The 72,089-nt window shown below is 43.8% G+C and overlaps 1 protein-coding gene, 3 long non-coding RNA genes and 2 pseudogenes across 4 annotated transcripts; 2 read left to right on the plus strand and 4 right to left on the minus strand.

The window, feature by feature from the left end:
* Positions 1-6,655: 6,655 nt before the first annotated feature.
* Positions 6,656-7,029, minus strand: LOC123059563 (uncharacterized). Its single transcript, XR_006427475.1, has 3 exons — positions 6,966-7,029; positions 6,785-6,837; positions 6,656-6,700 (listed from the first exon to the last, which is right to left on the minus strand). It is a non-coding gene; the product is annotated as an uncharacterized lncRNA (long non-coding RNA).
* A 154-nt stretch (positions 7,030-7,183) lies between these two features.
* LOC123059565 (uncharacterized) lies at positions 7,184-8,702 on the minus strand. The gene is made up of 3 exons (XR_006427476.1): positions 8,631-8,702; positions 7,950-8,028; positions 7,184-7,374 (listed from the first exon to the last, which is right to left on the minus strand). It is a non-coding gene; the product is annotated as an uncharacterized lncRNA (long non-coding RNA).
* Positions 8,703-18,070: 9,368 nt separating this feature from the next.
* Positions 18,071-21,298, plus strand: LOC123057326 (increased DNA methylation 1-like). The gene is made up of 7 exons (XM_044480364.1): positions 18,071-18,548; positions 18,638-18,711; positions 18,824-19,050; positions 19,234-19,320; positions 20,636-20,735; positions 20,819-20,989; positions 21,029-21,298. The coding sequence occupies exons 1-7, from the start codon at positions 18,071-18,073 to the stop codon at positions 21,296-21,298; spliced, it is 1,407 nt and encodes a 468-aa protein (XP_044336299.1).
* A 6,709-nt stretch (positions 21,299-28,007) lies between these two features.
* On the minus strand, positions 28,008-31,800 carry LOC123057327 (protein FAR1-RELATED SEQUENCE 5-like; annotated as a pseudogene).
* A 1,324-nt stretch (positions 31,801-33,124) lies between these two features.
* On the plus strand, positions 33,125-33,948 carry LOC123059566 (uncharacterized). Its single transcript, XR_006427477.1, has 4 exons — positions 33,125-33,319; positions 33,400-33,512; positions 33,583-33,707; positions 33,786-33,948. It is a non-coding gene; the product is annotated as an uncharacterized lncRNA (long non-coding RNA).
* A 17,758-nt stretch (positions 33,949-51,706) lies between these two features.
* LOC123057328 (uncharacterized) lies at positions 51,707-53,719 on the minus strand (annotated as a pseudogene).
* Between the last annotated feature and the right edge of the window lie 18,370 nt (positions 53,720-72,089).

Here is a 72,089-nt window from a genome sequence, read left to right on the forward strand (position 1 = left end):
TTTTCACATAAACTTAAAAAAAATGGAAGTTTACTAACCCTTCCTTGCCGTGTTGTTGCTGATGTTGATACCTGTCGTTTTTGGCCGCCTGTTGTGATTCCTAGCATAGGGGTCGCCTACAGGAGCCATTATATGGCCGGCCTAATAACCATGTGGCCACGTCATACTGATGTCACTCATGTTTTTTTCCTCCTTCCGTGTTTCTTCATATTTGTTTTACTATTTATTATATTTAGAAATAACACTTTACAAGAAATTTTAAAAAATGTTAATCATGCATTTAAAAATGTTAAATGTGTATAGAAAATTATTTCTTATGTTTATAAAAATGTACAACGTGAAGAAAAAAGTAGTAATGTTAATCATGCATACCCAAAATGTAGTCATGTATACGAAAAATATTAGTCATGTGTACGAAAATTTCTTGTGACATTTTTTGAATTCATGATTTTTTAAATGTGATTTTTTTTCTGAATTTGTCATAGTTTTTATATTGACAATTTTCATTATTCATGAACAGTTTTTGGAATTTGAGAGTAATTTTTGAAAATCGTGAATAAGTTTTGTTACTCGTGAACAAGTGTTTAATTAATTTTTAAAAAACAAATCTGTGAACATTTTTTGTATTCATGAACAATTCTTGAATTCACAAGCATTTATTTGAAATCACAAACATTTTTCGAATTCGTGAGAATTTTATAAATCATATTTTTTTTCTTTCCAAAAAAATAATGTATTCATGAATTTTTTGAATCCATGATTTTTTTAATTTAGAAATAAGTTTTAATAAAAAACCGAAATTAAAGAACCTGCGGAGAAAACTGACATGCAAAGGCCTCACCAACTTTTTGGCATGCTGTGTTGGCAGGGCAAGCTCTGGCGAGAACCAAACAGGCCCTATGTTGGTCGTCGAATAGGGTGGAATCCTATTTAGGCTTAACGTGCCAGTTTCTTGGTTGGGTGTATACCTTGTTGGGCCGGACTATATCCCCTCTGATAGTTCTGGTTTTACGAATCCAGTAGAAGCTTCCGGTTCATGCTATTGGTACAATTTTCTCCTGGAATTTTTCTACCTGTTTCCGTGTGATTTCCCCCTTTTTATTTTTATTTTTCTTTCTCCTTTTATTTTTAAAAACAATATTTCCAAATTTGTGAATATTTCAAAATTCTTGACATATGTTTCAAATTCGCAAACATTTTAGAATCCGTGAACATTTTCTTCAGAATTCATGAACTTTTTTCAAACAACCTCAAAATGAGTGTTGTTTGAATTTATCAATCCTTTGTGTTCCCACCCATATCAGAAGAAAACTTTTCCATGGAGTCATGATCACTTTCTCTATTCATGTGTAATAGTTCCAATAGAACTACTTCCACATGCTCAGGATGTCAGGTTTCAATTTTCATTGAAGTACTAGATGATTCGCTTTTACTTGCTAAAAACATCTCCATCCTAGCATTTTCGCGAGAGAACAAGATTCAGATTATAATCCACCATATCAAGAGAAACTTCTAAACCCACCCCTATTAAACTTGCCATATCTAACAACTTAACATTGTCAGGATGTAAATCAAAAACCTCTGAAAACATACCTTTTGAGCATCCCAAGTTTTTTGGCTCTAACCATAGACATGGCCCTGTCCAACATAGGTATGGCATCCATATTCTTGGACGCAATCCTTCCGCTATATCGTTGGCCGCCCAAATCTCTCCTTTACTGTTATCTGCTTGAATACTAGTCATGTCATTCTGATCATCATAGGTTAGCCCCCAAACTAAGAGTCTGAGATCCTTCTCCTTCATCCTCTGGATCAACTACAGAAATATATACTCCTTCATTGTTAATATTCCCAGAAGCCCCCCCCCCCTCCATTAACAGAAAAAGAGTCAGATACATCATCCTTTACACTTTTTTGAGCTGCCAAGTTCTTTGATTTATACAAAAGCTGATATGCCTCATCTTGTTCTTTCAGGCATCAACTGTTTGCCCAAAGCCAACTTATTACTTGTACTAGCACAAATGTGGCTAGCTACCACCTTATCACAATTGGTTTTAGGTCTTTTTGGATCTCTGTCAGCCTCTTCCTCATGCTGAAAATCCATACAATCTTCATAACCTTGAGATAATTAATCCTCACTCTTAAAACATCCCTCATCAGCAACCATTTCAAGTTCAAAGAAAATTATAAACCAGAAGATTTAGAGTAGTAAGCTTAGTCCATCTTGGTATTTTCTGATGATCCACCACAGCCACCTTTAACCTGACCAAGCCAGATTCCTACATAGTCACCACATCCACTTCCTGTGTGTAACCAATCATAGAACAAATATCATTAAGTCCATGAATTGTTTTCATTGTCTTGTGCACTCCTTTAGCTTTTACCTATACCACAACTAGCTTCCCCATAGCCAATGAATCATGATTTCGCAACTTAACATTCACCATGACATTCCCCCTTTCAAAGGAACCCAATCATACACAACATTCTCACTAAGCCTAGTAGCCGATGGAAAGTTGACCAAAAGGGTAACATCTAAGAGCTCCTTGGCCTTCCAATTCCATCTCTAGGGCTAGGCTTCTAACAAGCATGTCAGGATCACACTCCTCTGTCAGCCAGAGTATCTTCCTGACTCTTCATTGAAGGACTCAAGTCTATTGCATGTTATGCAACAAAACAACCCAAGACCTTCCCCTCCAAAACTAACTAGCGTGGCCACACTTTTTTGTGTGTAGTCAGGCACAGAAATCATAAATATGTGTCTCTTTTATGTCACTCACACACTTCACTTTCACATCACAACCTTTTGGTCCATGGTCCTTAACCCCATTTATATGGAAGATAATTTTACCACTCACAGGTACCTTTCCTATAGACACCTAAGGAACCGCAGGACCTCCTACCGAGGTTGCGCCAACAGAATTTTCCTTTGAATATTGAGCATCCACATCACTAGTGCCTCCCCTTCCCTGTGTGTTGCTCCACTAGCCGTAGATAGCACTGAATTCACCACCCGTGTCTTCCGTTGATATGCTACAACTAAGGGAGGGAAATAATTGCTCTGCATAGGGGGTATGTGCAGGTATTGGATCACCCCTGATTCCCACCATCAAAACTCCATTCACCGATATTAGCATCCCTGTGCGGGTACTAGTTAATCTGGTAGTTATTCCCTTGATAATTCCTGTGCGGATGCCTGAAAGAAAATTGATGATTCTGATCGAACTACCCTTGCTGGAAAATGCAATCAAAATTCAAATTCCCTTTCCCTTCACTCCCCCAATCACCTCAACCTCCACCCCAAGCCCAGAACCGAAATGATCTCCCATGGATACACCCGAACTACCGGGCCCCTAGTATCGGCAGTGGAACAACACTAGAGATGAGAGACGATAGAACCTAGTTGCGAACTAGGGTAGGGGTTGGTTAAATACTAGGCCTCCTAAACCCAAACCACCCAGAGGCCTCTTTGTCTCTTTCCAAAACAAGTCCCAAACTCCCCTTATCCCAGTGCGACTCAAAGTGCGAATTGAAACAAAAAGAAGTATCCCCCCAAAAAAACATCATCTCCTAAATCTCCAAAATTTTGTGTTGGCTATCGAGTGGCGAGTAGCGCCCCGTCCAGAACAGCAACTATCAGACGTCAAACTCGTCCATCCTGTCCCATGGGCAACCAAAGTGGATCAAGGCCAACACCAACTTCCACTCGTTTTCCCGAACAATTTAAAACCTTGGACTAGTGTTACTAACTGAATTAGAACAGGAAAATGAAGCAGGAGCAGATTTGCAACTTGGAGCAGTGTTCACATACCTAAAATCCGGCGGCATCAACTTCGCGGGAATTTGAGCACACTTGCGTTTCAGATAGCTCGCAAATAGCATCCAACTTCGATATCTGCTTCTTCACCTTGTTTTCCCCAGCTTGCTTTTGAGCACGATCCAACGCGCCCCCAAAGGTAACCAAAATAAGAGTTTCAACACTCCTAATCCTGGTCAACACCAAAGCAAACATCGTCTTCATCCAATTGCCGCAGCGCCCAAAATTAGCCACCTGGTCGAACAACATCAAGGGATTCCGGTGCATCTCCACCTCCACACCCACAAAAACTTGCAAAATGCAGCACCCTAGTGCCCTTTTTCTGGGGAACATTAAAGGAAACACCTGGCTTCTTCCTGCGAGTAAATGGCGGGCCAACTCCGATGAGAGTTGAGATGTGAAATCGCCTCAATCCCTTGCTTGTTCTAGCAACCGATAAGTTAGGGGATCCACATGTTCTAGAAGAGGCGGAACACTTGTTGGATACAGATGCATTCTCATCTCGCTTTGTGATGCAGATCCTCCAATTTTGCCTTTGGCTCCGCCCAGAGAATTAAACCCACTGACAGCGAAGGAGGGTACCGCTCTCTGAATCTGTTCCCTCGAAGTAGATCCGCTTCGCCAGATTCTCTCGCTCTTAATTCGCTCGAGCTCGACAAACCTACCTCTCTCATCTGGATCTCAAGATTGGGTCTTCCCTCGTCGCCTGCAACACATCCTTCCACTCCCGCACGAACTGGTCCACGAGAAGGCGTCATCGCGAAGTCTCGCAACCCTCTCCAACCACAACTGCTCTCTTGTCGCCTCCAACACCTCCTGCGACATTGAGGAAATCCGCCGCAACATCTCCGGGGATGCCATCGCGAGGCAGCGCTCCAACTCCTGCCGGGCGAGGCGGGAAATGTTCTACCATCGATCCGCGCTGGGACCTCATATGACCGCTCATACGACCGGGCATACTCGTGTGATAGGCTGTCTTTGGCTCTGGAGGAGCTCCTACCTTGGTCCCTTTGCTTCATTCTTTTTTGATAGTTGATTACACTACAAGGATTCGGGTCTATTGCAACAAAATTGTTCGTTGCAATACATACTGATTTATGGCGATAAGTACTTATTGCCACGAAACAGCATTTGTTGCGACTGGACGCATGGTAATAGGTTATTGCCACAAAAAAGCAACTGTGGCAATAAAGTATGCTATTGCAACAACCATGTGGGGAGTCGCCACACGTTTTCCCGTGGCAACACTCATCTGATGCCACAATTTATTTTGTGGAGATAGCTTTAATGCAACATGTAATGAATCATGGCGACTAATAGCTCGTGGCGATAGTCATTTGTGGCAACAACCTATGCCAACGACCCTCGTTTCGTGGTGCATACTGTTTCGTGGCAATAGTCAATTGTGGCAATAAACTATGGCAACAATCCTTGTTTTCATGGCATTAGGCATTTTGCCACGAACCGCTACACTTGTGGCATTAAATTATGGCAACAAATATTCCAGTCGTCGTAACAGGAAATTGCAACAAACTAGTTTTGGCGGTGATAAATAGGTATCACAACAGGTGAAATGTTTGTAGCGAGAAACTATTGCGACAATTTAAATTTTCGTGGAGCTAACAAGTGGCAACCAAAAGTGGATTGTGGCAACAGCCTATTGCAACCTAAAAAAATACAAGCATTCAATTACATTATTCAAAATCATACATATAACATGTAGATTCATAAAATTCATAATTCTGATAGCAAATATCCATCAAATGAAACTCAAATGTAATTTAGCCATCCTAATCAACTGCCAAGACTAAATTGTTCGTGCTCTAGAGTCCACTCGAGCTAGTTCTTTGGATCCTGCAATCAAGAAATTAAAAAAATAGTTCTAGTTAATGAGTCCAACATAACATACGCCATACAATTATTCCAGCCCCATTGTTAAAAGGAACTGTCGCCAGACTAGGGGATCAGAACAGTTTTACAAGTGTAAATGTCTAAAGCATAAGCACAAGTACATGTACTAAAATCTTTCACTATTGATTTAAGTTGTGGCTCAATCTATAGTTTCAGTTAAGTTCATGTCCCTAGCTAGCACACTCATTTTTTTAAGTTGTGACTCGATGCAGCAACAATGCATGGTGAAAGAGAAGACGCGTCTAGCTAATTATGAAGGCCAATCACATGCTCACTTGAAAGTGGACCATGAGTTTCAGGTTCTTTGTTTTCAACATCTTAAACGTGCTTTGTCCTAAAAACGAAAAGAACAATTATAGGTGCGGTAACCACTGTCAATTGCTTTGGATTCATGCAAAAAAAGTCTGGGCAAACATAGAACCACGCCTCATGGTGAAAAGTAAACATATTGCATGTCAAAAGACAAAGTTGTACTAGAGGAGCGTCAATTAATTTGGATTGGAGGAGCAGATATAATGTTACCTTGAACTTATCCGCAGAACCAGCTTCTGCATAAGCCTCAGCAGCTTTGGAGGCAGGTTCTTGTAGACCAAGGACTGGGCAATGAGGGTCGTCAGCACCTGCATCGTAATCGATAAATGAAGCTCCAGCCGCAAGAAAAATGCTGAATTAACATTAATTTTTAAACGAAGGGTTAACAACAGTTCTGGCTCAACCATAAAATCATAAAACAAAAATATATACTGAAGACTGGAAGCCCAGCCCTGACAAGAGCTCATTGAACTCATAAAAGAGAAGTGAGATACTTTTTAATATGTTGGGTCGTGCAATAACTATTGGACGAAGCAGAAGCACTCAATAAGAAATATGATTGGTTTTACCATTTAGGAGGAGTGGACATGGTGCAATCAGAGGAACTGAGTAGGGAGTATCAAACTGTTAAGCCATAGAAGGTGCTATCTTGTCCCAAACCTGGTAAAAATATGTCAATACACGATCGTCAAACATTTACAATGGAACAATCAGAAATAAATGTCAAATAAATCAGATAGTCACCTTTTTCACAACCTCTGCATCTATTTCACTCTTCCCTGAATCAATTCTTGCTTCTATAGGAAAGACAAAACAACATAGATACTTATATGTAAATGTTCTGAACTGATACAATATATTCAGCTGTGATCTATATTTTTCAATGGTGTGTGCCCAATCTTAAAGAGGATGCATGGTATCTAACCTTCAAATAAATGCTTAATGCTATCAACTCTAGCTTGCCACATGTCATTATCTACTGCCCATTGATATCCCTGTAGCCACCACAAAGAGCAGTGCTTTACTTACATGGGACAAATCACAAAACTATGTGCACCCATAAATTACTGCTGTGTGTACCTGAACACCAATTATTGGAAGAACAACATTGTACCGTGTATCCACCAAAGCAGCAAAGCATGCATGCATTCCTGTATTCAGCTCCAAATAAAAAAGATAAATTTTCTAAAAGTGAAGTCTATGTATTAATCCAGTATCATGATGCAATCATGATCTATAATACCTCCGAGTGATTAACCAGCAATCCCTATCCTAGAGGTATCGACATCGTCCCTTGCACTAACATAATCTCCAAGCTTTATCAAGTCCCACACCTGCACATGTTCCTCACTCAGTATCGCAAAAAAAAACAGGCACAACATGTTTTGAAGTATGATATACCAGGTCATACCATAGAAGACAATCATAAGGAGAGAACCAGACCAAAAGAATAAATCCAGAATTCAACTGAAGTGCCAACCCAGATAGTGTAGTTATGGCACCAGTACAGCTGGACTAACACCAAAAACAGTGGTAATCCAGAGCTAATACTTAATCAGAAATAATTCCAATGCAATCCCTTGTTAACCTTCCCAAGCTGCCTCCGCAAGGCCGCTCTGTAACTCATCAAGATATCACCACCACTATGTGCTAGCTTTGCTTCCTTTCGTAGGATTCAAGAACAGATTCACATACATCTCTCATCATTTTAAGTGCAGCTGGCTTATCAGTCACATTATTAAAGCCTAACTTCTCAATGAGCTGCTACAAAGACAACACGCCGGCAATAGCAGATATTCTTCATACCATTGTTGCTTCACAAATAAAATAAATATTGGTACTTTTTGGTTTGATTAGTACTCATACGCATACAGTTGCAGAATTATGTAGAGCAGACGTGAATACTAACATCTCATATTGAACTCCTCGTGGCCTTCTAGCTCTGGGTGTCACCATCACGATCACCCATCGTCTTCATCATCCGACATCTTCACAATAAAATCAGAGTAAGAAACATTGTAGTCATGAACTACATTATGCGAAATTATCAAAAACAAGAGATACTACATTAGCAGTGCATGGCTCCTCCATGGCCTCCCGGAGGAGGGGAACCAGGCGACGCCCGCTGGCTCGACTTCGCCCAAACGTAGACGCCGCCAAGGGAGGGCGCACTGGCCGGGGTTCGCGGTGGGCAGCACGGGGAGCGGGGCGCTGCCGAGGGATGTCGCCCTGTGATGCAGTGGACGAGGCGAGCGGGCGGCGCGCTCACGAGTATCCCGCAACGGACGAGGGGCGGCGGCCGTGGGCCGGGGTCTCCGGCAGCGGGCGAGAGCGACGGCCTCTGACAGCGGGCGGGGTCGCGCGGGTGTCGGGCAGCCGACGGGGCGTGCGGCGGCGAGCGGGCATGGCCGAGGACACGGAGACGCGGCCCGCATCGGAGGGTCCGGAGGAGAGGGAGGAGGGCGAGATCAAGGACGACGACTCCTCGTCGGCGGCACCGCGCGGCACGCTGGGCAAACGCCGCATCCGCTGGACGACGCTAGGATTTCTGGACGTTCTAGGATGGGAGGAGATCGGGAGAAAGAACAACCTGAACCAGGGACGAGAGCTCCAGATCTAATCGCCGGTGAAGACGCGTGTGATTTGGTTTAGAATAGTAATCGTGGGTCGTTAGGAAGGGTTTTTAGCGGCAAGATAAATACTCTAATTTTTTGGTGGGAACACAAAATATTGGCGCAAACTACAGTAAACCAAAATTATGTGGTGGGAAAATAAATTTTTTGGAGGGAATGTTTAGAATAATGAAATAAGTTGGAAAAAATAATATTTCAAAGCAATATGAGATATATATGTTGCTAAATCGTCTCACGATCGTCATCTTCCCTCCGAACTAGATCGCGAGATTCCTGATGAAATCGTCCCACGTCCGTCATCTTCCCTAAGTCCGGCGGTAGGCGGCATGCGGGAAGCCCGCATCCATGGCCGGTGGAGAGGCTCGAGCTCGCGGGCGAAGGTCGGGTAAAGGGACAACGGAACTGCTTGGTCAGCACCGAGGATGGAGGAAGCGGGCGACGGGAGCCATGGCCGACCAGGAGCGGCGTGCAAGGTCAAAGGGGCGGCTCACCAGCCAGGGCTTGCCGCCCGGGTCAGGACGGCACGAGCTGCAGCCTGATAGGGGTGGCCATCGCGCAAAAGTAGGGTCGCGACCGGTGCTAGCGCGTTGTCGCCGGACGACCCGGTTGTAGGTACAACCAGGTTTGCACTACAATTTCAAGAATCATCAGCAAAAACTTGGCTAGTTTTGAACTACAACTCACAGAAACCTCATGTGGCCCTCGCTTTAAAACTACTAGGTAATACTCTTGCCTTGGAACACAAGTACAAATGGGATGGGTTGGTGAGACGGTCGATCTATATCAGTCTCGATCTCCCATTTTGATCTTGAGATGGGGTGATCTCAACATCTTTCATCTTACCAAATAGTCCATGGAGGGTTCCTCCGCGCCAGAGTAGGTCCAACATAATCATGTCATTTTTGTTTCAACGAAAAACATAAAAATTCAACTATGTATATTAACAACCAATCCAATTTCGTTTTGAGATCTGTTGTGTTAGCAACGTGTTGTTTCATCATGGATCTACAATTATGTATCTTTGTTTACTCCCTAGTTGCCGTGACAAAATTGAAACTTGGGATATATGTCAAATATTTGTGCCCTTGGCCGTCAGATCCGTCCTGCATCGGATACACGCACGAGGGGGTGAAGGGGCCTTGGCGACGCTGCCGCTGGCCCGGCTTCACCCGGTCACGCCCTCTGGCAGCGACAGGGGAGGGGAGGAGCAGACGGCAGGGCATTGGGAGGTCTCTAGGGATCCCTCCCGTCGTCGTCCGCAGCTCGCGCCACCTGGTGCTTGGGACCACGGATCCGGTGAGATAGCCGCCGCTACCAAGACCCAGCACACCCCACCACCGGAGGCCACATCCGTGTCATCCACCTCCCAACGTAGCCGCTAGGAAGCCGAATCGCGCTGTCACGACCCACCGCATCGCGACGCCCTTATCCGTCAGATCCGTCCGGCATCGGATCCATCCACAAGGGGGTGAAGGAGCCCTGCCGCCGACGTCCTTGTTGGAATATCATGGTTTAGTTGCTATATCCACTTCTACTCGTATAATTGATGCTACTGTTGTAGTTTAATTTAAAAAAATCATCAAATTTGAAAAGAGTTCTTCAAATTTTAAAAAAAGTTAATCAATTTAAAAAAGTTCATTTATTTCGAAAAAATTTCATTTGTTTTTTAAAAAAGTTCATCAAATTTTAAAAAAGGTTCATTTATTTTTTTAAAGTTCACAAATTAGAAAAAAAATCATCAATTCTGAAAAAATCTTCACGAATTTGAGTAAAAGTTGATGGATTTCAAAAAAAAGATTCATCAGTTTTAAAAAAAGTTCATAAATTTGAAAGGAATCCGCACATTTAGGAAAAATGATAAAGGAAGAAAAAAACAGAAATACAGAATAAAAACGGCAGGAGAAAGAACACGAAATAACAGAACAAATAAAAGAAGTAAAAAAAAGCATGTATATTACAACCGATGGGATAGCCTAGTGGTTTGTGTTATTTTCTTTTGTACGGAGATATCATCGGATCGATCTTGTCAGCTGCACTTTTTTGTGAGTTTGACAAAAAGAAATACAAAATTATACAACTATGACCGGATTGATCCTGTCAGCTGCACTTTTTTTGTGATTTTGATGAAAAGAAATACAAACTTATACAAAATTATAATACAAAAAAAAACAGATACAAAAAAACGCAGCGGACCAAAGTATACAAACATATACGTCTGCTATTTCAAACAAACGACGCAATGGAGCAAAGGCAACTTGAGGAACGGGCGCACACTGCGCTGCTGCGCTGGGCCGGCCCATGTAAGGTGAGCCCTTCCTCGAGCGCAGTTAACTGCTCGGTCGGTCCCCCCTCGACGGTTGACTTTTCCAAAAAAAAAGAAAAAAAAGAGAAAAAACCGCAAAAAGATAAAAAATAGTGATTTTAAAAAGTTCACGGTTTTTTAAAAAAATGTTCACGAAACTGAAAAAAATTTCACCAATTTTGAAAAATGTTCATCGAAATAGAAAAAATTTAACAAATTTGAACAAAATGTCATCTAATTTTTTTTAAAAAAAATTCAATTATTTCCAAAAAAAGTTCATTGAATTTTAAATAAAGTTCATCAATTTGTAAAAAAGTTCACAGAAAATGAAAAAAGTTCATTATGTTTAAGAAATGTTCGTTCTTTTTTGGAAAAATAAACAACAATATGAAATAAAAGAAAAAGGAAATAAAAACCAAACTAAACTAAACCAGAAAGAATTAAGAAAAAACCCGGCTTCAGCGAACTGAATAAAGAACAAGACGTCCAAAATGGGGAATACGGCGCACAAGCAGTGAAGTACTCCAATTGGTTGCGCAGGTAGTGGCGGAAGAAAGAGAAGTCTCGAGTTCGAATCTTCATGTCGTACTTTTTTGGAAATTAACTGAAAATGACATAAACATGTAAAAATGGGCTGGCCCATGAAGGAGCGACGGGTGTGCGCCTATGACTGTAATCGGCGACGTTTAGGGAATGCCGGTTCTTGCGCGTTTTTCAATCCCTTTTATTTTACCGAAGTTTTGCAATTAACTTATGGTATAAAAGAATATATATGCCTCCCGTAAGTACTAGGAACTAACTCATGTAGTGACATAGCGGTCAGAGTGCTTGAGCAGTAAGCGGCCTCTCCAGGTTCAAATCCCAGCAGGAGCACTTGCCTTTGTTTTTTGTAAATTTTCTTTTTTGGGAAGACTCCTTTTTGGAAAATAGGGGATATACATGTTATTAAATAGTAAAAACTAAGGGTTTTTTTTCGTAAAAGAACATGCCATGTTAGCACCTAACAGGCGGGCCCCAATGGTCAGATACATCATCAATACGCTGTTATACGCAGTTTAGATCATTTCGTAACAGACTGCCCCAGACATGATACTGACACATAAAAATTACAAAAAGTGGTACCAATCTGCATGTACTGCCCCAGTTGTGATACTTCCATTCAATTAACTCACTAAGAATTAACTCATGTAGTGGCGCAGCGGTCAGAGTGCTTGAGCCGTAAGCGGCTTCTCCAGGTTCAAATCCCGGCAGGAGTACTTGCGTTTGGTTTTTGTAAATTTTCTTCTTTGAGAAGACTCTTTTTTGGCAAGTAGGGGATATACATGTTATTAAATAGTAAAAACTAAGGGGGTTTTTTTCCGTAAAAGAACATGCCATGTTAGCACCTAACAGGCAGGCCCCAATGGTCAGATACATCACCAATACGCTGTTATACGCAATTTAGATCATTTCGTAACAGACTGCCCCAAACATAATACTGACACGTAAAAATTACAAAAAGTGGTATCAATCTGCACGTACTGCCCCAGTTGTGATACTTCCATGCAATTAACTCATTTTCGATTTCCATATGACAAGTCCCTGTTTCGGCAGAAAACACCCTAGTTTTAAAATGGCAACAACTTGACCATTTCAAATCCAAATTTAACAAATTAAATATATATTCCTATCAAGAAAGTGTGTCCTATCCATTCATAAACTTTTTCCATTGTTTTGATTAATTGAAATTGGTGCAATTAAAATAATTACTCCTTAAAGCTTGCAAAAATCATAGCTTAATATCTATAAATTTGAATAATATATTTTTCACTGTTTTACTTGTAACTAATGCAACGGCACACTGATGTTGCAATATATTTCCGAATATTACCACAAATAGTTATTCTGTTGAAATACCTCATCTCCATTACACCAAATTTTCTTCTTTGGGAAGACTCTTTTTTGGCAAATAGGGAATATACATGTTATCAAATAGTAAAAACTAAGGGGGTTTTTTTGTAAAAGAACATGCCATGTTAGCACCTAACAGGCGGGCCCCTATGGTCAGATACATCATCAATACGCTGTTATATACAGTTTAGATCATTTCGTAACAGACTGCCCCAGACATGATACTGACACGTAAAAATTACAAAAAGTAGTACCAATCTGCACGTACTGCCCCAGTTGTGATATTTCCATGCAATTAACTCACTAAGAACTAACTCATGTAGTGGCGCAGCGGTCAGAGTGCTTGAGCCATAAGCGGCCTCTCCAGGTTCAAATCCCGGCAGGAGCACTTGCGTTTGGTTTTTGTAAATTTTTTTCTTCGGGAAGACTCTTTTTTGGCAAATAGGGGATATACATGTTATTAAATAGTAAAAACTAAGGGTTTTTTTTCGTAAAAGAACATGCCATGTTAGCACCTAACAGGCGGGCCCCAATGGTCAGATACATCATCAATACGCTGTTATACGCAGTTTAGATCATTTCGTAACAGAGTGCCCCAAACATGATACTGACACGTAAAAATTACAAAAAGTGGCACCAATCTGCACGTACTGCCCCAGTTGTTATACTTCCATGCAATTAACTCATTTTTGATTTCCATATGACAAGTCCCTGTTTTGGTAGAAAACACCCTAGTTTTAAAATGGCAACAACTTGGCCATTTCAAATCCAAATTTAACAAATTAAATATATATTCCTATCAAGAAAGAGTCTCCTATCCATTTATAAACTTTTTCCATTGTTTTGATTAATTGAAATTGGTGCAATTAAAATAATTACTCCTTAAAGGTTGCAAAAATCATAACTTATTATCTATAAATTTGAATAATATATTCTTTCACTGTTTTACTTGTAACTAATGCAATGGCACACTAATGTTGCAATATATTTCCGAATATTACCACAAATAGTTATTCTGTTGAAATACCTGGTCTCCATTACAACAAATTGGCTGTCTCGCGCAACGGAATTTGTTTGTCGCAATATCTCTACCATATTGCAACGCCGATGTAGTTTGTTGCAATAGTTAGCCACTTTTTGCAACAATATTTGTAACTAATGCAACTTTACACCGATGTTGCAATATCTTTTCGAATATTGCCACAAATAGTTATTCTGTTGAAATACCTAGTCTCTATTACAACAAAATGACTGCCCTCACGCAACGAAATTTGTTTGTCGCAATACCGCTACCATATTGCAACGCCGATACAGTTTGTTGCAATATGAGGCCAGTATTGCAACAAAGTTAGTATTTATCGCGACGAAACTAAGTTACGGCAATATGTGCCGCCTATTACCACAACCGGAGAACTTGTGGTAATATTGCACTTTATTGCAACAAAACGTAGTTGTAGCAATAAATTTTGTTGCAATAGACTGGAATCCTTGTAGTGTTATCACATTAAATAACATGATTCCACCACCATTTCCTGGGATTCCTTACATAAAACTTTCTTTGCTCCAAAAGACATCACCTGCGGAATACGGACAAAAAGTAATGCACGAACATGGTAAAATTCCACAAAGCCGAGCATGTAGGCATAAAACAACTATCAAAATCAGCACATAAATTGGAATCGTCGGACTCAAAAGTGCGAATTGAAATGAAAAGATTAAAAAACAACATCTCTTGAATCTCCATCTTTTCATGTCAGCGAATGAGTGGCGAGCGGTGGCCCGTCCAGTCCGGCCACTGTCGGACGTCGAACTCGTCCATCTTGTCCCATGGCAACCAAATTGGATTAGGGCCAACCCCTACTTCCACTAGTTTTCCTCGAAGAATTTGAAACCATGCACTAGTGTTACTGACTGAATTAGAGTAGGGCAACGAAATAGGGGCAGATCCGTGACCTGGAGCAACGCTCACATACCTAAAATCCAGTGGCATCAACTTCGCAGGAATTTGAGCACGTTTGCATCTCAGATAGCTCACAACAACATCCAGCTTTGATCTCTGTCTCTTCACCTTGTTTTTCCCAGCTTGCTTTTGAGCACGATCCAATGCATCCCCAAAGGTAACCAAAAAAGGGGTTTAACACTCCTGATCCTCCTCACCATTAGAACAAACATCATCTTCATCCAATTGCTGCGGCACCCAAAATCAGCCACCTGGTCAAACAACATCAAGGGATTCCGGTGCATCTCCACCTCCACGCCCACCAAGACTTGCAATGGAGGAATCCAGCACCCTAGCTTTGCGATGCGGATCCTCTGATTTCGCCCTCCTTGCTCCGCCCAAAGGATGAAACCTACAAGCGGTGAAGGAGGGGACGGCAACATCCTTGCACTCTCTCATTCCGTGCCCTCGAAGTAGATCCGCCTCGCCAGATTCTCTTGCTCTCGATATGCTTGTGCGCAACAGAGCTGTGCATACCTATCCCATCCAGATCTCGAGATCCGGTCTTCCTCTGTCGCCTGCAGCGCGGCCTTCCACTCTCGCACGCACAGGTCCACGAGAAGGCGTCATCGCGAAGTCGCACATCCCTCTCCAACCACCGTCGCTCTCTCGTCGCCTCCAACACCTCCTGCGGCATCGAGCAAATCGGCCGCAGCATCTCCGGGAACGCCTCGTAGACGAAGGGGAGCGGCGTCTCGAGGCGCCTCCAACTCCTGTCGCGCGAGGGGGGGATGTTGGACCCACGGATCCATGCCGGCGAGGAAGCATATCGGTGGAGGAAGCGGCGGCGGGAGCGGCGATGATGCGGGGATGGGAGGTCGCGGGAGCATTGGTAGACCCGACTGACTAGAAGCCCGAAACACAAACCGGCAAGTTAGGCAAATTATAAGATTTATTTATACTAATTTCAGAAAATAGAAGGATGTCAATATTCATGCACAAGCTCATTCCACCCACATATAGCAAGGTGAAAACACTCTGCATGCTTCCTGCGCATCTGACCAGGGCACGCCCACACGTCACCTAGACCACCCGATGACCAAATCGGACGGCTTGGCAGGGTGGGTACGTAGTAAGAGTGAATCTGGGAATATGGTATAACCGCGGACGTGTTGTTTAGCAACTAGTAATGCCCTTGCCAATATTCTTAATGACCGTCCCACTGTATCCATGCTAGCTTTTCTTGCCAACGCAGCTTTTATGCATGCATGCTGGCGTGCTTTAATTTGGCCCCTGTTTTAGCCCTCGTTGATCATCATCCGTTCATGCTATTAGTAACCAATAATGTTCCTGCCAAATGGTGCTGGATGACAACCGGAGCCATTGTTATCTCGTGTTAATGTGCATCCTCTTTTAGCCCGTCGATCGCCCGTGGAACCAAGAAATACGAGTGCACTTTCGTCTCGATTACCTCCACGTGATCCATTCGTTGTGCTGCTGCAGGAGAATCCGAACCATCTCTTGTGAATCGCTGGCCGGTCGGTAGCATGACTTCGCCGCCGGCGCCTGGGAGGTCGGAGCACGCCGGCGGTGGCGGCCAGTTCCACGTGCTCAACTCCAGCAGCGGCGGCGGCTCTGACGCTGGGCAGACCAACGGCGCGGCGTATCGGCAGCAGCTGCCTTCTCCACGGGCCGCTGCACCCGCCAACGCCGCGGCGTACCGGCAGCTGCCGTCTCCACGAGCCGCCTCTCCTGCCAACGCCGTCACGCAAGGTAACGGCGTGACGGCGTATCGGCAGCTCCCGTCTCCGCGAGCCGCCGCTCCAGTGAACGGCGCGACGGCGTTTCGGCAGCTTCCGTCTCCGCGAGCCGCCGCTCCGGCGAAAGGCGTCGCACAAGCGAACGGCGCGGCGGTGCATCGGCAGGTTCCGTCTCTGCGAGCCGCCGCTCCGGCGAAAGGCGTCGCGCAAGCCAGCGGCCGGCAGCTTCCGTCTCCGCGAGCCGCCGCTCCAGCGAACGGCGCCGCACAAGCAAACGGCGCGACGGCGTATCGGCAGCTTCCGTCCCCGCGAGCCACCGCTCCAGCGAACGGCGTCGCGCAAGGGAACGGCATGGCGGCGTATCGGCAGCTGCCGTCTCCGCGAGCGACCGCCCCGACGAACAGCGCGACGGCGTATCGGCAGGTGCCGTCTCCGCGGGCCGACGCCTCGGCATTGTGGCGTTCGACGCCGGTGCGCGCCATGACCACCTACGGCCCTCCGGCCACCGGTGCCGCCCCGCCGGTGCCCATAGCCATGCGGGCTCCGTCCACGCAGTCGATGCCGTCGCCGCACCTGCTGCAGCAGCTCATGGTCTTGGCGGGGTGGGGCGCTTCTTCCAGACCGCCGTGGCTGCAGAGCTACGTGCAGGGCACGCCGCCGCCGTTCTCCACCTCAGGGAGAGGCCGTGGGATGCAACAACCTTTTGCGTCTTCACGGATACCACGGATACCGGGGGCTAGCGCCAGCGGCACCACCGTAACCGTGCAGAGAGACGCCGGCGGCGATCATCTTCCCAAGGATACTGGCGCTGGCCGCGGCAAACCCGCGAGCGAGAGGTCGCTCCAGATCGTCCCTGCTGACGATGGTGCCGGGCCCAGCAAGAACGTGCCACCGATCGGCGGCAACGGCGATGGGGCTGGCAAGAACGTGACGCCGGTCGCCGGCGGCAACGGCGATACCGCCGTGGCGCTTCTGGGCCCTGTGCTTGCTATTCCGTCCACCGGCGTCGTCCGCAAAGGGAAGGCCGCCGCTAAATCGCCGAACGGACGCCTACGGAAGCCGCGCGCGCCCAAGGGGAGCAGCACTCTGGCGGGACCCAAGAAGGTCCCCGGCAGGAAACCCGCCGCCGACAAACCGGCGCCCACGAACCCCGGCGCCCAAGGCAACGACCAGCCCAAGACCGTCTCGCCTCCAAGCAGCGGCAGGAAGAGGAGGAACGCCGCCCCGGCCGCGGCCTCGCCATCGCCGACGCCGAGCAGCGCCACACGGTGCAGCCTCGTCGCCAGGATGAACGACAGCAACAGCACGCCCGGCACGACGGCGGCGGCGCCAGAAAAGAAGCACACAGTCCTGACATGGCTGATCGACGCCGGCGTGCTTCAGGAGAAAGAGCAGATCTTCTACGTGCCGGGGCCGGAGGACAAGGCGAGCATCAACGCGAAGGTCGTGTCCGGCGCGGTGACCAGAACGGGTATCAAGTGCAGCTGCTGCGACGGCGCGGCGGCGATGGCGCTGCCGGCCTTCGCGTCGCACGCCGGCTCCGCGGACGGGCCCGCGGCGCCGTGGGAGAGGCTGCTGCTGATGTCCGGCAAGCCGCTGCTGCTGTGCTTGCGGGAGGCGTGGGATCTGGAGCGCGTGAAGATCTTCCGCGCCGAGGAGGAGGCGCGAGCGGCGCTGGAGCAGGACCGGGAGCGGAGCGCGCAGGCGAAGAAGCGGTCGCTGCTGCTGCTCGCCAAGCAGGGGAGGAAGGGAGGAGCCCGCGCCCTCGCCGTCGACGGCGGCGGCGACCGGAGCGACGACGCGTGCGGCGTGTGCGCGGACGGCGGGCAGCTGCTGTGCTGCGACAGCTGCCCGTCCACCTTCCACCCGGAGTGCGTCGGCGTGCAGGTCCCCGACGGCTCCTGGGCCTGCCACTACTGCCGCTGCTTCCTCTGCTCCGCCAGCGACGGCGCCCCGTCCACCTGCCACCAGTGCGCCCGCAAGTGTAAGCAGTCCGCCATGGTCACCGCCATGATCATCTCTCATACTGACGAAAATTGCTGACTGACAACGCCGCTGCATGCACGCATGCAGATCACAACCACTGCCGCACGTCGCTGTTCGCCGGGAACGAGATCGGGCCCTTCTGCAGCGAATCCTGCAACAAGGTGGAAACAGCCGCTGAAACATACACTTTTGCTTTCAGCAATACTCTTATAGTACCACTACTACTGCCACAGTGAGTGACATTGACAGAGAGTGTGGGCTTTATGATTTCAGATTGCCGCGAAGCTGACCGAGATGGCGGGGGTGACGAACACCGCCGATGAAGACGGTTACTCCTGGTCCCTGTTGAAGATCCAGAAGGACACCGGGGACTCCGCCGACGTTCTCGAGTGCAACGCGAAGCTGGCTGTGGCTCTCGGCGTGTTGGATGAGTGCTTCAACCCTGTCAAGGACCGGCGCACCGGCATCGACATGCTGCACCAGGCCGTCTACAGCCTCGGGTAAGCTCAAGCTCTCTCTCTCTCTCACAGTGTCACTCCAGGCAGGCAAATGAATATTCATCCGGGGGTGGCACTGCTGTCTGAAGAAAACTTAGATTGGTTGCTTCAGAGTGGCCTGTTATCTGAAGATCAGACTCAACTCTGATCTGTTTCTGATGACGATGGTGTTTGTTGGGCATGTAGGTCCGAGTTGAAGCGCCTGAGCTATGAAGGTTTCTACACCATGGTGCTGGAGAAGGACACAGAAATAATCTCGGTGGCCCTCTTAAGGTATCCTTCGCTGCACCTATGTACATTAGAGATTTTTTTGAGGCAAAAAAAAGATACAGTGATTGTAAGTAGTTTATAGATATAATTTATGATTTCAAGATGTGTACTATACATTTTTCCGAAAGAACAAAAGATGAAAATATATTAAAGATTTTTTTTGGAGGCAAAAAAGTAAACAGATACATTTTCTTAAAATGTTACAAACATATTTTATATTTTATGAATGGTACGATTTTTAAATTACACAAACTTTTTTTACCTGGTATAATATTTTTCAAAAATGTCACATACTTTTTGTTAAACGCATGAACCAATTTTTTAATGCTATATTTTTTAAAAAATCACAGTACAAAAAATGAACACCACATATTTTTAAATTCTCAGTGAACCATTTTCTGGAAATTATGTATATTAAGTTATTTATAAATGTTATATGTATTCACTTTTTTTGGAAAATATATTAAAAAGATCAAAAGCAGTACATTTAGGGCATCCTTGAGGCGAGGCTCGCTTGTGTCTCAACACAGCTGCGCACGCACATGTATGGTGATGTCCACATAGTGTTGGGCTTTTGCGTGTAAGCAAGGGTGGGTGTTTGTTCCCAACTGATGATGGAGGCAAATGTGTGGTTTCTACAAGTGTCCAATAAGAGAACGGTGCATAGCTCAGTTGGCAAGGCGCGGGAATTCGCAGCCAGCCCACCAGTGTTCGAGTGTCGGCTCATGTGCTTGGTGCTCACGGAGTTTTCCTCTATGAGAAAATGCCAACATGCTAGTCTAGACCGGATTGGTCTTGTTTTTTTTAACAAGTGTCCAATAATCCTGCAATTCAACATAAAATAAAAAAATAGCTGGAGTATTTTTTAGCCTGCATGACATAAATAGAAATGACCACACACAAATATATGTGTAAGCAATATTTTGGTCATATCCAAGGTAGCCATGTCCACATCACCAACCAACCTTTTTCCTTCCATTTTTCATTTTTTTATAACGTATTCCCCAACCAAATCTACAATTTCCCATAAAACAAAATGTAGAAAACATTTGGCTAGCCAAATGAGTGTCAAGTAGATGACAAGACAATGATACTACTCTTAATTTGCTTGAGCGTGTTAGCTGCATGTACTGCAACTTTGGAGGCTGATGGAATTTGATGTGAATAGTGTATACATATTTATGAAGCAGGAATGAGACATTAGGTTTCTGTGATATCCTAGCCTTTTTAAGCTTCCAATCTAGTACTACATAGCATCCAAAACCCAAAAATCTATGCATCCAAAACCAATAAGTTTGTCTCTTAATTTACTTTGCAGATTCCATGGCAACAAACTCGTAGAGATGCCGTTCGCGGGCACGCTGCCGCACTACCGGAGGCAGGGGATGATGGGCCGCCTCGTCAAGGCCGTCGAGCAGGTGGTTCACAGATCAACAATTGTTTCTCCAGCGGGGATCTTGTAAATTTTGATCTGACGCATGCGCATCACTTGTGTTGCCAGGTGCTGGCGACGGTGCAGGTGGAGAAGCTGGTGATTCCGGCGGTGACCGAGGTGGTCGAGACATGGAAGAGGTCCTTCGGTTTCGCGCCCATGGAGCCGCGGCTGAGGGAGGAGACCAAGAGGCTCAGCATGGTCGTCGTCACCGGAACCGTCATGCTGCAGAAGCACATTGCCAGGCAGCAGACTGCACACGGCGACGAGGAGAACCAGGCGCCGCCGATGACCGAGGACGAGCTGGCGTTCCTGGAGATGAGCTGGCCGCTCTCCAGTTTCACCGACCTCGTGGCCGGGATTGCGTTCCCGCCGCCGTCTGGTGTCGACCCGCTGGCCACCGCCGTGAGGGGGCTAGGTATGGGTGCCCCGGGGACGGGCGGCCGGCGGTCCTGCGGCGGCGAGGCAGTGGGCTCGAGCGTGTTCCAGATGCCTAGCTATGCGCCTGCTGCGCACGGCGCCAGTCTACGCCTCGGCATGAACAAATAATCATGCCGGTGTTCGTGCAATGACGAGGAGACTTCTGAAGATTCTTTGCGCCTTTCTTTATTTGATTTGAGTATTGAAATTTATAGCTACATGTTGTTTGTTTCGAAAAGGCGAAAATTTTACCGATTACTCTGAAATTTGGGCATTTGGACTGACCACCCTTGAAGTTTTGACATTTGGAACTTATTTACATCAATATATGCTTATCTTGGACATGGTTTGGGAATTCCAGTTTATGTTATAAGGGGATATATATTGCTTTTCTTTTTAACAGCACGGCTTGTGGAATTTTTTCTGGGGAACTTCTGAATCTTTGTCGTACGTCATTTACAGTATAGTAGTTTCTAGATGATGCATAATAAGGCTCCTAGGCTAGGTGGATTTCCCTTCTAACTTTGCCAACAGTATTGGCATTTATTACCTCTGGACACTGGGGGTTCAGTAACGGAGTATGTAATAACTGATAAAGTCGTTGCATCAGTTCAAACTGCATTTACTAAAGGTAGGTTCTGCTAAGGCATCCTTCGTTGCACTATTTTGTTGTACATTTTCCAATAAAAAGTGCATTGTATATTTTTTTTCTAAAGAATGTGCTTTGCCTTTCCTGTAGGGGCCTGAAAACTTAGTTATCTTGTGGGCGTTCGAGACTTTTAGTTGCATCATTTGTAATAATTCTGCTGCGGCTACTTCTAACTGGAGCCGAGAGCTGTAAATTGTATGCTTTGGTTGCCTTTGCTTTTTCAATAAAAAGTTGGGGCAGGGGGGCAACCCCTTTCGTTTCAAAAAAAAAAAGTGTTGTACACATTATTTTTGAGGAAAAAAAATACTGTCCACATACAGTAACTTCAAGTTGAGATGGGCCTCGTGGTTTAGCTGAGTTTCCTTCCTGTGTACAGGATTTGGGTTGTGCATCTTTGGCTACGTGACTTCCATTATCAGAGATTAGTATAGTACTCTCTGTCTCAAATTACTTGTCACTCAAATTATAGTTCTACATACATACATACATTTCTATTCATTTTCGCAACAAGTAATTTGGTACGGTGGGAGTAGTTTCCAGATGAACCGTAATGGGGCTGCTAGGCTAGATGGCTTTTTCGTAGAATTTTAGAAACTCTATTGGCATTTTGTTGGTGATGATATCTTATTCATGTTTAATGAATTTTATCACGAGAGGAAATAATCGACTACAATAACCGTCCGATCCTGAAAAGGCACTCACGTCACTCTCTACGGAGGGCGGCACAAACGACCCCAACCACTGTTGCCCAGTCCATTCCCTCCTCTCACCGGACATGGCCGCTGCCAGATGAAGACATCGGGCGAAGCCTGCCTCGGCGAACGGCGGTGGTAGAGCAACCCCCTTCTCGTGTGGCCTGTCGCCCTCGCCGACATAGCATACTCACAAAACGATAGCTAAAGCCGGGGCGACGGATCTAGTGGCGACCTTCCTCGGCGGCAGGCGAGGAGGTTCAGCGTGATAGTTCAAGGGGCGGTCCGACATGCGAGAAATTTGAGCTCGGTGCCCGGTTCTGGTGGTCATGTCGGCAGCTCGTCATGCTCAGAGCACGGTTAATAATATAGCCGGCCGGTGGCTATAACATGTTGCCATGTCATCTATATATAGTCAAGGTAATAGTCAACATGTATAGTAGTGAGCTACAAGAAAGTACTACTTTTTTATCATATGATCCACCATACACTCTCACATAGCTTCTTGGAACCCGTGCTACAGCCGACTGTAAATCTATAACCCGCTTATCTTCTCTCTCCTCTTCTCTCTCACCCAACTCAACAAAGATATAGTATTTTAAGTCTTACAGCCCGCCTACGTCACCTTATTATACTTGCTCTCATGAGACGACATCCATCTGATGGCGGCAGGCGCTCGGCTGCTTGGCTGTAGCGCTCGGAATTGGGGCGGCGGCCCCTGTTTGCATCCCGGGACATGAGGCGCGCTAGGCTCTCTGCTCGGAGGTGAACCACGGCGGTGAGGTGTTGGACTTCCGCGAGCGCGGTGGCCGGCCAGCAGCACTACGGTGCACGGCTTGCTGGTGGTGATCCAGATCCGGCCAGCCAAGTCGGGAGTAATGCACGCTATGCTCCAGCGACCTCCTATGGCCCCACGATGGTGGTGGTCACCACAAGATCTTCAGGAGTGTTCATCTCTCAAGATCTAGTGGTTCACTTCAGCGGTGAGATGCAAATTATGGTCGGCGACTTGACGCGGAGGAATGGTTGTGCAACGACGACGGTTGCATTGCATGTAGATGTTGGGATCATAGAAGTGGTGGCAGCAACACTTGAGTGAGTTCGATGGTAATGCTACTCGAGCACCCGATCACGAGCTCCGGTATGGAAGTCTAGGCCTAACCCGAGCTGGTTATACTTCGTAATGGCAATGTTTTTTTACATCGTTATTTTGTTGAAGGCATTGCTCGGATACACTCGAATTGATTCTTTAGGGTGAAAACCAAGATTCTGGCTTAATGTTTGGATCCGGTGATGATGGCGCTTGAGTGTCACTTCCTTATTGAAGCAATTGCTATTAAAAGAACCTCCTCGTATGTGCGGTTTCATGAGATGGTTTGTGGGGATATGATCATTGTTGTAGTTTCCCGATCGCGGATTTAATCGCTTTGGATTTTTCTTCTTTTCTCACCTACTCATAGCTTTCGTCTTATATGACCTTTTCATTTGCCGGCATGCCTTTTATGTTCATGCATTGGTGTTGGCTGTGTGCATTCTAACTATTCGGAGATTGTGTGTGCTCTTTGGGTTGTATCCTCTTGATGCTCTTTTTTAGACAATAAAACTCACCCTTTGTCCTAACACTGGGATTTCTCACTGTAATTATGGTGTTTTAACTTTGTAACCCTTTTTTGCAAGCATTTTAACATTCAAACTCATGATCATACTACTACCACTGACATTGGCGCTGACAGTTTGGACTTGCTTATTTTAGATTATAGCGAAGCCGTCAGAGATGGCGGGAGAGATGAACAGTGTCGCCAAATACAACTATTCATGTCCTATGCTTAAGGTTGAGGACACCAGGAACCCTGTAGAGGTGTTAGAGTGCAATACGAAGCTGGCGGTGGCACTGGGCGTGCTGGATGAGTGTTTCAACCCTGTCAAGGACCTGAGCATAGGCATCGACATGCTCCACCGGGTCGTTTACGGGCCTCGGGTATGTTAAGCCAAAGCACTCTCTGTCAGGCAAAGGAACAAGCCTCAGAGTAACACTGCAATCTAAAGATCAGGATCAATCTATATTGTTTTCAGCTTTCTATGTGTTTAGCATGATGTTGTTGATAAGATCGGAGTTCAAGCGGCTGAGCTACGAAGGGTTCTACACCATGGTGTTGGAGGACCCGGAGATCATCTCGGTGTCCCTGCTAAGGCATCCTTTGCTGCACTACTATATTGTATATTTCCCCATAAAGTGTGCTATACATTTCGTAGAAAAAGAGGGAAGCACATTACAATTACAACGATTTCAAGTCGAGATGGGCCTCATTTGTGGTTTAGTTGGGGCTCAGAGTGACACTGCTATCTCTACATCAGAATCAATTTCTATTGTTTTCGACAAATTTATTTTGTGATCAGTTGTGTTGGAAGCTAACTAGGAATAAAGAATTTACGGTCAAATCCATGTATTTGAATGTTATTAATTCTAGCTCTATTCCTAATTCGAAACATGTTTGGCACGTCAAAGTACCCTTGAGAGTTAAAGTGTTTATGTGGTTTGTACACAAACAAATCATTTTAACTAAGGATAACTTGATAAAGCGCAATTGACAGGGTTCCACTCGATGTAGTTTTTGTGATCGGGATGAATCCATCAAACACCTCTTTCATCATTGTCCCTTGGCAAAAATACTTTGACAGTCAGTTCATATACTCCTCCGAATAATATTAACATGTTATTTGGGACGTGGCTTGATGGAGTTGAGCCCCAAACAGCGAGACACATTCGTGTAGGAGTTTGTGCTTTATTATGGGCTATCTGGAATTAAGAAATGATTTGGTTTTTAACAGAACAACAAATACTCATTTTTTACAGGTTATCTTCCGAGCCACTGCGTTTAACCGTATGTGGTCGCTACTCACTCTGATGGAGGCCAGGGAGCGTTTGGTTACTGGATCTGGTAGCACAAGTTATTTTCAACCGGTTTGGATGGCGGTCATGTAATAGAATAGACAATTAGTTTTCCTATCTTTGTTCTGCTAGCCGGTTGTGGCTTCATCTTTTGTTTTTTAGCTCTGTGTGAACACATTTTGTTTTTCCTTTTTTGAGACTTTGAGACCTCTGTCAAACTTTTTGCTTGATAATAAAGGTGGCTGTATGCATCGCTCTGATACAGAGGCCAGGGATATCCCCTTTTGGGAAGAAAATGATGTTGAGAAGATAGGAGTTCAAGCGGCTGAGCTACGAAGGATTCTACACCAAGGTGTTGGAGGACCCGGAGATTGTCTCTGTGTCCCTGCTAAGGTATCCTTCACTGCACTAGTTTTTCTAGAAATGAAGGAGAGCCCTTGGCCTTTGCATTTGGACAATGCATGAAACCACTTTATTAATTATTCACACAAGACTTTACAAAGTCATACAACAGTAAGACTAAAGCCACTGTTTATGCAACATTTGTCGCTACTCCTATCCAGTTAATGTAGGGATGCTGATAGTCTGGGCCTAATACCAAACAGACCTTACAGCCAAACCTAACATCTAAGACCTGAGGTCCCAATCAGGACCCCTGCCGTTTGCCGGGTATGGGGCATCCACCAGTCCGATGCACTCCTCAACCAAGACGCCTGCCGTGTATGAGGCCGCCGCAGCCACCTGCCACCAATCCATCTTCAGTGTTGTACTGTTGCATCTACCTTGTCCGGCCTAGCTACCGTCGACGCCACCACGACGCCAGACATCGCCACCATCCTGCGCTCGTCCATCATCACACGCCCACCGGCGAGACCCCGCTGCTCCATGCCGCTGAGACCCGGCCGTTGTCGACATGCCAGATGCCACGCCGCTCCTCCGACGCGGAACACCATCTTCTGCCACTGGTCCCACCCCCTCCGCCTGCAGTTCCTCAAACGGAGCACCCCAAACACCCCAGGCGCCGCCTCCAAGAAGGGTATGACACACGCAGTGCCGCCGCCGCCCAATCTAAGGAGATTTAGGGTTTTCGCCCGGGCATGGGGTCGGGGCGGAGGGCAGGGACCTCGACTGCGCCTGCAAGTAGGAGAACGGCGACCCTGGTCGTCTCCACCATCGGGATGAACGAGTCATCCAGAGTTTCCTCCGGTCCGATGTCACCTCTACCAGTCCCCGCGAACACACCGAGGCTGACGACCGCGATCGTAAGCCACCAAGTGCAGCGGGAGAGAGCCTGCAGCGCGGAGGAGATCCACCGGCGACTCACCGCCCATGCAGTCAAGACGCCGTCCATCCACCACCCCGCGAACGTCGCCAGCCGAGGGCGCCGTCGCCATGCCTAACGGGGTCGCCGCCCCCGATCCAGGTTCCTCCATGAAGGCCGGAGTGGTGAGATCTGCCGCGAGCGACGAGATCCGGCACCGCGCGGCCGACGCCATCGCCCAAGCCCGCCGTTGACTTATCCTGCCGCTGCCGGGAGCCCGCACGCTGCGGGAGTCCCACACCCATGGATTTGGGCACCCATGCTCCGCCGCTAGTCCGCCGCCTCCGAGATCCGCCACACCGTCGGGAGGGCCGCACCCCGCGGACCAGGACGCCCGCGCCATCACGGATCCGGGAATGGGAGGAGAGACCCTGCCGCTGCCGTCGCACGCACTGGCTTTGCCCGGCACCGACCATCGGCAGCGGCAGAAGGGAAGAAGGGCGTTAGAGGGACTAGGCGGCGGCGGCGGAGCCCTCCCGAGTCACCGGCGCGGGCTAGTGTATTGTACATTTCCGCATATAAAAAGTGTACTACACATTTCTTAGTAAAAGTGGGAAGCACAGTATAAGTACAGTGATTTCAAGTCAAGATGGCCCCGTTTGTGGTCTAGCTGGGGCTCAGAGTGACACTGCTATCTGAAGATCAAAATCAATTTCTATTTTCTTGACCAATTTATTACGTATTTAGTATGATATTGTTGAGAAGATAGGAGTTCAAGCGGCTGAGCTATGAAGGGTTCTACACCATGGTGCTGGAGAAGGACCCTGAAGATGGTCTCGGTGGCCCTGCTAAGGTATTGTACATTTCCTCATAAAAAAGTGTATTATGCATTTCTTAGAAAAAGAGGAAAGCACAGTACAAGTATAGTGATTTCAAGTCGAGATGGGCCTCGTTTGTGTTTTAGCTGGGGCTCAGAGTGACTCTGTAATCTAAAGATCAGAATCAATTTCTATTTTTTCGACAAATTTCCGATGTGTTTTGTCTGTTGTTCTTGAGAAGAACGAAGTTCAAGCGGCTGAGGTACGAAGGGTTCTACAACATGCTGATGGAGAAGGACCCGAAGATCGTCTCGATGCAGGCCCGGCCCTGAGGGGGGGGGGGGGGGGGGGGGGGGGCAGGAACGGGGCTTGCTTGCTCCGCGAAAATACTCCCATCGGTGCTCTCCGGTACGTGGCGCTCATCCAACAATCCCACGCTGCTGTGCTCCTTTCCGCTTAAAAACCCAGCAATTAAACAAAACCGGCCGGCACCCGTTTCTTAATTAAACGTAGAAAAAGACCAGCCGCTCATTTCGTCTCCTCTCTTATCCACTCGCTTTCCCACAGGCAAAGCAGTAACTTCTCCACGGCCGGCGAACGCCGCGACGTTGATCTGCTTGCATGTCGGAGCAGGAGGGTCCGGGACATCCCCGCAAGCTGGCTCATCCAGCCGGTTGTCTTAGTCGGCGAGCGCTCCGTGGTCGCCCCGGCGCGGCGCTCGTCAGCGAACTGCGCACCAGCCCTGCGGCCACGGCGTCGCTCGCCCCGCGCGGCGCTCGTAGGCGAGCTTCGCGCCGTTCCTGAGGTCGCAGCCTCCGTCGCCCGGTGCGGCGCTCGTCGGTGAACTACGCGCCGTCCCTCCTCGGCGGTCACCTTCGTGGCCCTGTTCGCCGCGTCCACCGCGACCCAGCTACTGAGCTTCCAAGACTTGCCGTGCTAGAAGGTACGATCGTCCAATTACTCAACTAGATGGTTGCTGCTCTTCTAATTTCTCAACCAAATGCTTCTTTTGTCCGTGTGAGGTGGGTGAGATGCAAGCAACTATGCTTTTGGTCTGACTTGATTAAGCTACGCATGTCAATCAACCAATACACTTACACCTTAAATCTATGCTTTTGGACATCAAGTATGCATTGCTCTCACTTAATTAAGTTGTGCATTCGATCGATATGCACAGACTCCCCATAAATCCAGCAATATAATACAAGTTTTTAGGATAGCCAAAAAAAATATGAGTCTCTGACAACGATGGCAGATTAAGTTGGCTTCTGTTGTTGGAAGAAGACTTGATTTTGACCTGTCATTGTACCAACGGATGGCTGCAGTGAAGCATTTGATGTTGGGTGTCCTATCATCGTACCAATGGACGACTGCAGCGAGGCATTCGGAGCTGGGCGTCCTCTCATCGTACCAACAGATGGCGGCAGCGAGGCATTTAGAGCTTGGTTCATCGTACCAATGGACGACTGCAGCGAGGCATTCAGAGCTGGGAGTCCTCTCATCGTACCAACGGATGGTTGTAGCAAGGCATTTGGAGCTGGGTGTCCTCTCATGGTCCCAAGAGATGGCAATAGTGAGACATCCAGAGCTGATTTGCATTGTTCTGAATAGGTATAAACGTGATTTGTCGGAACCCCCAAATGACCCTGTGAGTAGTAGTAGCAAACATTAGTGTCCATAAATCTTTAAAATGATAAAACGGAAATATGAGTGTAGGTAGCTTGTACCATTAAGCTATTGTAATGTTGCAATTCAGCTGGCAATCTTTGGTCTTGTCCATACATCGCCATAGGATTTAGGATTGGGTTGTACTGTGGTAGATATGCAGGCATTTGATTCATAAAAACCTTCGAATGACCCTATAAGAAATGGTGAGATAAATCTAGTATAACTTAAGTTTTTATATCAGATCAAGTGTGAATTTATTTATACCATTGAGGTGCCATGAGGTTGTAGTGCTACAGGATTATCTACTTTCCTTTTCCTCTTTGATTTTGCTTTCTCTAAGCCACCAATAGGTCTACTTTCTCCTTGAGTAGTCTTCTCCTTCAACTTGATACCTTTTGGCTTAGCAAGCCCCTTATTTTGTTTTGAACTTGTAGATGAGTTAATGTTTGGTTCTGTAAATATATATTTAAATAAAATTCAAGTTTGATAACATTATAAAACTACACACCCATATCAGCGGGTCTACTTGACCCTCGAACAGTCTTCTTTTTAAACTTATTACCTGTTGGATTGGCAAATCCCTCATTTTGTTCTGAACTTGTAGACGAGTTAATGTTTGGGTCTGCAACTGTAAAAGCAATATATTTTAGTTTGATAAGATCATAAAACTAAACTTACAGACCTTGTGCCAAGGGAGTTACATATATCTGGATGTCTGTTTGATCCTCGAGTTGTCTTCTCCTTCACCTTCATTCCTTTTGGCTTGGTAGGCCTCTCATTCTGTTCTGAACTTGTAGTGGTCATATTGTTTGAGTCTGCAACTATAAAAGTAAAATTTAAGCTTGATAAGAGCATAAAACTGAATGTACATACCTTGTGAACAAACAGAGTTACCTGTATCTGGATCAGATCTATGTTTTAGACATTTCTCCACATCTTCTGCTAATTTCTCTACATAATTAGCAGCCATCAAGTATGACTCTTCAGACTCTGCGGCTCGAGCAGCTATTTGGATAAACATTCTGCACAACTCTTTATAGCGTTTTGTCAGTATTGCTTTGCGGTCTTCATGCAGGTTGTAGTTGCTTGTTATATCCAAAACTTTTGCATCAATTGTCCATCTTTTCAAGATGTACTATTGAGGGATGTGCTTGATATTATTAATGTCAAGTACCTTCAAGGAATGAGAGCAAAGAATTCCAGCAAATTCAAACTTCTTGCAACTACAATTGACCTTTTCTTCTTTCGGAAAAAAATTAACAACATGATCACGCTCTGTACCATGGAATTTTACTTTGTAAACCTTCTCCTCGGTGTCACTGTCATCACAAAGGAATGTGTCATAGTTTAAGGTCCGAAGCACTTGTTCCTGAAACATCTTGAATATTGGTGGTGTATATGTAGTTGATGCTTGCCTCAACATATAGCTTTCTGCCTTCAGCTTGGGAGTACTTTGTGTTGCTTTGAAGTCACATCTCACCTCTTCAAATCTTTTATCTGCAACTAGACGTTCGAAATGCTCAAAAAAAGTAAGCATGTCATACTTAGAACTAATGTAACGTTTTAGTTCGTTGTTCATGCTTTCGCTCCTTTGGGTACTGCTCATGTGTGCAGAGAAAGTATTCCTGCCATACACTAGGGCCCAATGCTCCCTTTTTTCAAATAACCTTTGGAGCCATGCATTGTCCCGGAGTTCATACTTGTCAAGCATTTCAATCCATGCACTTATAAATTCATCTTCCTCCTCAATATCATAGATACAATGCTGAAAATCAGCATTGAACTTCTTGTAATCTGTAACAACTCCACCAATTTGTTTGACAACATTTTGATTCATATGCCACACGCAAAGTCTATGGTGAGAGTGAGGCAGGACTGAGCGGATCGCCTTAGCCATTGCTGCATCTTCGCCAGTTAGAATTGTATGTGGATGCTTTCCAGACATTACTCTTAAAAATGTTCTAAAAAGCCAAGCAAAACTTTCCGCTGTTTCATCATAGAGAAGTGCAGCACCAAACACAATTGTTTTTTTGTGATTATTCACGCCAACAATTAAACCAAACGGACGCCCATCGTCTAGTTTCCTGTCTGTGGTGTCAAAGCATATGACATCACCAAATAATGCATAGTCTGAGACCATTTTGGAGTCCGTCCAAAATATATTAGTTATCAAATCATCCTCATCAACTTGAATTGAATAAAAAAACTTGACATCTTCTGAAACCTTCTTCTCCATATATTCTAACACTCCACCCGTGTCACCCACCTTTACTTTTAGTGTTCTCTTTGAGTACAAACAATTTTTCATGTCAGTACTTATAAAGCCAAGGTTTTCAGGTCCACATGCTTCTTTCGTCATTAGATCAATAGTTGCTTTATTTGAAATGCCCACTGACTTTGCAACCTCGGCATTGGCTAGTTGAGCTTCAGTTACTTTCCTGTGTGATCTTAAGTATTGCGACATGTTTCCAGTAGCAAGACTATGGTTATGGGCTTCTTTAAATTCGTATACATAATAAATCCTGTTATTAAGACTTATCTTCATACGTGCATCACAACCACATCGTGTCTCAGGCCTACTATAACTGAATTTCTCCTCTCTTTTATCTTCCGCACGAACTCCTATTAGTTGAAGTAATTTTCTTAGTCGCATCTAAAAATTCAAATGACGAGAGCAAGTTAGAACTAATCCATACCTTGACGAGAACATGTGAATGTCCGTTGTTGTATTGTACTGGATTTTTTTACTTTATGATGATTGCCTCTTCGGATGCTAAAACCCAAGGAATAAGCATACTTGTTATAGAAGGAATATGCTTCTTCTTCAGATAAAAACTGCATGCCAATCTTTGGCACCCTTTTTTCAATCTGCTCTGTTGCATTGCTAGCTGTAGTTTCTTCGACCCCCTGTTTAAATTAGTACTCACTTTAGCAATTGGTTCAAATACAAGGAAAAGGAGAAGAAAACATATATGTGTTGTAAATCAGCGATAACCTCGCTATGACTATTTATTTCGATGTCACAGTACAATGGAAAGGAGAGGAATCTGTGTTGTTTTCCCATTCTGAACAAGGTGGTTAATAATTTCAATCTTCTGACTACGCATTCGCAACTAATCAGAGGTATGTCTTTGCCCCTCGAACCATTACATTTCTCTTGTATGTACAACATCAGTGTCAGTTTTTCATTTATATGTACCCATCAGTAATACAACTATGTATTGTGCGATCTGTGCAAGACATGTTAGCTGGATATTGGCGCACTAGGAATAAGAAATATACGCATCTGCTATCTAGTTTCATTTTGCTACGTGGTCCCACTGACAGCAATCACAAGAACCTGAAAGTCATAGATCTGTTTCATTGCAGGATTGGGAGAAGACTGTTGGGTCAGAGAAAAAGGAAGAACGCAATGGAAACAAGATGGCTTACATTTGGGGGATCTGATTCCTCATTGGTTCCGGCAAGAATTGGTGAAGAAGCCATCAAGTTCCTCCAGCAAGTCCCTTTGTTGGATCTGTGTTCATAGGTAGATTTGATGAAGAAGCGTATAGTTTGGTTTGTTTCGTACTCTATGTGCGGGAAAAGTTCACCGCCAATGCTTTTGGCGGGCAAGACATATTTATTTCCCTCTAAATCTCTGTTCTATTGCGTTAATTACGTTGCGTAGAGAAAGTCTGGAGCGGCCGGTTTTATTTAATTGCTGGGTTTTTAAGGAAAAAAGAAGGAAATAGCGTGGGTCGTTAGATGAGCGCCGCGTAGGAGGGAGCACCGATGGGAGTATTTTCGCGGAGCAGGCAAGCCCCGTCCGGGGGGCAGGGACGCAGTTCAGATCTGTGCATGTAGCAACGAACTGACGACGCAGCCTCCCAGGTAGCCAACGAAGACTACGCGATTATTACGTCGTTCTATTTACTTCCTTGCGATCACAGGGGCCAAGTAGCGAACAGAACCCACGCTGAGTTATTGGGCCTGGCCCGGCGCGTGGTGAAGGTAGCGCACAATGCCCTAGTCGATCTAAAAAAGCGCCCTAGTCCCCTTTTTCAATCGTCGTGGATGCCCACCGCCGACACCAAACTTCAGTCCGCAATCGTGGGAGAGCCATCGCCGCCGATGCCACGACGCACGGTGATGTAGGAGGACCACGCCGGTTTACTCGTCATCCTGCTTTGGTAAGGATCGTTTTCCATGCTTTTATCGAATCTTGTGCGGTTTGTATGGATTATAAGATTGCTCCCTTTCGTTGCTCCAGATGGAAAAATAGTCACCATGAGTAGGATTTTCTTTTGGCATTCAAACTTAGGAATTATGTGGAAAATTAGGACCATGGAATGATGTCTACTGAAGCGGGATTAACCACTGAAGGTGCGTCCAAATCTTTATCAACTCATCTACCTGTTTTATTAAATCGGTGAACAATGTTATAGTTTTGTAGTGATGCCGCAAAAGCTTTATCTCAAAGGCATTCCGGTGGTTCCTAACCTGTAGAAGATTTGGACTTTTATCTCGAGAATCAAAGTTCACAGAATATATTGCTTTTGGATCTGCAGATGATATCAAGTAATATACTAGATCTTCTGTTAAACTGTCTTCTCACATAGTTTATGAAACTTAACTCATTATTTGTATTATCTCTAGGGCTTAGAAGATGGTTCTAATGCTTCATCAACGAACAAAAATCTTATGAAGGAGGACATATATACGGAGATTTGGATGTGATGATCATTGTTGAGGAAATCGTTAACTGGTAGCTGCTCGGTTGGCTGGCAGTAGGGGATTAATAGTCTAATCGGCAAGTTAATTGGCCATTTAATTAATTAATCAGACGATTTATCGGTTTATCGGCTACTCGGTGACCCTACGAGTAGGGATTAATCGGCAAGTTAACTGGTTAATCGGACAAATTCTTGAACAGGGGTGATGATGATGACCGAGGTATGATGCATTATGCGATAAATATTGTCCTACTGGAAGTAGCATGTGCATCTTTCAAATAGCTATATATTTAGGAAAACCATGTGTGATTTCTAAATGTCCCAAGAGAAGTTAAATGGTTTGGTGACGTTATGCATTTGGAAAAAATATATTAATGACACTGATACTGATACCTTCATCAACCAATTCATCTAGGAATGTAAGAAATTTTTTAAGGTAAAATATTAATTATTTGATTTTGAATAGATTTTAAGTGTTTAGTGATAGCATTTCACATATACATATGTTGAACATTGTTTTGATGTTTATATCAAGGGGCCCCAGTTTCTAGTCTTGCCCCGGGCCATGGAAATCTCAGGACCGGCCCTGTCCCGGTGGCCCTGCTAATTAAGGTATCCTTCGCTGCACTAGTGTATTGTACATTTCCCCATAAAAAGTGCACTATAGATTTCTTACAAAAAGAGGGAAGCACAGTTCGCAGTGATTTCAAGTCAATATGGGCCTCGTTTGTGGTTTAGTTGGGTTTCCTTTCTATACAAAAATGGGTATGGGTGGGCCTCGCATTTATATGATAATGTCCACCTGAGTGTATTTAATTACTTATTCCCAAACAACCTTCTTTCCTCCCTTTTTATTTACTAGCAAAAGAGCCCGTGCGTTGCAATGGGAGAGAAAATATAACACACGCTCTTAACTCAACAACCATCACTCAAGACCACAATAGGTCCATCTCCTTTATTTTTGCGAGGCATCATATTTGTGTTGCCGCTTATCCTCCTTCTCACCCTCGCCGGCGATGGCCTCGGTGTTCATACAAAACAACAAAAAAACATGTGTTGAATATGGTTAATCCTAAAGCGTCTCTCTCTCCCTCTCTCCTTCCCCCCCCTCTCTCTCTGTGTGTCTCTCTCTCTCTCGCTCGCTTTCTCTCACTCCCATGATGAGAAATCTGTTGTTTTCCCCTGCGAAATCATGTGTAGTTATCCGTGTTTTCTTTTCCCTATATGATTATAGTGGGGTGTTTATTTGCAATCTGGATCGCCGCCGGTATGAAAAACGGATCTTGCGCTATAAATTATAAGTTTGCTTCTATAACAATATTTTAAAAATATTTAACAAGTAAAATTAACATCATATTTAGATTCCACACATTTTTCTAATAAAATTTCATATATAATATGTCGGAATCGAAGTTACGATTTAAAAGATACAGATAATTTAGAAAATCATTTCGTTTGACTCAAATATATTCCAAAATAATATTTAAAAATACTTAACAGGTAAAAATAATCTCATATTCATATTCTATATATTTTTCTATTCAAATTTCATATATAACATGTTCAAATCGGAGTTACGGTTTAAAAGATATGGATGATTTTAAAAAGCATTTGTTTGACTTAAATATGATCCGCGGATGAATTACCTAAAACATCAGGGGGGTTTCGAAAAATGTAAAATAACGGTTCGGGTGCGACTTAAATCCGGACGGCGGGTTGATTTCAAGAAAAGATAGGGACTTTTATGTAAAATACGAAAATAATGATTCTTTTTAGCTTAAAACAGGACCGCGGGTTGAATTCTCTAAAATAAAGGGACTTTTCTGGAAAATGCCATGACGGACGAAAGAAACCCAATTTGCTTTATTATTATATATATATAGGTAAAGATTAATAATCTATTCCCCAAGCAAATCTTAAACTTCCATTTTTTAAATTTTGAGGTAAAATGTGGAAAACATTTGGATAGCCAATAGGGTCTCAGAGTTGATAATAAGACAGTGATACTATTAATTGGCTCATGCATTTTTCAGTACTTTTTTTGTTGTATTTTAGCAGTACTTATTGCAATTTTGGAAGTGGCGTGCATGAGAGATTCTGTTTTGATATCCTCAAGTGTTTAGGCTTGCAAACTAATATCGGGCATACAAAAGAAACAATATATACAAATGAATAGGCTAAAACACATATGTCTTTGATTTATGTTAAAAGGTTCCATGCCAACAAACTAGCGGAGATGCCATTCGCGGGCACAATGCCGCTCTACCAGAGGCATCGGATGATGGGCCGCCTCATCAAGGACATTGAGCAGGGAGTTCAGAGATTGAGAGAACAACAATTCTTTCCAATGTGGGTATAGAGATCGCTTGTAAACATGCGCATCACTTGTGTTGCCAGGTGTTAACGTTGATGCAGGTGGAGAAGCTGGTGATCCTGGCGGTGGCCGAGGTGGTCGACACATGGAAGAGGTCCTTTGGCATCACGCCCATGGAGTCACAATTGAGGAAGGAACCCAAGAGGATCAACATGGTTGTCGTCACTGGCACCATCCTACTACAGAAACACATCACCGAGCAACAGAGCGCACGCGGAGAAGAGGAGAGTCAGACGTCGGCGACGACCGAGGACGAGCTGGCATTCTTGTAAATGAGTTGGTCGTTCACCTGTTTCACCGACCTCATGGTAGGGATCATGTTCCCAAGGCTGTTTGGTGTTGACCCAATGGTTGCCGCCGTGAGGGGGTCCGGGTGTCAATATCCCAGGGACTAGCGGTATGAGGTACTGCGGCGGCGAGATGCGAGCTTGAGCGTGTTCCAGATCACTAGCTACGCTATAGCCGCACATGATGGCAACCTCCGGCTCGGCCTTAACAAATGATCATGTTGGTGTTGCACCAACGACGACGTGATTTCTTGGGATTGTTTTGTGCATTTCTTTATTTGAGTATCAAAATAGCTCCATGTTGTTCATATAAAAATGCAGATAATGGATCAATTACTCTAAAAAATTCACATTTTGGGCTAATCACTCTTAAAAAAATTGACACTTGAAACTTGTTTACATCAATACGGCCATGGTTTCCAATTTATGTTATCAGGGGGTCTATAGGCCTTTTTGAATGAGAAGAAATCGATTGTTTGTGCTTAGTGACTCTTGGCATGGTAGGAACCTTGCATGTACTTTTTTTAACATGATGGGCTTTTAAATCATTGGCGTACGCAATTTACATTAGAGGAGATTAGTAATGTAGTTACCAGATGAAGCATAATAAAGCTCCTAGGATAGATTAATAGATGGCCTTCCCACAGAGTTTTACCAACACTATTGGCATTTAGTTGGTGATAATCTTTTATTCATGATTTTTATCATGCTAGACCGGGCCTGCTCGTTTTAATTATGGTGTTTTAACTTTGTTACCCCTTTTTGCAGGATTTTTTGTTACTCAAAAGTGTTGGTGTTGGTACCATTCAATTGTATATGCTTATTTGTTTTTAACGTATTATTTACCTTTTTATGAAATTCGCTAATAATAGAAAAGTGCACTTCCTTCGCCACACTAGTGTAGTGTACATTTCCCCATTAAAAAGTGCATTATACATTTCTTAGAAAAAGAGGGAAGTACGGTTCAAGTACAGTGATTTCAAGTCAATATGGGCCTCATTTGTGGTTTAGTTGGGTTTCCTTCCTATACAAGACCGGGTGGGCCTGGCATTTATATGATGATAACCACTTGAGTGTATCTGTTCCCAAGCGGCCTTCTTTCCCAACATTTTTATTTATTAATAACCTATTCCCTGGTCAAATCTTCAATTTACATTTTTTTTTAAATTTTGAGGTAAAATGTGGAAAACATTTGGCTAGCCAATAGGGTCTCATTTAGTGGATAACAAGACAGTGGTACTATTAATTGGCTCAAGCATTTTAGCAGTACTTTTTTTGTAATTGTATTTTGGTAGTACTTATTGCAATTTTGGAGGGGGCGTGCATGAGACATTCGGTTTCAACATTTAATATCCTAGAGTTTTTAGGCTTGCAAACTAATATCGGGCATACAGAACAAAACAATGTATACAAATGAATAGGCTCAAACACATGTCTTTGATTTATGTTAAAGGTTCCACGACAACAAATGGGCGTAGATGCCATTCAGGGGCATAATGCCGCAATACCAAAGGCAGCAGATGATGTGCCGCCTCGTCAAGGACGTCGAGCAGGTAGTTTAGAGATTGAGAGAACAATAATTTCTTTCCAATGCGGGTCTATAGATCGCTTGTAAACATGAGCATCACTTGCGTTGCCAGGTGTTAGTGTTGATGCAGGTGGAGAAGCTGGTGATCTCGGCGGTGGCCGAGGTGGTCGACACATGCAAGAGGCCCTTTGGCTTTACCCCCATGGAGTCGCAACTTAGGGAGGAGCCCAAGAGGATCAACATGGTAGTCGTCACCGGCACCATCCTACTAGAAACACATTGTCGAGCAGTAGAGTGCACGCGGAGAAGAGGAGAGTTAGGCGCCGTCGATGACCGAGGACGAGCTGGCATTCTTGTAAATGAGTCGGTCGTTCACCAGTTTCACCGACCTCGTGGTTGGGATCACGTTCCCAAGGCTGTTTGGTGCTGACCCGATGGTTGCCGTCATGAGGGGTCTGGGTGTCAGGGAACGTATCTGGTGCACCGGGGCAATTGATGCTACCGGTGCACCGGACTCCATTGCACACTCAAAAATGTTCGAAAAAATCCGGACCAAAATTTAGTGCATTGACACAATTTCAGTGTAAGTTGTCACAAAAATTCAAATCAAAATTCAAAACATTGCTCGAGATACAAAAATGACAAATTTGACACTGAATAGTACATAACACAAGTTGGGCTTTAGTTTTGGCCCATTAACACATTGATGTAAAATTTGTCATTTTTGTATCTCGAGCAATGTTTCGAATTTTGATTTGAATTTTTGTGACAACTTATACTGATGTTGTGTCAATGCACTAAATTTTGGTCCGGATTTTTTCGAACATTTTTGAGTGTGCAATGGAGTCCGGTGCACCGGTAGCATCAATTGCCCCGGTGCACCAGATACGTTCCCCTGGGTGTCAATATCCCAGGGACTAGCGGTCCAAGATACTGCATTAATTAAACAATCCAGACTTTAACTTATGGTGAAGTATTTATCTCTACTATTAAAGGGGAGTTGGTACATAGTTTTGTATCCTCCTCGATTACCTTCGATCCCTCGTCCCAGCTCCAACTGTCATCATTTTTTCCATCACCTTCGCTTCGTAAATCCTTACCTACTTCAGTTGTTTTCTCTTGGACCGATTTTTCTGATGTATGTGCCCCTCCTGCACGATGAAGCATTTTCGCCAACTCACTCATTTTCATGCACACGCGCATCAGGTCCACGGTGTGGTTAGGAGGGGAATATACTATTAAAGGGGAGTTGGTACATCATTCCGTACTCTTCCGAGTTGCCTTAGATCCCTTGTCCAACCTACTCTCTTCACCTATTTTTTCCATCACCTCCGCTTCATACATCCTCCCCTCCTTCTGGTTTTCCCTCCCGAACTGATTTTTTCTAATGTACTCAACATATCACTCACTGGATGATCTTGCAATCAGAAGGAGGGACACTTGGGCACAAATTCTATCTGAAACTAAACTAAAAATCTCTTCAAATTTTATGAATAAATGAATTGCTGGATTGGGACCATATATAATGCTTACAATTTTAAATCTTTTTAGAACAGTATTTGCTATGTTCCAAATTCTTTACAGGAGTGAGAGTTTTAGAGCTCGGACATCAGTGATCTCTTGATCACGTTCACACATTGGGGCATTGTGATATGGACCATAACTACTTTGAGGGAAACACAAATGTATAAATATACCATATACAAACAATTATAGGGCGGTGTGGCCATACCATTTAATGACTAAACCGCATGTGAGCCTCTTTTATTCTACCCGCTCTGTCCTCCCTCCCTCTCCCCCAATGCTCGGCTATTTTGTGCTTCAACGGCAGCCGACGTCTTGCACATGTGCACAACACTGCGAGCAGCTAGCCGTTTATGTGTTGATCCATGTTCTTTGTGAGACCGCATGTTCATGTTCTGTAATAGGGGATGTTCTTGTTCACCTGAGAAAAAACTATAATTTGTGAGACCGCAAATTATAGCCGTTTATTTTCCTCATTGGATAAGGAAAATCAAGAGAAAAATCGAATTCACAGCGCATGCACATATGTTTATCTGTTCATGCAACAAGATCATTCATGAGCCAAAATTTAGTTAAATTTGAAGTGGTAGAATCTGTGTGAGGATTGTGGGGCCAATATTTATATTACGTTTGCAAGGAAAAAACCATCCAAATTGTGATTTTTCTTCATATGATCATATTGAAAATCTGACAATAAGTGTTGAAATGATCCATCTGGAAGAAATTCTAAATTATTAATGTTTTATTTTTTGCTTCTTGATGTTGAAAATAATGGACAAAACTATGAAGATAGTTGTAGTAGACCTGTATCAGCCCATTCTAGAAAAATCACAGTCCGTTGGTTAACTAATTTAGGAAGACACTCACACTAATTATAAATATTCAAGCATTCTAAGTAAGAGAGTTATGTTTGTTAATTGCAATACTAGTTTGTCTATACAAACATTTCGTATCTTAGCACCAACTGGTGTTGTGGTGTGCAAAATCAATCTTGGAATTTCTAAATCGCCGGCTTAGACCCAAACTCTAAAAATGGGAAGAATTTATGCATGTCAACATTTAATCACCAGGTGTGTGCAGGGGCCTACCCAGGAAGCCTATGGATAATAAATGCACTGACAAGCAATGGCAACTCACTAAAAGGTAATCAAAACTACGAATCATAATACACCAAAGAATATTTTTCTAAGTAGGACATCTAAATGCCAAGGTGTGGCCCGATAAATAGCACACTAGTGTTCGAGCTCCAAAAGGAGTTTTCCATATTTACAATGTCTTACAAATAGGTATAAGACTTTCATCTTTCCTCTTTTAAGAAGCAGAGACTCGTGAGATTTTTATTTAGACTAAAATTTTCTACTTGTTTATAATTAAAATGTATCATTTTGATATATAACCGTAACCTTTATAGTTTTATACTGTACTTAACAACTAAACAATGATACGACTAATATATTAAAATTCGATTTTATTATACAATTTTAACTTTGACAATGGAAATTGTAATTTTATGAAATTTGAAATATCTAGTACAAGGAGTATGAATTTGTTGTTTTATTTCTGAGATATTTCCTATTTTCTGGTTTAATAAATATTTTATAAATTAGAGCCAAATGGAGAAGAACAAAAGTCAAAGTCTTCATGCATTAGTTCATGTCACTTCGATGAGTTACAAATACCTGTTGGTGTTTGTGTCTATTTTAGTTTCCTTAAATATCATGGCATAGAGCTGCAATATTAAATGAGTTTTTTGGAATGCAGTCTTGACTTCCTTATGTGCAAATAAATAAAAGGGGCAATTATCTACAAACTAAATAGAAAATTCTAGAATATGAATAATATTTATGAGTGGCTTGTCCTGAAATTGGTGCATTACTTGTTTATTGTGTCTTGCATGCGAAATACATATTTGAACCAACACTCAACTAACATTTCTGCATACTTTGCACTTGGTATTGAATGAGCATTATTCATCTCACTCACCGCAAATGCTTCTAATTTTTCTTCGTTTGGTGTGTAGCCTGCATAAAAAAGCATTTGAACTTCAATTCGAACACCATTTGAACTTCATTTTGAACACCATTTGAACTTAATTAAACATAATTAAACATAAACTCGATGACTAAACTCCAAGTTCATCAGCACATTGCTAAACATAATTAAGCATACTACTAAACATGACATTAATTTTTCACTACTTTATCGTGTACTTTTTATGGAACTCGAAATAGTCGAACAACCATTTGTGCTCTTCCATAGGGCTTATGTTGATCGTCCCTGGTACCGGTTGCCTGCCTTTGAAACCAGCGGGGATCTTGTACATATAATTTGGCTCATTGTGACAGTTGGAAACTTGTGCCCGATGGGGCCCGATTGGGTTGTGATGGCCTGACTTATTAGGGATGATAGACTACTCATATCAATAAGGAATTTCTTCTTTTCCGGTAGCCCATTCGGAGAGAACTCCAAAGTTAAGCGTGTTCAGCTTGGAGTAGTGTCAGGATGAGTGACCGACCGGGAAGTTGCTCCCAGGTGCGCATGAGTGAGGACAAAGTGCGCAGAAAAGATTAGTATTGATCTGTGGGGCCAGTCTAGATCCCGCCAGGAGTAACGATTTATCCCAAAAATGATGAATAGTGGCTTCCTCTGCTATGTCTTGGGTAAACGTATGAAATCTTGGCGGTGCAGTACATCGTGGTTGTGTCGTACTCATCCGGAGCACGTGAATCACCGTGTCCCTAGGGTGTAGTCAACAAATTTCTTGTGATGCAAGATTGATTGGCATTATGCAACTCCCGTCGATGAGTCAGGTCCAAGGTAGCGCAGCCATCGGTATCGTATACGTATTAGTCGATCCAAGATACAGAAAGTAGATGGACTGTATAGGGGTAGGAGGTCGCCACACCCGATGTGGGCCTGGTTTCCCAACAAATCGCACATGAGAGCAGCATCCGGGGATCGATCCCGGATTACCTTCGTGGTTGGTAGCGTCATTAACCACTCTGCCGCGATTAGTTCATGGTCAACTAGGACGCACAATCTAATTGAGGGAAAACTGCTGATCTTTTTACTGCAATCTTTCAGGGATGAAAAATGGTTTCCTTCCCAGGTGATTTTCTAGTATTTGCATTACTTTGTTCTTCTTCTTTTTTTCCTTCGCCAATTGTACTTTTATCTTTTTACTTTTTAATTCTGGTTTTCCGGTATTCTGACTGATCTTTTCCTTTTTCTGTTCTTTTTCTTTATTTATTTTTTATAAAATGTTCAGCTTGCATTTTAAAAATGGTTAGTTTGTATTATATTTTAAAAAGTTCACCATACATTGAAAAAAATTCAATGTACAAGAAAACTGTTCATCATACTTAAAAAATTGTTCGGTGTGTGTATTTGAAAAAACATTCATCATATATTAAAAACTGTTCATTGTTATTTGAAAAGTTGTTCACTTTGTATATTTGAAAAATGTTCACTGTACATAGAAAAAGGTTCATTGTATATTAAAAAGTTTATCATATATAAGAACTGTGTAGTTGAAAATATGTTCACCATCTTTTAAGAAAATTTCCAGTGTTTATTCAAAATAATATTCACCGTATATAAAAAGTGTCCATGAAAATTGTTCATTAAAAAGAAAAGGTTTAAAAGAACTATTTAATAGGAAAATCAGAAGAAAAAAACCTGAAGGATAAAAAGAAAATAAATTAGAAAACAAGAAAGAAAAGGAAAAAACATGAATAGTAATAGGCTACAGGAGGTAGCGACTAGCGACCGCTGTCGTACATTTGCGAGCCATGGCAGCACGCTGTAGGCGACCCTCCTTTTAGCACTCGCAATAAGCGGTGTATAGCAGCATTTAAGATGCTGATCCTGGACTGTATGGATCATGTTGGTGCTTCTTTTGGGCCCATATCAATGGTCATGTTGATGACCTGTGATGAGAGCAACTAATTGAGAAGTACTCCTTCGGGAGCCCCCGTAAGCGTCACTTGCGGTGGGTTAGAAACGCGTCACTTGGCGCATTCTCAGCCACCGCGTGTCGCGCTCTAAGCCCTTCCTTTGGATTTATTTTTTATTTTTCAGTATGCGTTTTGGGCATTTAGATGATTTGTCTTGGGTCTTTTCGGTTTTTCTGTTTTCCCCCGATTTTTCTTAGGATTTGGAGGAAACAAATTTTGGAAAAACGATTTTTTTTTCCGAGAAGACGCGTTGTTTCCTTCCATGAGAGACCTATATATACTTCTCATGGAGGTACGGACTTGTTTCCGCGAGAGCGAGAGACACTGTCGTGCCTCTTTGAAAAGGAAAAACACAATTTTTTTTGTCTCACCCGAAAGGCACAAATTTACTTCTCGTGGAGGACTCTCGGAAAGGAGAAAAACGAGTTTTCTTTTTTTCGTTTCGTGACAAGCACCAATTTACATCTTGTGGAGGCACGAATTTGTATCCGCGAGAGGCACGGTCAAAGGGAAAAGGCACTTTTTTTGTTCCACGAGAGGCACGGATCTACTTTTTGTGGAGGCACATATTTGCTTCAGTGAGAGGCATGGTCATGCCTCTCGAAAAGGAAAAAAAATGCATTTTTGTTTTTTTTCTTCGGCAAGAGGCACAAGTTTAATTCTCGTTGAGGCGCGGATTTTCTCCGCGAGAGGCACGGTCATGCCTATCGAAATGAAAAAAAATGTATTTTATTTTTTTGTTTCACGAGAGGTACGGATTTACTTCTCGTGGAAGTACGAATTTGCTTCCGCGAGAGGCATGGTCGTGCCTCTTGAAAAGAGAAAAAAACATGATTTTTTTCATTCCATGAGAGGCAAGGATTTACTTGTCGTGGAGGCACGAATTTGTTTTGGCGAGAGGCACTGTGCCTCTCAAAAAGGGAAAAGCACATGCATCTTCAGAAAGGAAAAAACCGTGTGCCCAGTTTAGGTTTTTTTTGTCCAATTTTTTTCTTAAAAAATAAGTTCATGGAAACTGGAGTAGGATTTATATCATAGCTTGCCATAGAACTAGTTAAGGTTTTCGACGATGTAAAAGTTCTCAAAAATACTGAAACAACACATCTATAATATAACATCATCTAATAGAGCGACTAAAAAAATAGTACTATATGTGTCCTAGGATTAAAACAAATGGTTCAGTATATATTTTATGTTGTAGTGAGCTGAAAATATTGTCTTTTTACCGAGGACACATAAATGCATATTTTCACAATCTCTTCGTTGGGTCATCCTATTACATTAGAGTGATGCTCCACTATTTATTTCACATTTTTTATAACTTTTAAACCAGTTAAAGCTTAGCGAGTCTAAACAAGTTATGTGGTAAGCTATGATAGACATTTTTTTACCTGTGGAAACCTATTAACATGTGATCTAGTTTTAAATATCTCGGCACGAGAGATCCAACGGTGAAAACGGTTTGAGATTTGTACGGACGGCTTAAGAGATAAAAACGTTTTGAATAAACGAATCTAGGAAAAGGGGGAAAACTCACATGTTGCGACAAGTGATGCGCATGCAGAGCGCCACCTGACAGGCGGGAGTGATCTTTGAAGAAGTATTCCTGAATTAATGATTTCGGCATGTGTAACGCATTTGGTGACCAGTCATGGCCCACAAATATCAACTCAACATGTACCCTTCCCGTGCGCATGTCCTTTGTATACGTCGGGCCATACTGTTTTTTTCCCATAGGTTTTGGGAAAGTTCTACAACCTTTCCGAAAATGGTTTTTTTGGTTTTTTCTATGTTTTCTCTTTTGGTTTTTTCTTTCTTTTGGCCTTTTCTTTTTGTTTTTCTTTTCAGTTTCATTTATTTTACATTTTCCTTTTACATTTTCTTCTCATTTTATTATTCTTTTATTTTATATTTTCCTTTTTCCTTTTTTTGATTTTTTGGACATCTTTCAAATCATGAATATTGTTTGCAATGATGAACATTTCACAAATAAGCAAAAAAATTGAAAATTGAGAACTTTCTTAATATTCTCGAACATTTTCCAAATTAATGAACATTTCTAAATGTCCACTATTGGTTTTACGTCAAGCAATACGTATTACATGACGGAGAATTCCATTCTCGTCATGATCGATCCACATCCTACCATAGTGCCCAGAGAACCTGCTTCTAGATGATTCTATAGTGATCCACCGGAATAGGCCTCGGGTGACGCCTCCCTAGTCACAAAGAGTTGTCTCAAAAAAAAACAAAGAGTTGTCTTAATATTGTGAACATTTTTCTAAATTTCAGAAAATTTTGTTTTTACTCACATTTTTTACTCTTAAAGAATTATTATTGAATGCACGTAAATTCTTTAAATTCATTAACATTTTTCAAATCGGTGAAGATTTTTTAACATCATGAATTTTATTTGAAATTTGGGAACAATGTTGGAAATTCAAGATCATTTTTTATTGTGTTAAAATATTTTAAAAAATTCATGAAACTTTTTATGAATGAACATTTAAAAAAATAAAAGTTTTTTAATCTGCGACATTTCTGCAAAATCATGAACAGTTTTTCGAACTTCCTGACCATTTTTGCTTTGTTAATTTTTTAAATTTTTGCTCATTTTTATGTATTTGTGGACATTTTATGATTTCTTGAACATTTTTATATGAATCTGCAATTTTTTAAATTTAGAATTTTTTAAGAAGGAAAACAGAAATGAAAAAAAGGGGGAAATGAAATGAAAATTTTAGTGGACGTCCCACCCTGCACATGCGCCGGCCCAAATGGGCGTGCAGGGGGGACGGAGTGCGCGCTAACTCATTCGCCAGTGCCTAGCACGCCAAATAGGAGGTCCATTTTGACCCGTGCGATGCAGTTTTGATCCGTTTGTTTGCCTGCCATGCATCAAAATCTTGGCCCAAGCGTTTAAAACACCTTCAGGGCTGGCTAAGAAGGAACGTTTTGAGTCGAGCGATTCAGCCTGAGCAATGCAATCGAGCTAACATGGATGGGTCCCCTGGTGCCTTTATGTGCGAGCTTGTGCAGGCTAGGTGCAGCCTATAATTCAGTTTGTAGGTGTTCTGCTCTAATCTCCTCCTTAATATCTTTCATCTTTTTTTGAAGCACTAATTGTAAAACAATTGTTCTACGGTAATTTTCATTAATTAAAAATATTTACAAAGGATACAAGAGATGCTTCTAAGGAGCTCAACCTACTCCAAATTTTTCTAACATTAAGACAAAAATAAACAACTGTTCAGGGTGTCATTCTAGATGATCCCTAACCCACTTTTGCAAAGTGCCCAAATGCTTTGCTTTTATTCTGTCAGCCACCAGTAGCAAATCCTCTTTTAGCCTGAATTTCCAGCACCGCACACTGTGCGCTTCTTTCCTGAATATTTCCCCATTCCTTTGACACCATGTGGCCCAACATCCTTGAATAATGATCTCCATTGCAATACTTTTCGGAAGTAATTGATAAAGGAGTTGGATATCATCTGAAGTAGATATTCCTAATTGCTTCCTTGGTAACACACTATGCCAACAGCTCTGAGAAAATTCACAATCCCAAAATAGGTGTCTGAGGGTCTCTTCGGTTTTATCATTGCATAAAACACATTCATAGCATTCCAGATGAAAGATCTTTCTATTGATCAAATTTCTTGTGTTAACTCTGTCATGAAGCAACAGCCAAAAGAAGATTTTGTGCCTGAGTCTACATGCATTCTTCCATAGCCATTTATATATCTCCTGCTTGTCAGATTTTGGTATCAGACTGTGGTACATTGAGATGGAAGAGTATTTGTCCTTCTGGCCTTTACCCAACCATCGATCATTGACTTGGTTGTGTGCATTAATTTGGATGATATCTTGTAGAGTTGTGAATTGATCATAGGCATGTGAGGACATTGGTGTGTAGAACCAATCTGAAGGATCCCGTTGATGTGTCCAATCGGCAACTGTAATATGTTCCTTCAAAGCATAGGAGTCTAGCTCAGGGAATTTTTCTTTTAGAGGTTGATCTAACCATTTGTCAGTCCATAAAAGCACCGAGCTTCCATTCCCGATTTTGCAAATCGCATTTTATTTGTATTCCTGTAGAAGTTTGAGATGACACTTCCACCAGTATGAGCCCTCTAATTTGTCTCTTGGGGCTGAGTCTGAGTAATAAGTTTCCCAAATCAGGTTTACCCAAGGTAAAGGCTGCTTATTTAGGATTTTTTGAATGTTCTTCATATTCAGAGCTTTGTTGTGTGTTGTCACATCCAAAATACCTAGTCCACCTTGACTTTTTGGCCTACAAACTTTGTCCCATGCTATCAAAGCAGGTCCTGCAATTATTTGTCCAAACTTTCTCCACAAAAATGCCCTCAGGTACTTGTTGATATGAGAGGAAATAGAAGCAAGCAGTGGCAGTGTACTCATAAAGAAGATTGGCAAGGCAGAGAATATTGACTTGATAAGCAAGAGCTTCCCATCATAAGAAATCATGGTTGAGCATCCAATCAGTCTCCTCTCTATTTGTTGGCATATGGGTGTGAAATCCTCAGCCCTCAACCTGTTTGCACTAAGAGGTAGCCCTAGGTATGTGAAAGGAAAGCTTCCTTGTTTGCAGCCTATTTTGTTCAGTATAAGTTGAACCAGAGATGTCTCCACATTGATAGGGATCATGACTGACTTATGGAAGTTGATTTTTAGGCCTGTGTGAGCTGAGAAATGTTTCAGAAGATTGCCCACTTGCTGAATTTGTTTGAGGTTTGCTGGTAGCATCAGAATTGTATCATCTGCATACTGAATTACTGGAAAATCTTGATTGGAGTATGAAGGCAGTGGGTGTTGAATGAGACCTTCTGCCATTGCTTTATTTAATATAGTTTGTAGGAAGTCAGCAGCTAGAACAAATAGAAGAGGGGAATATGGATCTCCCTGTCTCACACCCCTCTTGCAGTGAAATTGCTTCCTAGGCACCCCATTTAGCATAACTGAGGAGTAACCTGAGCTGAGTATCATCTTGGTCCACTTTATCCACTTTTGTCCAAATCCTCTAGCTTTCAAGATGTCCATCATTGTCTCATGTTCAATCATGTCAAAAGCCTTCTCAAAATCAAGTTTTAGAAGGATCATTGGCTTCTTAGATTGCTAGCATTGGTGAATGAATTCAAAGGCCGAGGCAAGACAATCTTGAATAGACCTGTTTTTGATGAAACCATATTGGTTTGTACGAACTAGCTGCAGAATGATTTTTTGAAGACTGTTGGCCATCAATTTTGTAATGATTTTAATTGAGAAATTAAGCAATGAAATTAGCCTGAAGTCTCCTGGTGTCCGAGGATTGTCTTTTTTTGGAACCAGAGTGATATAGGATCCATTGATGGGCTGGAGATCTATAGCTCCTAAGTAGAAATCATTGATTAGCTCATAGAAATCCTCAGCAATAGTGCTCCAACATGCTTTTATAAATGCCCCATTAAATCCATCAGGTCCTGGTACTTTGCCAGTAGGGAATTCATTGATCACTTCATCAGTTTCTTTTTTTTTGTGAATGGAGCTTCCAGAGCTTCCAGATTTAGATTGTTTGGCAGTAACTCCTCTAAGTTAAAGAAACTACTGACAGGGTTGGAAGTTCCCATTCTGTTTTTGAAAGCTCTCCATAAAATAGCTTCTTTGGCCTGATGTCAGTGTGCTCTGCTTGGTTTTCATCCAAGAGGGATTTGATGCTATTATTTCTGTACTTAATGGTGGCCTTGGCTTGGAAAAAGTCTGTGTTCTCATCTCCAAATTCGATCCATCTAATTGTTGCTCTTTGTTTCCAGTAAGTGTTCTGGTAAGACAATAAGTTTTTCAAGTGCTGCTTAATAATATTTCTCCCATTCATTTCTTCAGTGGATAAAGCCCTAAATTCTTCCAGAATGTCAAAGAGTAGAATTAGCTGGTTGGAGTTTTTAATTAGCAGGGCTAATTGTGAAATGCTTTTTGACCAAATCTTTAATCCCTTCCTCAGCCTCTTGAATTTAGCAGTAATCTTCTTAGCACTTGTGCTAGCCTGAACTGGTTGTTCCCAAATATTCTTGACTATTTCTTGGAAACCTGGGACTTCTAACTAGAAATTTTCAAATCTGGAAATAGTTGCTTTGGGGATACTTGTTCCAATTTGGATAACACATGGGACATGATCAAAAATTGGTTTAGCCAAACTATAGGCACTGGTATTTGGGTAGTTGAGAGTCCAAGATTCTGAAGAAAAGCACCAGTCCATTTTTTTCCAAGAGGGGGGCTTGTTGCATATTGCTCCAAGTAGAGCTCCTACCTTTAAGTGGGATTTCCACCAGTCCCAGATTATTGATTGCATCATGGAAGTTCACCATATCTTGAATATCTCCCCTGGTCTACTTCTATTATTGGGATATCTAATGTAGTTAAAATCCCCAACCACCAACCAGTCCCAGTCAGAGGGCATATCAATATTTTGAAACCACTCAAGGAATTCAGTTCTTTTCTTAGTGTGACATTGGTAGGACTAGGGTTCCTACCAGGCCTTCAGCGTAGGTTATATGGACAAGGAGGAGGGCGGCGAGGGCTGGAGCGGGCGCGCCGGCGAGCGGGCACCGTTGCGGCTAGGGTTGGGTGCGGCGGCGACTAGGGTTCCGGCTCCTTGGGGAGCCGGGCAACAGAAGATTATGATATCTTTATTGCTTAATCTCAAACAGTGTCTTACAACTAGTATTTATAACTTTAGCCTAAGATAACTTGTGGGCCAAGCCCCTGATACTAATGTCCGATGGGCCTCTTCCTGGTATAGACCAAACCGGTCATAACATCTCTCCCCTCCTGCGCAAACAGCTCGTCCTCGAGCTGAAAGTCTGGATAGTATTGGCGGAATTCCCCACGCTGCTACCAAGTAGCCTCCTCCTCCGGAAGGCTCGCCCACTGAACAAGGACGAATCACATGCCACGACGGAGCTGTGCCTGCAACACCTTTGCCGGCTCTGGAAGAATGCGACCATCGGCGGTTGGAGGAAGCACCGGAGGAGCCGCCGGTGGCTCACCACGGAAAGGCTTAAGCAGCCCCACATGGAAGACGTCGTGGATGCGAGCGCGGGCTGGAAGCTGAAGACGATAGGCCACCTTCCCAATGCGCTCCAAGATAGGGAAGGGCCCGGCGTAGCGAGGGCCGAGCTTGCGCTTCGCGCGCGGGTCAAGTGACCGCGTAGAGCGGTGGAGAAGACGCGGCCACACCCAGTCACCCACCCCGAACTCCGCCTCGCGATGATGATCATCGTAGTAGTGCTTGGCCAGCTGCTCGGCCTAAAGGAGACGCTGACAGACCTCAGCAAGCATCTCGTCACGGGTGCGGATATGGTCACCCGCAACCTCCGTTTGAGTCGTCTCCGGGTCCACCGGTAGTATAGGCGGGGGTGGTCGACCATAGACCACCTCAAACGGCATAGCGCATAGGGCAGAGTGATAGGAGGTGTTGTAGCAGTACTCCTTCCAAGAGAGCCAGTCCACCCAAGCGCGAGGCCGATCACCTGTCACACAACGCAAATACATGGCAATGACCTTGTTAACCACCTCGGACTGACCGTCCATCTGAGGATGGAACGCCGTACTCAGGCGGAGCTGGACACCCGCCATCCTGAAGAGGTCACGCCAGACATGGCCCGTGAACACTGGGTCCCGATCACTGACGATCGAAGCAGGGAACCCGTGTAGGCGGACAATGCCGTCGAAGAAGGCCCGGGCCACGGATGCCGCCGTGTACGGATAGCCGAGCGCGATTAAGTGGGCGTACTTGGAGAAGCGGTCGACCACCGTGAGGATGACCGACTTGCCGCCCACCTTGGGAAGGCCCTCGATGAAGTCCATGGATATATCCGCCCAGACCTGAGACGACACCTCCAAGGGCTAAAGTAACCTAGCCGGCCTCAGGGTCTCTGTCTTGTTGCGCTGGCATGTCTGACAAGACCGAACCCAGTCGCGGACCAGGGCGCGATCGCCAGGGATGTAGAAGTCGGCGCGAAGATGATGGAGGGTTTTCTGCACACCCTCATGACCCGCCGAGTGGGCGAGCTGTAACACCTGGTGACGGAGATCATCATGCACCGGAACAAAGATCCGACGCCCATGGAGAAGTAGTCCGTCAGAGAAGCGCCAAGGCTCCTCCAGGTCGCCGGCCATGAGCTACTGCTGAAGAAGGACGGCGTCGTCGGCCATCGCAGTTGAGCGGCGAATGTCGGCGAAGAGACCGAACGTCGTCCCGGAGCGGATGCACAAGACCGCCCCGGCGGACTCGTCGGCGGAGGGAGCGAGGTCGGAGTCGCAACGGGACAGCGCGTCGGCCACGGTGTTAAGGCAGCCCGGCCGATACTCGACGGAGAAGTCGAAGCCGAAGAGCTTGCTGATCCACTAGTGTTGTGGCACAGTCGACAGCCGTTGGTCCAGCAAGAACTTCAGGCTGTAGTGGTCCGTGTGAATGCGGAAGGACCATCCCCACAAGTACGGCCGCGAATGACGAACGGCCTGTACAAGGCCAATGAGCTCCCGCTCGTATGCCGCCAGCTTAAGATGGCGCGGAGTGAAAGGCCGGCTGAAGAAGGCGAGGGGCCCATCGCCCTGATGAAGCACGGCACCGAAACCGGCGCCCGAGGCGTCACAGTCCACCATGAACGGGCGGTCGAAGTCGGGCATCTGGAGGACGGGGCCCGTCGTGAGGGCCCCCTTGAGGGCCTCGAACGCCGTCGTCGCCTCGTCGTCCCAGGCGAAAGCGTCATGGCAAAGCAACCGCGTGAGGGGCGCCGCGATGAGCCCGAACTCCCGGATAAATTTCTGGTAGTAGCCAGCGAGGCCGAGGAACCCGCGGAGAGCCCGTGGCGAGTGAGGCGTCGGCCATGCAGAGACGGCCGCCACCTTGTCGGCGTCCATAGCCACCCCGTCGGCCGAGATGACATGGCCGAGGTAGGCGACGGTAGGTGTCCCGAACGAGCACTTCGAGCGCTTAAGGTGGAGGTGGTGCGCCCGAAGCTCGTTGAAGACGATGGCGACGTGCTGGAGGTGGTGCGCCCGAAGCTCGTTGAAGACGATGGCGACGTACTGGAGGTGCTCGGCCCAGGTGGCGTTGTAGATAAGAATGTCATCAAAGAAAACAAGTACAAACTACCGTAAGTAGGGCCGGAGGACATCGTTCATCAGGGCCTGGAAAGTCGCTGGGGCGTTGGCGAGGCCGAAGGGCATCACCAAGAACTCGAAGTGGCCATGGTGGGTGCGAAACGCCGTCTTGGCAATGTCGTCTGGATGCATACGCACCTGATGATAGCCCGACCGGAGATCGAGCTTGGTGAAGAAGCGCGCCCCATGGAGCTCATCCAAGAGCTCGTCGACCACCGGGATAGGGAACTTGTCCTTGAGCGTGAGCGCGTTCAGGGCGTGGTAGTCGATGCAGAAACGCCATGTGTCGTCCGACTTGTGGACAAGAAGCACCGGTGCGGTGAAGGGTGACGTGGAGATCCGGATGATGCCCGCGGCGAGCATAAGGGCACACTGTCGCTCCAACTCATCCTTCTGCAGCTGAGGGTAGCGGTAGGGCCGAACCGCCATGGGAGGGGTGCCCGGCATGAGGTGAATATGATGGTCGTACTCCCGGGCGGGCGGAAGACCCCGTGGCTCCTCGAAGAGGTTGCTGTGTTGCTGCAAAAGGGAATCCAGTAGGGGTTGCTCGGCCTCCGAGGACGCGGCGACCAGCTGAAGGTGTGGAACGGTCGGCGCAGCGCCTCCAAGGTCGTCCCACCGGATGCGGTGGCCCAGCCGCCAGAACGTCATCGTGAGCGTGTCGAAGTCCCACAGGATGGGACCGAGGGTCCGGAGAAAATCCACCCCGAGGATGAAGTCGAAGCAGCCGAGGTCGATCCCTGCACAGGTAATGGAGAAGTGTTCGCCACCGATGGAGATGGGAACGTCGCGGGCAAGCCCATGACACCGGAGGCGATCGCCGTTCGCCACCGTGATCCGCAGGCGCTCCCTGCCCGTCGTCGGAAGGGCTAGCCGACGCATGGTCGCCTCGGGTAGGAAGTTATGGGTGGAGCCAGTATCCAGCAGGGCCACCAGCCACTCGCCATGGATCGTCACCGGCAGCAGCAAGGTCCGCTCGCCACGGATGCCGGCGAGGGCATGGAGGGAGACGACGCAGGCCGTCGCCATGGAATCCGCGGGCGTGTCCACGATCGCCTCGGGTGGTGGTGGCGCGTCGGTCGAGTCATCCGCCTCGGTGTAGTCGACCGTCTCCAAGTAAAATAGGCGGGGGCAGACATGGGTCGACGTGTAGGGCTCATCGTAGTTGAAGCAGAGGCCCTGACGGCGACACTCCTGCTGCTCGGCCGGTGACAACCGACGGAAGGTCCGTGTGGTGGCTGATGTCTACTACACAACCTTCTTCTTGTAGACGTTGTTGGGCCTCTAGTTGCAGAGGTTTGTAGGACAGTAGCAAATTTTCCTCAAGTGGATGACCTAAGCTTTATCAATCCGTAGGAGGCGTAGGATGAAGATGGTCTCTCTAAAGCAACCCTGCAACCAAATAACAAAGAGTCTCTTGTGTCCCCAACACACCCAATACAATGGTAAGTTGTATAGGTGCACTAGTTCGGCGAAGAGATGGTGATACAAGTGCAATATGGATAGTAGATAATAGTTTTTGTAATCTGAAATTATAAAAACAGCAAGGTAACAAGTGATAAAAGTGAGGGTAAACGGTATTGCAATGCGTGGAAACAAGGTGTAGGGTTCATACTTTCACTAGTGTAAGTCCTCTCAACAATACTAACATAATTGGATCACATAACTATCCCTCAACATGCAACAAAAAGTCACTCCAAAGTCACTAATAGCGGAGAACGAACGAAGAGATTATGGTAGGGTACGAAACCACCTCAAAGTAATTCTTTCCAATCAATCCGTTGGGCTATTCCTATAGGTGTCACAAACAGCCCTAGAGTTCGTACTAGAATAACACCTTAAGACACAAATCAACCAAAACCCTAATGTCACCTAGATACTCCAATGTCACCTCAAGTATCCGTGGGTATGATTATACGATATGCATCACACAATCTCAATTCATCTATTCAACCAACACATAGAACCTCATAGAGTGCCCCAAAGATCTACCGGAGAATCAAGACGAAAACGTGTGCCAACCCCTATGCATAGGTTCATGAACCCCGCAAGTTGGTCACCTTAACATACATCAAGTGGCACGCAGTATCCCATTGTCACCACAGATATCCACGGCAAGACATACATCAAGTCTCCTCAAGTCTTTAAAGACTCAATCCGATAAGATTACTTCAAAGGGGAAACTCGATTCATTACAAGAGAGTAGGGTGAAGAAACATCATAGGATCCAAATATAATAGCAAAGCTCGCGATACATCAAGATCGTATCATCTGAAGAACATGAGAGAGAGAGATCAAACACATAGCTACTGGTACATACCCTTAGCCCCGAGGGAGAACTACTCCCTCCTCGTCATGGAGAGCGCCGGGAGGATGAAGATGGCCACCGGTGAGGGATCCCCCCTCCGGCAGGGTGCGGGAACAGGGTTCCGATTGACTTTTGGTGGCTACGGAGGCTTCTGGCGGCGGAACTCCCGATCTATCTTGCGTTTTGGAAGTTTTAGGTCACGTAGGTATATATGGGTGCAGGAGGTACGTCAGGGGAGCCACGAGGGCCCCACAAGACAAGGGGGCGCGCCCTAGGGGGGGCGCCCCCCACCCTCGTGAGCACCTCATTCCTTCCTTGACGTGGGGTCCAAGTCCAGCAGGTGTGTTTCCTTCCAAAAATAACTTCTCCAGTTGATTTCGTTCCGTTTCGACTCCGTCCGATATTCCTTTTCTTCGAAACACTGAAATAGGCACAAAACAGCAAATCTGGGCTGGGCCTCCGGTTAATAGGTTAGTCCCAAAAATAATATAAAAGTGGATATTAAAGCCCAATATTGCCCAAAACAGTAGATAATATAGCATGGAGCAATCAAAAATTATAGATATGTTGGAGATGTATTAAGCATCCCCAAGCTTAATTCCTGCTCGTCCTCGAGTAGGTAAATGATAAAAAAGATAATTTTTGATGTGGAATGCTAGTTGGTATAATTTCAATGTAATTCTTCTTACTTGTGATATGAATATTCAGATCCATAAGATTCAAGACAAAAGTTTAGTATTGACATAAAAATAATAATACTTCAAGCATACTAATAAAGCAATTATGTCTTCTCAAAATATCATGGCCAAAGAAAGTTATCCCTACAAAATCATATAGTCTGGCTATGCTCCATCTTCACCACACAACATATTTAAATCATGCACAACCCCGATGACAAGCCAAGCAATTGTGTCATACTTTTAATGTTCTCAAACTTTTTCAATCTTCACGCAATACATGAGTGTGAGCCATGGACATAGCACTATAGGTGGAATCGAATGGTGGTTGTGGAGAAGACAAAAAGGGAGAAGATAGTCTCACATCAACTAGGCGTATCAACGGGCTATGGAGATGCCCATCAATAGATATCAATGTGAGTGAGTAGGGATTGCCATGCAACAGATGCACTAGAGCTATAAGTATATGAAAGCTCAACAAAAGAAACTAGTGGGTGTGCATCCAACTTGCTCGCTCACGAAGACCTAGGGCATTTTGAGGAAGCCCATCATTGGAATATACAAGCCAAGTTCTATAATGGAAGATTCCCACTAGTATATGAAAGTGACAACATAGGAGACTCTCTATCATGAAGATCATGGTGCTACTTTGAAGCACAAGTGTGGTAAAATGATAGTAGCATTGCCCCTTCTCTCTTTTTCTCTCGTTTTTTTATTTTTATTTTTTTTATTTGGGCCTTCTCTTTTTTTATGGCCTCTTTTCTCTTTTTTTATTTGGGCTTCTTTGGCCTCTTTTATTTATTTATTTATTTATTTTCGTCCGGAGTCTCATTCCGACTTGTGGGGGAATCATAGTCTCCATCATCCTTTCCTCACTGGGACAACGCTCTAATAATGATGATCATCAGACTTTTATTTACTTACAACTCAAGAATTACAACTCGATACTTAGAACAAGATATGACTCTATATGAATGCCTCCGGCGGTGTACCGGGATATGCAATGACTCATGAGTGACATGTATGAAAGAATTATGAATTGTGGGTTTGCCACAAATACGATGTCAACTACATGATCATGCTAAGCAATATGACAATGATGAAGCGTGTCATAATAATGGAACGGTGGAAAGTTGCATGGCAATATATCTCGGAATGGCTATGGAAATGCCATAATAGGTAGGTATGGTGGCTGTTTTGAGGAAGGTATATGGTGGGTGTATGATACCGGTGAAAGGTGTGCGGTATTAGAGAGGCTAGCAATGGTGGAAGGGTGAGAGTGCGTATAATCCATGGACTCAACATTAGTCATAAAGAACTCACATACTTATTGCAAAAATCTATTAGTTATCGAAACAAAGTACTACGCGCATGCTCCTAGGGGGATAGATTGGTAGGAAAAGACCATCGCTCGTCCCTGACCGCCACTCATAAGGAAGGCAATCAATAAATAAATCATGCTTCGACTTCATCACATAGCGGTTCACCATACGTGCATGCTACGGGAATCACCAACTTTAACACAAGTATTTCTCAAATTCACAACTACTCAACTAGCATGACTCTAATATCACCATCTCCAAATCTCAAAACAATCATCAAGTATCACACTTCTCTTAGTATTCAACACACTCATAAGAGAATTTTATTATTAATCTTGTATACCTAGCATATTAGGATTTTAAGAAAATTACCATGCTATTTAAGACTCTCAAAATAATCTAAGTGAAGCATGAGAGTTCATCTATTTCTTCAAAATAAAACTATGACCATGCTCTAAAAGATATAAGTGAAGCACTAGAGCAAATGACAAACTACTCTGAAAGATATAAGTGAAGATCAATGAGTAGTCAGATAATTATGCAACTATGTGAAGACTCTCTAACATTTAATAATTTCAGATCTTGGTGTTTTATTCAAACATCAAGCAAAGCAAAATAAAATGACATTATAAAAATAGCAAACATCATGTGAAGAAGCAAAAACTTAGGATCAACCGATACTAACCGATAGTTGTTGAAGAAGAAAGGTGGGATGCCAACTGAGGCATCCCCAAGCTTAGATGCTTGAGACTTCTTGAAATATTATCTTGGGATGCCTTGGGCATCCCCAAGCTTGAGCTTTTGTGTCTCCTTAATTCCTCTCATATCACGGTCTCCCTAAATCTCAAAAGTTTCGTCCACACAAAACTCAACAAGGACTCGTGAGATAAGTTAGTATAAACCATTGCAAAAACCTTATCATACTCTACTGTAGCAAATCACTAAAATAATTATTCAACATTGCATACTAAATGCCTCTGCATATTTGATACGTCTCCAACGTATCTATAATTTTTGATTGCTCCATGCTATATTATCTACTGTTTTGGGCAATATTGGGCTTTATTATCCACTTTTATATTACTTTTGGGACTAACCTATTAACCGGAGGCCCAGCCCAGATTTGTTGTTTTATGCCTGTTTCAGTGTTTTGAAGAAAAGGAATATCAGACGGAGTCGAAACGGAACGAAATCAACTGGAGAAGTTATTTTTGGAAGGAAACACACCTGATGGACTTGGACCCCACGTCAGAAGATACGGGAGCTGCCCACGAGGGTGGGGGGCGCGCCCACCCCCCCTAGGGCGCGCCCCCTGCCTCGTGGGGCCCCCTTGGCTCCCCTGACATGCTTCTTGTGCCTATATAACTCCATATACCTTAAAACTTCCAAAACGCAAGATAGATCGGGAGTTCCGCCGCCAGAAGCCTCCGTAGCCACCAAAAACCAATCTAGACCCGTTACGGCACCCTGCCGGAGGGGGCAATCCTTCTCCGGTGGCCATCTTCATCATCGTGATGCTCTCCATGACGAGGAGGGAGTAGTTCTCCCTCGGGGATGAGGGTATGTACCAGTAGCTATGTGTTTGATCTCTCTCTCTCTCTCTCTCTCGTGTTCTTGAGATGATACGATCTTGATGTTTCTTCCCCCCTCTTCTCTCTTGTAATGAATCGAGTTTCCCCTTTTGAAGTAATCTTATCGGATTGAGTCTTTAAAGACTTGAGAACACTTGATGTATGTCTTGCCGTGGATATCTGTGGTGACAATGGGATACCACGCGCCACTTGATGTATGTTAAGGTGACCAACTTGCGGGTTCCGCCCATGAACCTATGCATAAGGGTTGGCACACGTTTCGTCGTGATTCTTCGGTAGATCTTTGGGGCACTCTTTGAGGTCCTTTGTGTTGGTTGAATAGATGAATCTGAGATTGTGTGATGCATATCGTATAATCATACCCACGGATACTTGAGGTAACATTGGAGTATCTAGGTGACATTAGGGTTTTGGTTGATTTGTATCTTAAGGTGTTATTCTAGTACGAACTCTAGGGCTGTTTGTGACACTTATAGGAATAGCCCACCGGATTGATTGGAAAGAATAACTTTGAGGTGGTTTCGTACCCTACCATAATCTCTTCGTTTGTTCTCCGCTATTAGTGACTTTGGAGTGACTCTTAGTTGCATGTTGAGGGATAGTTATGTGATCCAATTATGTTAGTATTGTTGAGGGAACTTACACTAGTGAAAGTATGAACCCTAGGCCTTGTTTCAACACATTGCAATACCGTTTACGCTCACTTTTATCACTTGCTACCTTGCTGTTTTTATTATTTCAGATTACAAAAACTATTATCTACTATCCATATTGCACTTGTATCACCATCTCTTCGCCGAACTAGTGCACCTATACAATTTACCATTGTATTGGGTGTGTTGGGGACACAAGAGACTCTTTGTTATTTGGTTGCAGGGTTGCTTGAGAGAGACCATCTTCATCCTACGCCTCCTACAGATTGATAAACCTTAGGTCATCCACTTGAGGGAAATTTGCTACTGTCCTACAAACCTCTGCACTTGGAGGCCCAACAACGTCTACAAGAAGAAGGTTGTGTAGTAGACATCAAGCTCTTTTCTGGCGCCGTTGCCGGGGAGGTGAGTTCTTGAAGGTATATCTTTAGATCTTGCAATCGAGTCTTTTTGTTTCTTGTTTTATCACTAGTTTAGTTTATAAAAGAAAATTACAAAAAAATGGAATTAAGTTTGTCTCATACGCTTCACCTTTTTAATATCTTTCGTGAGTATGATGGAAAGGATAATTGTGCTCAAGTGCTAGAAGAAGAAATCTATAAAAATTTTGGCACTAAATATTTGAATAATGAGCATGATTGCAATGTTGTTAGTACGAATTCTTTGAATATCCATGATGCTAATGATGATTGCACTAGTTATGATGAAAATGCCTCCTATAAACATGCAATTTTTGTGGAGTAGATTGGGTTTGCAAGTACACACCAAATAGGGAAGATAGATATTGCAAGAGGCATAAATGTTTAGAAACTAAATTGTTGCAAGAAAGTCTTGATGAGAGTGCTGAAAATTTAAAATATCTTTACCGTACTTGTGAACTTTGTAATGAACATGGTCATTTAAATATCAAATGCAAATTGTTTCATGACCGAATCATGTCCAAAAGTTGTGATGACTTGATTTCCCTTGCGCATTATAATGAACTAAGTTTGCTTTTGGGTTATGAAGAATTGAAACGTCAAACTAAGCATATTCCAGAATATAACCTTGAGAAATTCCTTGATATTGTTCTAGAGAAGGTTTATATGTATTGTGCGGTGAATTGCATTGAAAATCCTTATATTGCAAATTACATAAAGAAAAGAAAACAAATAGAGGATGAAGCGAATATTAACGAAAGGAAAGAGAATTCTCAATATCCTCCTATTATTTCTTATGATGAATCAGGTAACGAGGAGGAGCCTCCTATTCAACCAATCTCATTAATAAGGAGCTCCAAAAAGAGAATTGAATCCACGTATGATGTGGTGAGGAAGAATAAAAGAAAAAGGAAGAGAGGTAAAAAGATATCTCTCCCAAATAATGCTGCTCCTATTACTATTGTGCCTCATGAAAATATAATTGTGGAAGATAATGATACTTCTTATGATCTTGAAAAACTTTTTGGCACTTGCTTGGAAGAATATAATAATTGATATACTATTGGTGCTATCCATGCTATTAATGATGAGAGTGATTATGCTTATGATACGAAAAGGCCCAAGCTTGGGGAAGCTATGTTTGATGAGGATGACATATTTGAGAATATATTTGCTGCAATTAAAGTTTGTCCCAAGCTTGGGGCTGCTACGCTTAATGAAGATTATATTTTTAGTCTACCAAATTTTGATATGCAAACTCATAATGATAATAACATGCCTCCTACTTATGATAATTATTGTGATGATACATATGCTATAAAAAGTAGTGAGGATTATATTTATAAAACTTGTCATGATTATGGTTATCCCTTTTCTGAACATTACTCTTTTAATGTGGAAACAATTTATAATATTCAAGTCTCTTATGATACTCCCACTATCCGGAAAGAGAAGAATTTTGCTTATGTGGAGAGTAATAAATTTTCTATGCTTGTAGATCATGAAAAGAATGCTTTAGGTGCTGGTTATATTGTTGAATTCATTCATGATGCTACTGAAAATTATTATGAGGGAGGAATATATGCTTGTAGGAATTGCAATAATATCAAGTTTCCTCTCTATGTGCTTAAAGTTTTGAAGTTATGCTTGTTTTACCTTCCTATGCAAGTTGATTCTTGTTCCCACAAGTTGTTTGCTCACAAAACCCCTACGCATAGGAAGTGGTTAGACTTAAATGTGCTAGTCATATTCTTCATGATGCTCTCTTTATGTTTCGATTCTTATCCTTTATGTGAGCATCATTGAAATCATCATGCCTAGCTAGGGGCGTTAAACGATAGCGCTTGTTGGGAGGCAACCCAATTTTATTCTTGTTCCTTGCTCTTTGTTCCTGTTTAGTAATTAATAATTAATCTAGCCTCTGTTTAGATGTGGTTATATGCTTTTAATTAGTGTTTGTGCCAAGTAGAACCTTTGGGAAGACTTGGGGATAGTCTTGTTGATCATGCTGTAAAAAACAGAAACTTTAGCGCTCACAAGAACTGCTGCCATTTTTATTTGAAAAGTGATATTTAGTTAATTATTTTTTCAGATGATTAATAGATAAATTCCTCAGGTCCAGAAATTTATTTGAGAATTTTATGAGTTCGAGAAGTATACGTTTGATCCAGATTACTATAGACTATTCTGTTTTTGACAGATTCTGTTTTTCATGTGTTGTTTACTTATTTTGATGAATCTATGGCTTGTAAAATAGTTTATAAACCATAGATAAGTTGGAATACAGTAGGTTTAACACCAATATAAATAAATAATGAATTCATTACAGTACCTTGAAGTGGTGATTTATTTTCTTATACTAACGGAGCTTCCGAGTTTTCTGTTAAGTTTTGTGTTGTGAAGTTTTCAAGTTTTGGGTAAGGATTCGATGGACCATGGAATAAGGAGTGGCAAGAGCCTAAGATTGGGGATGCCCAAGGCACCCAAGGTAATATTCAAGGATAACCAAGAGCCTAAGCTTGGCGATGCCCCGGAAGGCATCCCCTCTTTCGTCTTCGTTCATTGGTAACTTTACTTGGAGCTATATTTTTATTCGCCACATGATATGTGTTTTGCTTGGAGCGTCAATTTATTTTGTTAGGATTTGCTTTCTGTTATTTAGAACAATGTTTTGCATCTTTTATTTCAATAAAAGTGGCATTGATAGTCTTTACTATGCCTATGTTACAAGTATACATGTTGCTGTTTGAAAACAGAAAGTTTACCGCTGTTGCAATAATTCCCTAGAAAAGTCAGAATGTGATAAAATGTTGAAACCTTTTGCATATTAAGATATGATAAATTTACTACAGTGGAAATTTTCTTTCATAATTTTTGGAGCTAGGGAAGTATGGATGTTGCAGCATTCTTTACAGACTATCCTGTTTAGGCAGATTGCTGTTATGTTTGCATTGTTTGCATATGTTTGCTTCTTTAATGATTCTATTTGAGGATAGGACTATTAAATATGCAGAGGCATTTAGTATTCAATGTTGAATAATAATTTTAGCGATTTTCTACAGTAGAGTATGATAAGGTTTTGGCAATGGTTTATACTAACTTATCTCACGAGTCCTTGTTGAGTTTTGTGTGGATGAAGCTTTTGAGATTTAGGGAGACCGTGATATGAGAGGAATTAAGGAGACACAAAAGCTCAAGCTTGGGGATGCCCAAGGCACCCCAAGATATTATTTCAAGAAGTCTCAAGCGTCTAAGCTTGGGGATGCCCCGGTTGGCATCCTACCTTTCTTCTTTAACAACTATCGGTTAGTATCGGTTGATCCTAAGTTTTTGCTTCTTCACATGATGTTTGCTATTCTTAGAATGTCATTTTATTTTTCTTTGCTTGCTGTTTGAATAAAATACCAAGATCTGAAATTATTAAATGTTAGAGAGTCTTCACATAGTTGCATAATTATTCGACTACTCATTGATCTTCACTTATATCTTTCGAGTAGTTTGTCATTTGCTCTAGTGCTTCACTTATATCTTTTAGAGCATGGTGGTAGTTTTATTTTGAAGAAATAGATGAACTCTCGTGCTTCACTTAGATTATTTTGAGAGTCTTAAATAGCATGGTAATTTTCTTAAAATCCTAATATGCTAGGTATTCAAGAATAATAAAATTCTCTTATGAGTGTGTTGAATACTATGAGAAGTTTGATACTTGATAATTGTTTTGAGATATGGAGATGGTGATATTAGAGTCATGCTAGTTGAGTGGTTAAGAATTTGAGAAATACTTGTGTTGAAGTTTGTGATTCCCGTAGCATGCACGTATGGTGAACCGTTATGTAATGAAGTCGGAGCATGAATTATTTATTGATTGTCTTCCTTATGAGTGGCGGTCGGGGACGAGCGATGGTATTTTCCTACCAATCTATCCCCCTAGGATCATGTGCGTAGTACTTTAGTTTGATAACTAATAGATTTTTGCAATAAGTATGTGAGTTCTTTATGACTAATGTTGAGTCCATGGATTATACACACTCTCACCCTTCCACCATTGCTAGCCTCTCTAGTACCGCGCAACTTTCCCCGGTACTATAAACCCACCATATACCATCCTCAAAACAGCCACCATACCTACCTATTATGGCATTTCCATAGCCATTCCGAGATATATTGCCATGCAACTTTCCACCGTTCCAGTTATTATGACACACTCCATCATTGTCATATTGCTTAGCATGATCATGTACTTGACATTGTATTTGTGGCAAAGCCACCCTTCATAATTCTTTCATACTTGTCACTCTTGATTCATTGCACATCCCGGTACACCGCCGGAGGCATTCATATAGAGTCATATCTTTGTTCTAGTATCGAGTTGTATCATTGAGTTGTAAATAAATAGAAGTGTGATGATCATCATTCAATAGAGCATTGTCCCAAAAAAGAAAAAAGAGAAAGGCCATAAAAAGAAAGGCCAAATAAAAAATATATAAAAAGGGGCAATGCTACTATCCTTTTTCCACACTTGTGCTTCAAAGTAGCACCATGTTCTTCATATAGCGAGTCTCATATATTGTGCTTCAAAGTAGCACCATGATCTTCATGATAGAGAGTCTCCTATGTTGTCACTTTCATATACTAGTGGGAATCTTCCATTATAGAACTTGGCTTGTATATTCCAATGATGGGCTTCCTCAAAATGCCCTAGGTCTTCGTGAGCGAGCAAGTTGGATGCACACCCACTAGTTTCTTTTGTTGAGCTTTCATATACTTATAGCTCTAGTGCATCCGTTGCATGGCAATCCCTACTCACTCACATTGATATCTATTGATGGGCATCTTCATAGCCCGTTGATACGCCTAGTTGATGTGAGACTATCTTCTGCCTTTTTGTCTTCTCCACAACCACCATTCTATTCCACCTATAGTGCTATGTCCATGGCTCACGCTCATGTATTGCGTGAAGATTGAAAAAGTTTGAGAACATCAAGAGTATGAAACAATTGCTTGGCTTGTCATCGGGGTTGTGCATGATTTAAATATTTTGTGTGGTGAAGATGGAGCATAGCCAGACTATATGATTTTGTAAGGATAGCTTTCTTTGGCCATGTTATTTTGAGAAGACATAATTGCTTAGTTAGTATGCTTGAAGTATTATTATTTCTATGTCAATATGAACTTTTGTCTTGAATCTTATGGATCTGAATATTCATTGCCACAATTAAGAAGAATTACATTGAAATTATGCCAACTAGCATTCCACATCAAAAATTATCTTTTTATCATTTACATACTCGAGGACGAGCAGGAATTAAGCTTGGGGATGCTTGATACGTCTCCAACGTATCTATAATTTTTGATTGCTCCATGCTATATTATCTACTGTTTTGGGCAATATTGGGCTTTATTATCCACTTTTATATTACTTTTGGGACTAACCTATTAACCGGAGGCCCAGCCCAGATTTGCTGTTTTATGCCTATTTCAGTGTTTTGAAGAAAAGGAATATCAGACGGAGTCGAAACGGAACGAAATCAACTGGAGAAGTTATTTTTGGAAGGAAACACACCTGATGGACTTGGACCCCACGTCAGAAGATACGGGAGCTGCCCACGAGGGTGGGAGGCGCGCCCACTCCCCTAGGGCGCGCCCCCTGCCTCGTGGGGCCCCCGTGGCTCCCCTGACGTGCTTCTTGTGCCTATATAACTCCATATACCCTAAAACTTCCAAAACGCAAGATAGATCGGGAGTTCCACCGCCAAAAGCCTCCGTAGCCACCAAAAACCAATCTAGACCCGTTCCGGCACCCTGCCGGAGGGGGCAATCCTTCTCCGGTGGCCATCTTCATCATCCCGGCGCTCTCCATGACGAGGAGGGAATAGTTCTCCCTCGGGGCTGAGGGTATGTACCAGTAGCTATGTGTTTGATCTCTCTCTCTCGTGTTCTTGAGATGATACGATCTTGATGTATCGCGAGCTTTGCTATTATATTTGGATCCTATGATGTTTCTTCCCCCCTCTTCTCTCTTGTAATGAATCGAGTTTCCCCTTTTGAAGTAATCTTATCGGATTGAGTCTTTAAAGACTTGATAACACTTGATGTATGTCTTGGCGTGGATATCTGTGGTGACAATGGGATACCGCGTGCCACTTGATGTATGTTAAGGTGACCAACTTGTGGGTTCCGCCCATGAACCTATGCATAGGGGTTGGCACACGTTTTCGTCGTGATTCTCCGGTAGATCTTTGGGGCACTCTTTGAGGTCCTTTGTGTTGGTTGAATAGATGAATCTGAGATTGTGTGATGCATACAGTATAATCATACCCACAGATACTTGAGGTGACATTGGAGTATCTAGGTGACATTAGGGTTTTGGTTGATTTGTATCTTAAGGTGTTATTCTAGTACGAACTCTAGGGCTGTTTGTGACACTTATAGGAATAGCCCACCGGATTGATTGGAAAGAATAACTTTGAGGTGGTTTCGTACCCTACCATAATCTCTTCGTTTGTTCTCCGCTATTAGTGACTTTGGAGTGACTCTTTGTTGCATGTTGAGGGATAGTTATGTGATCCAATTATGTTAGTATTGTTGAGGAAACTTACACTAGTGAAAGTATGAACCCTAGGCCTTGTTTCAACACATCGCAATACCGTTTACGCTCACTTTTATCACTTGCTACCTTGCTGTTTTTATTATTTCAGATTACAAAAACTATTATCTACTATCCATATTGCACTTGTATCACCATCTCTTCACCGAACTAGTGCACCTATACAATTTACCATTGTATTGGGTGTGTTGGGGACACAAGAGACTCTTTGTTATTTGGTTGCAGGGTTGCTTGAGAGAGACCATCTTCATCCTACGCCTCCTACGGATTGATAAACCTTAGGTCATCCACTTGAGGGAAATTTGCTACTGTCCTACAAACCTCTGCGTTTGGAGGCCCAACAACGTCTACAAGAAGAAGGTTGTGTAGTAGACATCAATATTTGATAGTCCTATCCTCAAATAGAATCATTAAAGAAGCAAACATATGCAAACAATGCAAACATAACAGTAATCTGCCTAAACAGGATAGTCTGTAAAGAATGCTGCAACATCCATACTTCCCTAGATCCAAAAATTATGAAAGAAAATTCCCACTGTAGTAAATTTATCAGAGCTTAATATGCAAAAGGTTTCAATATTTTATCATATTCTGACTTTTCTAGGGAATTATTGCAACAGCGGTAAACTTTCTGTTTTCAAACAGCAACATGTATACTTGTAACATAGGCATAGCAAAGGCTATCAATGCCACTTTTATTGAAATAAAAGATGCAAAACATTATTATAAATAACAGCAAGCAAATCCTAACAAAACAAATTGACGCTCCAAGCAAAACACATATCATGTGGTGAATAAAAATATAGCTCCAAGTAAAGTTACCGATGAACGAAGACGAAAGAGGGGATGCCTTCCGGGGTATCCCCAAGCTTAGGCTCTTGGTTGTCCTTGAATATTACCTTGGGGTGCCTTGGTAATCCCCAAGCTTAGGCTCTTGCGACTCCTTATTCCATAATCCATCAAATCCTTACCCAAAACTTGAAAACTTCACAACACAAAACTTAACAGAAAACTCGTAAGCTCCGTTAGTATAAGAAAGTAAATCACCACTTCGAGGTACTGTATGAACTCATTCTTTATTTATATTTGTGTTAAACCTACTGTATTCCAACTTCTCTATGGTTTATAAACTATTTTACTAGCCATAGATTCATCAAAATAAGTAAACAACACATGAAAAACAGAATCTGTCAAAAACAGAACAGTTTGTAGTAATCTGAATCAAACGTATACTTCTGGAACTCATAAAATTCTCAAATAAATTTCTGGACCTGGGGAATTTGTCTATTAATCATCTTCAAAAAATTAACTAAATAGCACTCTCCAAATAAAAATGGAAGCAATTCTCGTGAGCGCTAAAGTTTCTGTTTTTGACAGCATGATCAACAAGACTTTCCCCAAGTCTTCCCAAAGGTTCTACTTGGCACAAACACTAATTAAAAGCATAAAACCACATCTAAACAGAGGCTAGATGAATTATTTATTACTAAACAGGAACAAAAAGCAAGGTACAAAAATAAAATTGGGTTGCCTCCCAACAAGCGCTATCGTTTAACGCCCCTAACTAGGCATGATGATTTCAATGATGCTCACAGAAAAGATAAGAATTGTAACATAAAGAGAGCATCATGAAGAATATGACTAGCACTTTTAAGTCTAACATGCTTCCTATGCATAGGGATTTTGTGAGCAAACAACTTATGGGAGCAATAATCAACTAGCATAGGAAAGGAAAACAAGCATAACTTTAAAACTTTAAGCACATAGAGAGAAAACTTGATATTATTGCAATTCCTACAAGCATATGTTCCTCCCTCATAATAATTTTCAGTAGCATCATGAATGGATTCAACAATATAACTATCACATAAAGCATTCTTTTCATGATCTACAAGCATAGAAATTTTACTACTCTCCACATAAGCAAATTTCTTCTCATGAATAATAGTGGGAGCAAACTCAACAAAATAACTATCATGAGATTGAAAATTAAGATCAAGATGAAAAGTTTAATGGTTATCATTATTCTTTAAAGCATACGTGTCATCACAATAATCATCATAGATAGGAGGCATGCTTTCATCATAATAAAATTGCTCATCAAAGCTCGGGGGACAAAAGATATCACCTTCATCAAACATAGCTTCCCCAAGCTTGTGGCTTTGCATATCATTAGCATCATGGATATTCAAGGAATTCATACTAACAACATTGCAATCATGCTCATCATTAAAATATTTATTGCCAAACATTTTGTAGATTTCTTCTTCTAGCACTTGAGCACAATTATCCTTTCCATCATACTCACGAAAGATATTAAAAAGGTGAAGCGTATGAGACAAACTCAATTCCATTTTTTATAGTTTTCTTTTATAAACTAAACTAGTGATGAAACAAGAAACTAAAAGACTCGATTAAAAGATCTAAAGATATACCTTCAAGCACTCACCTCCCGGCAACGGCGCCAGAAAAGAGCTTGATGTCTACTACACAACCTTCTTCTTGTAGACGTTGTTGGGCCTCCAAGTGCAGAGGTTTGTAGGACAGTAGCAAATTTCCCTCAAGTGGATGACCTAAGGTTTATCAATCCATAGGAGGCGTAGGATGAAGATGGTCTCTCTCAAGCAGCCCTGCAACCAAATAACAAAGAGTCTCTTGTGTCCCCAACACACCCAATACAATGGTAAGTTGTATAGGTGCACTAGTTTGGCGAAGAGATGGTGATACAAGTGCAATATGGATAGTAGATAATAGTTTTTGTAATCTGAAATTATAAAAACAGCAAGGTAGCAAGTGATAAAAGTGAGCGTAAACGGTATTGCAATGCGTGGAAACAAGGCCTAGGGTTCATACTTTCACTAGTGTAAGTCCTCTCAACAATACTAACATAATTGGATCACATAACTATCCCTCAACATGCAACAAAGAGTCACTCCAAAGTCACTAATAGCGGAGAACGAATGAAGAGATCATGGTAGGGTACGAAACCACCTCAAAGTTATTCTTTCCAATCAATCCGTTGGGCTATTCCTATAGGTGTCACAAACAACCCTAGAGTTCGTACTAGAATAACATTAAGACACAAATCAACCAAAACCCTAATGTCACCTAGATACTCCAATGTCACCTCAAGTATCCGTGGGTATGATTATACGATATGCATCACACAATCTCAATTCATCTATTCAACCAACACATAGAACCTCATAGAGTGCCCCAAAGATCTACCGGAGAATCACGACGAAAACGTGTGCCAACCCCTATGCATAGGTTCATGAACCCGCAAGTTGGTCACCTTAACATACATCAAGTGGCACGCGGTATCCCATTGTCACCACAGATATCCACGACAAGACATACATCAAGTGTTCTTAAGTCTTTAAAGACTCAATCCGATAAGATTACTTCAAAGGGGAAACTCGATTCATTACAAGAGAGAAGAGGGGGAAGAAACATCATAGGATCCAAATATAATAGCAAAGCTCGCAATACATCAAGATCGTATCATCTCAAGAACACGAGAGAGAGAGAGAGATCAAACAAATAGCTACTGGTACATACCCTCAGCCCCGAGGGAGAACTACTCCCTCCTCATCATGGAGAGCACCGGGATGATAAAGATGGCCACCGGTGAGGGATCCCCCCTCCGGCAGGGTGCCGGAACAGGGTCCCGGTTGACTTTTGGTGGCTACGAAGGCTTCTGGCGGCGGAACTCCCGATCTATCTTGCGTTCTGGAAGTTTTAGGTCACGTAGGTATATATGGGTGCAGGAGGTACATCAGGGGAGCCACGAGGGCCCCATGAGACAGGGGGACGTGCCCTAGGGGGGGCGCGCCCCCCACCCTCGTGAGCACCTCGTTCCTTCCTTGACGTGGGGTCCAAGTCCATCAGGTGTGTTTCCTTCCAAAAATAACTTCTCCAGTTGATTTCGTTCCGTTTCGACTCCGTGTGATATTCCTTTTCTTCGAAACACTGAAATATGCATAAAACAACAAATCTGGGTTGGGCCTCCGGTTAATAGGTTAGTCCCAAAAATAATATAAAAGTGGATATTAAAGCCCAATATTGCCCAAAACAGTAGATAATATAGCATGGAGCAATCAAAAATTATAGATACGTTGGAGACGTATCAGTGGCCGGGGGTGCGGCCGGCGCGGCTGGAGGAGGCCGGCCCGGTGCTGGAGGAGTCGGCGCTAGTCGACTGGGCTAGCCGCCGCCCCGTCCGGATGGTTGCCGTAGTGCCTGGGCCCGCTGCTTGAAAGCCCGGGCGTAGTACATGGCCGTCTGGAGGTCGGGGGGGTCCCAAAGCTCGACGTCCACGCGAATATGGTCCGGCAGACTGCCCACAAATAACTCGGCGCGCTGAATCCCGGAGACGTTCGGCGCGTGGCGCGCCAGGGCCTGGAAGCGGTCGACGTAGTCCTGCACCGTGGATGTGAAAGGTAAGCAGTCGAGGGCCGCCAGTCGGCTCCCGCGGATAGGAGGCCCGAACCGGAGGAGATAGAGCTCCCGGAAGCGCTCCCATGGTGGCATGCCGCCCTCGTCCTGCTCGAGGGCGTAGTACCAGGTCTGCGCCGCGCCTCGGAGATGACAGGACACGAGCCAGGTACGGTCCGAAGCGAGCGTCCGCTGCCCACGAAAGAACTGCTCGCACTGGTTGAGCCAGTTGAGAGGGTCCTCTGTGCCGTCGTAAGTGGCGAAGTCCAGTTTGGCGAGGGGAGGTGTCGGACCGCCGTGCCCGGGGGCTGCTGTAGTCGGCGGCAGCGTGTGTGCTGGGTCGGGGATCTCCGGGCCGTAGTTCACCGAGCCGGAGGGATGGTCAAACCGTAGGGAGGACGTCGGGTGTTCCGGCGCCGTGGTGTACACCGGGCCCGGAGACGAGCCGACCGCCCACGCAGGAATTAGCGATGGCGATGGCGGAAACTGCACCTGATGCAGGGGCCGACCAGTGGGCCTAGGCGCGGGTGGTGGTGCTGTTGACGGTGGCGGCGCCTGGTGGTGCTGTGGTGCCGCAGCCAGCGTCGAGGTGGCCGGCGGGGGCGCCTGTAGAAACTGATGGGGAGGGCCCCCCAATGGTGCGGTGGTGGCTGGCCACGCTGGCCAAGGGGACCCCGTGGACAGGTAGTGCTGCAGCAGCAGCGGCGGCGGGGGCGCCCCTCCATAGGGCGGCTGGAAGGCCGGGGCGGGCCACTAGAGCGGCGACGGCCCGTAGGTGGCGGTGGCGGCGCTCGGCGGTGGGGGCTGGTTCCCGGCGAGATAGAGGTTGATGCCCTTGACCGCCTGGATGAGCTCCCGAAGGGTGCCCGACACCTCCTCGGGCGAGAGGATGGGGGGCGGCTCCGCCGCGGTGGTGGTCGGCGCTGGCGGGGTGGCGGTCCCAGACGTGATCGCCGGCATCGGCGCGGAAGGGGTTGGCGGCAGCGTAGGTGGGGTGGTGGTGTTTGGCAGCGGCGGCGGTGATGGAGGAAGCGACATGATCGGTCTGGTGTCTCTGGATACCAAATTGGTAGGACTAGGGTTCCTACCAGGCCTTCGGCGTAGGTTATATGGACAAGGAGGGGGGCGAGGGCTGGAGCGGGCGCGCCGGCAAGCGGGCGTCGTCGCGGCTAGGGTTGGGTGCGGCGGCGGCTAGGGTTCCGGCTCCTTGGGGAGCCGGGCAACAGAAGATTATGATATCTTTATTGCTTAATCTCAAACGGTGTCTTACAACTAGTATTTATAACTTTAGCCTAAGATAACTTGTGGGCCAAGCCCCTAATACTAATGCCCGGTGGGCCTCTTCCTGGTATAGACCAAACCGGTCATAACAGACATGGTCCAT

This window comes from Triticum aestivum, chromosome 3A (genome assembly GCF_018294505.1).
Source record: "Triticum aestivum cultivar Chinese Spring chromosome 3A, IWGSC CS RefSeq v2.1, whole genome shotgun sequence".
NCBI lineage: Eukaryota > Viridiplantae > Streptophyta > Magnoliopsida > Poales > Poaceae > Triticum > Triticum aestivum.

What these genes read in the sequence shown, in the direction of transcription:
- LOC123057326 (XM_044480364.1), top strand. Translation starts at nt 18,071, where the DNA reads ATGGCGCTGCCGGCCTTCGCGTCGCACGCCGGCTCCGCGGACGGGCCC. An exon ending in GCAGCGAATCCTGCAACAAG is followed by an intron (nt 18,712 to 18,823) that starts GTGGAAACAGCC and finishes TTATGATTTCAG; the next exon opens with ATTGCCGCGAAGCTGACCGA. An exon ending in TCATGCTGCAGAAGCACATT is followed by an intron (nt 20,990 to 21,028) that starts GCCAGGCAGCAG and finishes GAGGAGAACCAG; the next exon opens with GCGCCGCCGATGACCGAGGA.